Source organism: Nicotiana sylvestris, chromosome 9 (genome assembly GCF_000393655.2).
Source record: "Nicotiana sylvestris chromosome 9, ASM39365v2, whole genome shotgun sequence".
NCBI classification, from domain to species: domain Eukaryota; kingdom Viridiplantae; phylum Streptophyta; class Magnoliopsida; order Solanales; family Solanaceae; genus Nicotiana; species Nicotiana sylvestris.
Genome location: NC_091065.1, coordinates 118,822,140 through 118,894,228, shown reverse-complemented (window position 1 = coordinate 118,894,228; position 72,089 = coordinate 118,822,140). Strand labels below are relative to the sequence as shown.

Below are 72,089 nucleotides of genomic sequence, written 5' to 3'. Positions count from 1 at the left end.
CCATTAGTTATTAGAATTGGAACTCGTGATCAATTTCAAGGGTGAATCATTATTGGATGTCACGTAATGGGCTATTGACAAGTTAAAGACAGAACCTAAAACTACTTGCATATGTATTGGTCTCATTATTATCCGATTGAATCCTCTACGAATTCCAGCTTGCTCATGCATTGAAAGGCGTCGATGTAGAGCTTAAGGCTCAGCAACTATAGGACTTCGAACTTGGGCTCAATTATGAGGCCCAATTCTGAAAATTCCCTTGAACGAGATCTGGGCCTTTGTTGTTGTGGGACTATCAGTCCCCTTGTATTAGCTCAAGCCCTTTTATGTAATGGATTAGTTTTTCCTCGTATAAACCATCCTAGTTAGCTTAAATGGAACTTTTAGCTACATTTAGTGTCAATTAATTAGACATTTAACTAGTCGAGATGAGCCATATCCAATAACATAAATAATTTATGGCCCTCAAGCATTTAGCTTGAACCTTTTTTAATTGAGGTGCACCGTGTCAAACAAAAATCACCATTGCATGGACTTCGTGTTAATTTAGAGATAAAAGTTGACAAATGTACGGAGTTTGCTTACGTGCGGTTTATATACTATCCTAATTATGGACACGTTCGCGTGACATGGTTACGATTTTCTAAAAAACAAAATCGGAGTATGCGTTCGCGCAACTTCAACCAAATTTTTCTTAAATAAATAAACAAGCATTATTAGTTGTGGACACGTTCGCGTGACATGATTTCTAATGCACCAAAAGAAAGGAGTATACGTACGCGTAACTCAGTTCTTTAATTACGAATAGATCAAGTGATTAGAAGCGGTTAAAAAGAGTTAAATGCACATAGGTTCTAAAACGAGTAATTAAATAATTTTAATAAGCTAAGTATGATCAGAGCGACCGTGCCAGAACCACGGAATTCAGGAATTTCTAACACCTTCTCCCGGATTAACAGAATTTCTTACCCGAATTTCTGTGTTCGCAGACCGTAAATAGAGTCAACTTCCTCGATTCGGGATTTTAAACCGGTGACTTGGGACACCATAAATTATCCCAAGTGGCGACTCTGATTTTTAAATAAATAATCCCGTTTCGATTGTCCTTTAATTGGAAAAACTCCCTTATATTTATATCCCTTACGGGGTATAGTTAAAAAGGAGGTGTGACAATTCCTCTTGATAATATTGGCTCTAAAACCTATCTTTAATCATAATAAGAAGTTAAAAAGAAAATTATATTTTGTTCTTTCACATTTGATAATAACTGCATGTCTTTTCGTAATATTTACAGTTTATTGACTATGTGGTCTGCCTGTACATATGTCTTTTGATGACTTGTACATACACTACTTTTGATGGTGGCGCAGATAGTTATGGACCAAGGGTAAAACTCGTAGAATATACAGGACTACACATGCTTTGGTTTGAACTTTAGTTTTGTCCCTTGTGTACACGTGTTTTAGACAAACATTACAACTTGGGAGTCCTGTAAGTCTGTAAATAAAGATCAAACTGCTTGCTGAAAAAATGCAATAGTAGATCATCTATAGATCATCTAAACTATCTTTTTGGTTTGAATTTACTTGTGCTCTCTGGTTTGTTCTATTTCTTCTGTGGTTACAATAGAAAAAACAATACCCGGTATTTCTTAAGGAGTAGACAGATAGTATCATTGAGCTTACAGTGGCATTTCAAATATGTGCATTAGAACTTATTGCTGTATGTGATTTCTCTTATTCAGATTGTGCGAGTGGAATTAGTTGTGCAAAGTATAGTACCAACATAGAATTACTGAAAGTTCCTTACCTATGCATGTTATTTGTTTGAGCAACATTCAAACACTCTTCATAGTCAATTATTATGTTTGTACTACCTTCAGTTGTCAAAAGTTAATGTTATACCCTATTCAAGAGAATTTTCTTTTAAAACAGAAAATAAAAGGTTGATTCAAGTTTAAGTTGGCTATAGGATTGTAACTTTAGATACACCTGTGCCATTTATGAAACCCCTTGTAACCTCGTTTCTACGTAAAATATTTCATTCTACTTGGGCTTTGATTCAGATTATCCTTGATTGCCTACATCAATTGTTGTCTCTATAGTACCATATCTTCTCTTATACCATATTTTGTTCTGCTGGTAAAAGGGAAGGAGGTTGCTGGTGTCCAATGGACAGCCATATCTGGCAAAGTGTGATGGTGTACGCCTGAGAAAAGAGTGATAATTGTATTACCATCATTTTGCCAATAAATTCACTTACACTATTGGTTTGTCTTTTTTATTTTCTATTTTATGAGGTACACCATTGTTTTGACCTTTGAGATTTTATTGCCTTGTGATAGCTTTTTAAACACCTATTACTCATTTCATTTATTTGTATAGAAGCATATTTTTGATACCACACCAAGTATATACTGATGACTCATCTTCTACAATATTACAATCCCTTGGTGAAACTACATAACATACATGTATAATATCTAATTCACCATAGTATACTTAATGCTATAATAATTTAATCTAACAAATGATGGGCTTGGGTCCGGGCTTAGCACGGGCAATCTTTAACTAGTACAATAAGAATTGGCAAATTTGTTGCCTCAAATTAGAGAAACTATCATCTATGTTCATTTATAAGTTAGCTCATTACAAAAATTAGTTAATTCATAAAATATTACTAATATTAGCCAATTAGCTATTTATAGCAATAAAAGGTCAAATTTTTGCTTTCTTTTGTATAGGTGTTATTATAATAGAGTGGATACATCTTAAGAAGCTTGAATATCATGCTTGATGAACTTAGGGACATGTATATACAATACCTCGAGGTACACGCACTAAAATGACAATCTTTTGTTGTGTTGTTTTATGATAGTGGTTTCATCTTCTAGATTAGACACTGAAACTGATCATTTTTTTATTCCTTCAAATTTTTTATTCAGGGGCTTGGATTTTTGGTTGTATTCTGTAATGGTTTGGGATGATTTGGCGAAATTTTGAGGTGGTTTGAATTGAAATTCGAAGTAAAACTGAACATGAAAAAAATCGATATGTGTATCACACTGTATATCATTTGTGTATTACATATGTATCATATTTGTATCAATTGTGTATCATATGTATATCCATGTATACCTGTGTGTGAGATACATGATACATGTTTGATACATGTATCGCAGAAGAATTTTTTAAACTGGATTTAATTACGAATTTTGATACAAATCCAGTCCAAATCACCTCCTATCTTCCTCAAATTTGTATATTGACTTATCTATATGTTTTCAATGAATTTCAAATATACCCATTGAAAAGGTTCCTTTTTTGCTTAGATTTTTGGAATATTGTATTATTTTATTTTTTTTGTATTTCATCACCTTATTTGCTATCTCATTCATGAAATTTTCTTTCCGTTTTGCATCTAATATTGCTAATCATGCTTAAAAATATGAAAGGTGATTTTCGCTTGTGATTCTTTGAGATAAAGAACCTTATTTATTTGATTTTTTTATTTTTATATGTACTTGGCTAGTTTTGGTAAGTCTATGACTAATGGCTAGAGGTTGGTAGGTTGAGACTTATTTGGGACATCTGTGTAAGTTTTCCTAAAATTATGCTGGGAGAAATTAAAAAGTAGCCAGATTTACAACTGACCCAGTTTTAAAAGTAATCGAAATTTAGCCACTTTTTATGTAAAAATAAATCTGAGCGAAAACACTGTTCAAAACCCAAAAAATACCCAGTATATTATGCTGGAGTTTCAGCATAAGTATACTTGAACTCCAGCATATTATACTTGAGTTCCAGGATAAGTATGTTGGAACTCCAGCATAATATGATGGAGTTCCAGCATAACTACACTAGAACTCCAGCATAATATACTGGAGTTCCTGCAAGTATATCGGTCCAGCATAATATACTGGAGTTTGGAGCACCGGTGCTCTAGTCTCCAGTATATTATACTGGAGCCAGCAAAGTATACCGGTCCAGCATAATATGCTGGAGTTCATACACATATGCACTATACTCCAGTATATTATGCTGGACCAGTCTCTGTTGCAGCAAATAGTGGTTATTTTTCATTGACTTGGTAAACGCTGGCTATTTTTGAATGACCAATCCAAAAACTGGCTATACCGTGTTATTTTTACAATTATGCTTGGCAAAGAAAGCCCAAAATACTTGGCATTGTATCTCCATGTTCTCCCTCTTCCTCTCCCCCTCCTTCCGATGTGTAATTTAGTGCATTTGCTCTTTACCATTATGTACAGATGCGTAGAAATTAAAGAAAGAGACGTTTGGCCAGTTGGGAGATTTCTCCTTCCTTCCCTTTTTCATTTGTCAAAAACATAATTTATTTTGAAATAATGATCTAGTTGTGTTATTCTAACTTCCGTTCTATTCTCACAAACCGAATATTACACCAAAACATATGTGATTTACATCTTAGCAATCACTTTAGATCTTTTTGGACTACGACTTCAGCAAATAGACTGGCGTGTCACACGGCTACTTCATAATGTTAGGTGAATTCATCATCCTCATTCTTTTTTCTTTCCTCTTTCCTTTTTAATTTTTAAATTATTAAAATAGTTCCAATTCCCATTTTGTATATCAATGCTCTATATATATATATATATATATATATATATATATATATATATATATATATATATATATATATATATATATATATATATATATATATATATTATGAGTTATACACTGAGATATGTAAAGAAGAAAAATAAATTTGTGAGATCATTATATATCATGTATATAACACAGATTTTTTTCACGGATATACACTTATACACATGAGATATCACTGATGTACGTGGAGATATACATAAGATACAATGGGTTATATACAGGTGGAATCGTCTTGAAACTTGAGTTTCCAATCAGAAACATATTATACAAAAAAATAAAACATAAAAGTTAATATAATTTTTGATATACACATTATTATTTTATTATGCAATGTGATATACAAATAATATAATCATTAATGTGTTGTATATATTTGGATATACAGATAAAAGAAACTAGAAAAATAATTAAGAAAAATTAAGAAGATTTTTCAGATATTATTGAAGTAAATGGAATCTAATTTCTAGGATGATGGCTGCTATGAGAGAAGAGAGACGAGGTTTTAAATATATCTTTCTATTTTTAAGAAAAAATAATTTTGATGGAGCTTATTTTTAGGATGGTGGTTGAACCACTAGAAGAGAGAGAATAGCTTTAGGCTACTGTATGCCAAATGCTAAAATGTAAGCTTTTTTATTCCAATTGTTGGACCTAATTGTCATGCCATGCCAAACTCCGTAACTAAAAGACCATATCTTCATAAAAGTTTTTTTTACCTAGATGTACTATATTATGAAAGAAAATTTATATGGTGTAACCAGCTTATATACTATATTTAGCATACATAAATATACTTTGAAATAATTATAATTCGTAGTTACTCTTTGCATTTTATAGCAAGATAAATATACTTGTATGTATCACTGGATTTCAGTATGTTGTATATGTTGATACAACCATTTACAGCGAATGAATACAAGTGATACAAGCTTGTCACTATTGAACAATAGTTATGAATAGTAACTGACAAATTATTTTTATATATGGTAATTAGGCTCTAAAGTTATTTACTCATACTAGAGAGGTTAAGTTAATAATTTAATATATAGATTAGTTATGAATAAAGATTATTTAATACTAGAAATTAATCAGGAATAATTGGTGTAGACAATAAATTTGGTTCGAGAAAATAAGATCAAGATCAAAAAATATCGCAACAATCGTAGTATTTGATTTCAAATAATATGAGTGTACAATCTCTATGAATCCTCTGATTCTACTTTTCAATAGTAAATAAATTCAAGGGCCTTTGAGCTTGATCTTGAATATGTATTTGTTGCCTCGAACGATGATCTTGTTCTTGAGCTTGAGCTTGATTGCTTGAACTTGACCTTGATTTGTTCTTCGTTCTTGAACTTGCACTTGATTTCTTGAACTTGAACTTGAAGCTTGAAACTTGTGGAGGAATTTGCAGCGTTTGATCCACGAGCTCTTTCTTGCTTCTTGTTATAACTTCTGGTCTCTTTTCTGAGTTATGAAAACCCCTATTTATAGTTGTGGAAGAGAAGAGTTGTGATAAGAACAAACTCTTTCCGACCAATCAAATAGAAGTGTGACATGACTGCATTTGATTGGTCAGAACATGTCACTTGCACACGTGGCACGATTTCATTGGCCTCTTAGTATGACTGGACATGCCTTGCCATTTTGACACGTGGCATGGTCCTATTGGCTCTTCCGCTTGACTTGGAACGCCATGTCATTTGACACGTGGCACCAAACTGGGCCTCTAGGAAGATGTCGTCTTGGGCTTAATGAAGTGGGCTCATCCCTTTAGCCCAATTAAATGGGCTAGCCCAATGGATTAAGACTCATTTATTTAATCCATATATATTGAACCTATATAATTAATTCATTTATATATTAGCCCATAATATTTATTTGGACCAATGTATCTTGAATTTAAAATATAGTCCAAATTATTTTATGGATTTAATTTAAGTAAAATTTATATGCCTACAAATGTCCCATACTTCAAGACTTGACGGGGTATTGAACCTTTGATGACCAGGCTTGAAGTATTAACTTGATGCTTTTTGAGATTAACAGTAATCTATGCAACGCGTTCCACGAAAATAGAGAACTATCAGCAACTTAATGCAACATCAGTTTCAAGTGTAAGACATGAAATAACTCCATATTTATTAAAATACTTGGTGCTACATCACTGTTAAACTTTGGTACTTGGAATTGTATTTTCTTTAACTAGAACATGTTGTCTTCACCTATAATAATTAAATAGAAGCTTAGATATTGCATCTTACTTTATCCACGTGATTTCCTTGTATACACTTTATTTCAATTGAAATTTTCATTGTACTTTGTCTCCAATTATAATTGGATTACACAGCAATAATATCGGCTTTGGACATCGAGAAACATGTTTCACCGCCACTAGCTAACTTAATTCAATTAGGAGACAAATTATAGTGATCATCCCACATCGGAAATTTGTCCTCGACAGCTGCCTTCGGAGATCTATATAAGCCCGTATACTCTTCATTCCATAAGCACCAATTTCAGTATTAATTTCAGCGTTTGCAAATTATTTTAAGTCTACTTTTGACGACTTGGAAGCATTGACGCGAAGGTAATTTCTTCTTCTTTTCTTGTGCTTTCCTTGTTTTGTTGTCCTTTTTTTCCTTTTTTTTTAGGTCAAACGAGAAGGATTTGTTCTTGTCGTTTTGTTCTTGTTCAACAAGATGATCCACACATGAAGAAGACAATCTTGGGGTGTGAGGGGATGGGTACTCATCCGTGCCCAAATATCGGAGGGATTACTTTTATGGCCCGACTACCGGAGAGATTACTCTCAAAATGGCCCGATTCTTGGAGAGATTACTCTCAATGTGGCCCAATTCTTGGAGAGATTACTCTCAAAATGGCCAGATTCTTGGAGAGATTACTCTCAATGTGGCCCAATTCTTGGAGAAATTACTCTCAATGTGGCCCAATTCTTGGAGAGATTACTCTCAAAATGGCCCGATTCTTGGAGAGATTACTCTCAATGTGGCCCAATTCTTGGAGAGATTACTCTCAAAGTGGCCCGACTACCGGAGAGATTACTCTCAAAATTGCCCGATTCTTGGAGAGATTACTCTCAATGTGGCCCAATTCTTGGAGAGATTACTCTCAAAATGGCCCGATTCTTGGAGAGATTACTCTCAAAATGGCTCGATTCTTGGAGAGATTACTCTCGAAGTGGACCGACTACCGGCGAGGTTACTCTCAAAATGGCCCGATTCTTGGAGAGATTACTCTCAATGTGGCCCAATTCTTGGAGAGATTACTCTCAAAATGGCCCGATTCTTAGAGAGATTACTCTCAAAATGGCCCGATTCTTAGAGATATTACTCTCAAAGTGGCCCGACTACCGGCGAGGCCAACTTAAGGCACAAAGGGACTTATATATCCACCTTAAGATTGGAAAGTTATAAAGCTTCAACTCAAAGACGACATCGACTTGAACACTTGGAAAACTTTGAAGATTTGGCGGACTTTGCAGACTTCAACTCGAAGATTCGGAGGGCTTGAACAATTCAACTTTAAGACCGATGAATTTGAAGACTGAAACTTGAAGACCGACGAACTTGAAAACTGAAACTTTGAGACTTGGAAGGCCTAAATATTTCAACTTGAAAATCAGCGAATTTGAAGACTTCAACTTGAAGACCGACGGACTTGAAAACTTCAACTTTGAGATGTGGAGGGCCTAAATATTTCAACTTGAAGATCAACGGATTTGAAGACTTCAACTTGAAGACTTCAACTTTGTTGATTTCAATAAAACTAGACTTAAGTCTCACTGAATTTGAAACGTTGTGCCAAGCAATCCTTTCCTTAGACTTGTGTTTCCTTTTGATGTCTCTCTTCTCTTCCCCTTTTTTTAAGGCAAAGGGCGGACTTGGAGACCAACAAACTTGAAGGTTTGGCGAACCTGAAGACATAGAGAATTCCTGGACTTCAATGCAAATACTTGACATCCTCCTAAAATCGGCCCATCGAAGATATCAATTTACCATGGAGGGTGGCCCCTTTAAATAAAATGAGGTCAAAGTTCAGTAGGAGGATGGCATTTCAACTTGATCTTACATTCCTTCATACTTCATTCGAACAACAATTGGAGCAATATGTATCTTTTGAACTTATGCGACTGAACTTAGAATGAAACTCTAAGCTGCCTACGTACCTCGGTGAAGAGGATCAAGTCATACCGTAGTTTATACTGGGTAGTTTTTTTTGTTTTTTTTACGTCTTAACTTTTGACTAGGCCGCCTCTATCGAGATTTTCAACCTAGCGAACTTTTTTTTGTGGGTCGTACACAGTTTATACTCTTGCGGGCCAGGAGTATAGCAATATACAGTTTAGGCTCGTGCGTCAAGGAGCATCATGACCTGCAGTTTAGGCTCGTACGTTGAGGATCATTATGACTTGCAACTTCATGGATAATACTTCTTCAAAAACTTGTCGTTGATAGGGCCGATTCTCATACCATCTGCATCAACCAGCTTGTAAGCCCCACTTGAATAAGTTTCTTGTACGACATATGACCCATCCCATTTTGAAGTGAACTTTCCTACAGGTTTATGGGAAGTAATTATGGGTCTTCGTTGACAAGGACTTGATCTCCTACTTGAAAGGATCTCGGACGAACTCTTTTATTGAAGGCGTGAGACAATCGAGATTGATAACATTCAAGACTCTGTTGAGCTTCCAATCTCTTTTCATCAAGATCTTCCAACTCTGCTAATCGAAGTCGAGCATTTTCTTCATCAGTAATCCCTTCTTGAATAGCCAGTTGTAACGAAGGTATTTGACGCTCAAGTGGAAAGACGGCTTCGACTCCATAAATGAGTGAATAAGGAGTCTCCTGTGTTGGCGTGCGATGAGTCGTTCTATATGCCCATAGAGCTTCTTCCATACGGTCATTCCAATCTCGTTTGGATTTGGAGACAACTTTCTTTAACAAGTTGCATAGAGTCTTGTTGAATGCCTCAGCTAGACCATTGGCGGCAGCATTGTACATCGAAGAGTTACGTTGCTTGAAGCCAAAGAGATCACAAATCATGTTCATCAACTTATTATTGAATGACTTTCCATTATCCGTTATTATGTAACGAGGAATGCCAAAGCGATAAATAATGTTTACTCGGATGAAACTTGCAACATTTTCCTTTTTTACTTCCTTAAGAGCAACAACTTCAGCCCATTTTGAGAAGTAGTCAGTTGCAGCCAAGATGTATAGGGGCCCACCAGAGGACTTTGGCAGTGGACCAACAACATCCAATCCCCAAGCGTCAAATGGCCTGGATGCAACAGTCGGGAGCAACATTTCAGGAGGTTGATGAATAAAATTCGCATGGAATTGACAAGCCTTGCATCTTCGAGTGTAGTCCAAGCAATATTTTACCATCGTTGGCCAATAATATCCCATCCTTTTTATATGGAAGTGGAGCTTTGGTCCAGACTGGTGTGACCCACATACCCCAGAATGTGCCTCTTACAAAGCTTGGAGAGCTTCTTATTCTCCTAGGCATCGCAAAAGTACTCCCTCGAACGACCTTCTGTATAGAGTATCCTTATAGTAAAGGAAGCGAGGTGCACGACGACGGATTTCAGTCCTTCTCCTCGGATTTTCTGGAAGTATCCCATAGCATAAGTAGTCGATAATGGGTTGTCGCCATTCTTCTTTCTCAATTTCAGAAACAGCAACAAGATGCTTGAGTTCGTTTTCTTCACCTTCGACCTCATTTGGTGGCGGTACTACCCATTTTTGGCAGACGATAACTTGCGCTTGGTCAGGCAGGGTTAATGATGAAGCTAGAGCAGCTAAAGCATCAACCTTCTTATTTTCTTTCCTTGGTACATACTGAATAGTCACATCGCTAAGCCACCCCATCAACTTTTTTGCGTAATCATGATATGGGCGTAGTTCAGGCTTCTTGACCTCGTAACTACCCAAAAGTTGATTGACCACTAACTGGGAATCACCAAAGACTTGCAATTGCAATTGCTTCATATCAACGGCCATTTCAAGCCCAAGTATTAATGATTGATATTCAGCAACATTGTTGGAACAGAGTTGTGTCAAGGTGAAGGAGTAGGGCAAGACTTCACCTTGAGGAGTGACAAATACTACGCCAGCCCCGGCTCCCCCACGATGTGCAGCACCATCAAAGTACATCTTCCATGGAGGTTGAACTTCAACGACCATTGCGTCCTCATCAGGTAGTTCATCAGTTAGCTCCCAGTCATCAGGAATCGGATGATCTACCAAGAAGTCTGCCAATGCTTGTCCTTTTACAGCCTTTTGAGGGATGTACGAAATCTCGAATTGTTGAAATTGGAGGTACCATCTTGCTAGTCGATCACTAAGAACAGGTTTTGACATCACGAACTTGATGGGATTTGCTTTAGAAACAAGACAGACAACATTAGCTTGAAAGCAGTGCTTCAACTTTTGAATTGAGAAAACTAGCGCCAAACACAACTTTTCAATTGGCGAATAGTTCAACACGTTAGGTGTCATCATCCTGCTCAAGTAGTAAAGAGAGTTTTCTTTCCCCTCACTATTTTCTTGGGCCAACAGTGCTCCAACAGACCTTTCCTGCACCGCAATGTATAGTATCAATGGCTTTCCTGGTATAGGAGCTGCTAAAACTGGAGGTTTCATCAAGTAGGTTTTGATACTTTCGAAGGCATTGCTACAAGCTTAATCCCACTTGAAAGGAACGCATTTCTTCATGAGGTGACTAAATGGTTGGCACCTCCCAGCCAGGTTTGATATGAATTTTCTAAGGTATGCTAGCTTTCCTTGCAGACTTTTCAATTCATGGATATCTCGAGGCTCAGGCATTTTCAAAATGGCATCCACTTTGGCTTGATCAATTTCGATCCCTCGACGGCGGACAATGAAACCAAGGAACTTTCCAAAAGTAACTCCAAAGGCACATTTCAACCGATTCATCATAAGTTGGTACCTCCGGAGCAATTCAAATACCATCCTCAAGTCTTTCATGTGGTCGCCCTTCTCTCTTGATTTCACCACCAAATCATCAACATAGCATTCAACATTCTTGTGGAGAAGATCGTCGAAAATATTCTGCTTAGCCCTTTGGTAAGTAGTACCCGCATTCTTTAAGCCAAAAGGCATTACCTTGTAGCAATAAATACCCTTGGGGGTGCGAAACGTAGTAAGCTCTTCATCTTTTGGTGCCATGCAAATTTGGTTATAGCCTGATGAACCGTCTATGAAAGACATTGCCTCATAACCAGTAGTAGTATCGATCATTAGCTCTAGAATAGGAAGCGGGAATTCATCTTTGGGACATGCATTATTGAGGTCCCTGAAGTCAACGCATACTCGAATCTGGCCATTCTTCTTCCTTACAAGGACATTATTTGAAACCCATGTTGGGTATTTAATTTCCCGAATAAATCCAGCTTCAATGAGTTTGTTAACTTCAGTTTCAATCAGGGGAACCAAGTCCGGCCTAAAACGCCTTTGAGCTTGTTTAACAGGGCGAGCACCATTTTTGACTGCAAGGTGATGGACTACTACTTTCGGGTCCAAGCCAGGCATCTCTTTGTAACTCCAAGCAAAGACGTCCCTGAATTCTTTGAGTAACTCAATATAAGTGTCATCAGCTTCTAGTAAAGCACTTAGGTAGGTGGGTCTTGGTTCCTCATCGGTGCCAAGGTTATTGGTTCCTCATCGGTGCCAAGGTTAACTTCTTTTAAGGCATCAATTGTCGTCTTCACTCCTTCTTCAAGTTCAGGTGGAGCATCTTTCGCATCTTCATTTCTTGAGGGTCCCCATCATTGAAGGATATGTGATAACACGGCGAAACATCCTCTAATTCTGCATTATCTTCTATTAAAGACGAAACACTATTCTTGCCTTGTACAGTGACATGATACGAAGAACCTACACTTTCTTCATCTTCGTCGCGTTCCTTAGTGTAGACCACAGTATATGGCTTTACCTTCAGTACTTCTTCACATGAAACCACCAGTTTTGTTTGTCGCCTCATTCTGGAAGGAACCAAACTTTGGAAATCCTTAGATATCTCCTAAATTTTGGGTGAAACAGGTGTTCTTGTATTTCGATGATTTCTCTAGAACTTATTCCCCTTCTTTAATGGACCCAATCTCTCAAATACAGAAGTTCTCACAGTTGATTTTCCAAGCCGATAGACAGAAGGACTATTAGAAGCGGCAGATTCATCTTCTATACTAATATAATTGCTACTCGCCCTTCTTATTGAGATGCGCTCTGGTGACGGTTGCTTGTATCCCTAACCTTCATGTAGTTGCCTCGTTGCAGCTTCTGATGGGAGCTTCCCTAACTTTGATGTCTCATTGGGATTGTATCCAGCTTTTGCAAATAGCTTGTAAGCGTTAGGATCGAAACCTTCATCTGTTCGCTTTGTAGGGAGTGCCACATGCTGCAAACAATTTTGGGCTACAAACCCTACAAACGGCTTTGAGGACAACTTTACTGCCTCAATTCGTTTTACCGGAAGAGTTAACTCCCTTAGCGTCTTGGTTTGGAGATTATGTGATCCGCCCTCGTCTTTCTTCCTTTTAGGGACATATTGGAGCACGAGACTTACTTTCTTTTCATAAAACGCAATACCCCCTTTATGAGATTTATTCACGTTGGCGGGTACCTCCTCAGTAACAGTTTTGACTTTATCAATAGTCACATCAGCTCTTTTAGTTATGGGTTCGTCATTCTTGCTTTTCGTACCATTATCAACTTTCAGCTCCTTCACAATGCGGTTCTTCAAGTAGAACTTTGCATCGGCAAAGTGTGACTCAGCCTCGGTGAATGGCTCATCATCAGCAACTAACGTCTTCTCGACTTTACCCTCGTAGTATTTTAAACATTGATGGTAGGTAGATGGAACTACTTTATTCTCATGTATCCAAGGCCTCCCAAGCAAAACATTGTATGAAGTCTTCGTGTCGATCACATGCAGCCATGCACTTGATTGCATATCTTCAATAGTGATTCCCAGCCTGATCGCGCCTATGGCTCTTTGCCCCCTTGGTTGAATCCTTGGATCATTACACGACTTTCTGAGAGTTCATTCATGGTAATACCAAGTTCTTTCATAGTGTGGATTGGCCAAATGTTCATTGAGGATCCTCCATCAACCAAAATCCGATTTACCCTTTCATCGCGCATATAGCCAACCATGTACAATGGGCGGTTATGAGGAGTGTCACCTAGCAAAAGATCGTCATTTGTGAACGTGACCTTTTCCTCACAAGCATTAACTTCTTGAAGAGTGGACTCAATGGGCTTTTCCGAAGATAGTGCCAACGGTAGGTCATCACTCTTTTCTTCCCCTTTATCAGCATGACAACAAGAGGCATCAATGCCCTCATGGGAAATCTTCATGTAGAACCAACTTGGTAAAAACTCCTCCAAGGTCACTGGATTTCGTGGCTTTTGAGAATGGTGCATCTCCACTTTTGCTTTCTTCAAATGCCTAACTGGATTCTTTTTCGTTGGTCTTTTTACCATCATTTTCCTTGTTTGTTGTTTTATTGATTCTTTTCGTGGGCTCCTTTTTTGGTGCCTATGAGGAGTCACCAATGTCCAACCTTTATCATCATCAGGTTGATTGACTTCAGCTTTGTCGCTCTCCACTAATTCTTCATCTTTACTTTCTTTAAAACCATATAAGTCATCCGGACTGAATGAGCCAAAGGTGATAGAGACTTGGTTTGCGCTTTCTTTCTCATCTTCAAGCACGATCTTCTTTCCGCGAGCCAAATCCATGACTTTATCCTTGAAGACAAAGCACTTCTCCAGAGGGTGGCTTACAAGTCGGTGATATTTGCAGTAGTTCGGGTCATTTGTTTTCCCAGCTTCATTTGGTCGCTTCATCTCTGGAAGCTCAATGAGATTTAACTCGAGGAGTTCTTCAAAAATGGCTGGCACATCAGAATCCAGGAATGGGTACTCTTTTTCCTGCATTTCTTTTAGAGTCAACTTTCCACTTGGCTTGTCTTGAAAAGAAGTGGATTTCATACTCTGCTTCTTGCTCACCTTCGTCGTGAACTTCATAGGTGACGTATTGACATTCATAGCTTCTTTGCTTTCAGACTTAGGTATGAACTTGCCCCACTTCCTGACTTCTTGCTTGTCATTCACTTTGCGAGGTTCATAGATGGGTAGCCTTTCATTTCCAGCGGAGGCCATGCTTAATTCCATGTCATGGGCACGAGTTGCAAGTTTTTCAAATGTGCTAGGCTTGATACTTTGCAAGATGTAGCGCAATCCCCAATGCATGCCTTGGATGCACATCTCTATGCTTGAAGTTTCACTAAGCCTGTCTTTGCAGTTGAGCCTTGCATTCCTCCAACAATTGATAAAGTCGATAACTGGTTCCCCCTTTCGTTGACGAGTATTTGTAAGCTCTATCATACTCACTGTGCGTCTTGTGCTATAAAAGCGATTGAGGAACTCTTGCTCTAGTTAATCCCAACTGTCGATAGCTCTTGCCTCGAGGTCCATGAACCCGTCAAAAGCATTTCCTTTTAGCGAGCGGACAAACTGCTTGATGAGGTAATCTCCATAAGTCCCAGCATTGTTGCACGTCTCCACGAAGTGCGCAATATGTTGCTTTGGGTTACCTTTACTATCAAACTGTTGAAATTTCAGAGGTTGATAGCCAGCAGGCATCTTCAACATATCGACCCTTGTAGTGTACGACTTTGCATATGTAAGGGAGGATTTGGCAGCAACTTCATATTTGTTCTTAATGGTTCCTTCGTTGAACTCCTTCAGTTGATAGATTGGAATCATCCCTTCAGATGAGACAGGGATAGCCTTAGTGGGTGTTGCTTGTCTTGGGGAGAGTCACTCTCTAGAACTTCTGGGAGCTTGCCGGGTGCATGGGTAGATTCTTCTTCCATCAAGATTCCCACCATGTCTGTTAGCTTGTCAATTCTAGCCTTTTGATTTTGCATGTATTTGGTCAAGCCAGTGATTGCTTCCGTCAAGTATGCCAACTGCTCCTCCATAGATGAAGTGTTTGTCACCATGGCTTGCATGATTGTCGTGGATGACGGAAAATAGCATGGATTTTCACACAGATTGATCCTTGACTGGCTCACGCTATGTGGTGTAAGTGGGGAGGATCCATCGCTTGAAGCATCATCATCTTCCTTCACAGCAGAGTGCTTGGAGCCGGAGAGGTCAAGCAGAGCAAGAGTTTTCTTGATCTTTTCAGCAACATCGCTTCCTCCTTCAGATGCGTTTATGGAAGATCTTGCTCCTTTTGAGGATGAAGATCCGAAAACAGGGGTTGATGCGGATGGCACTTGGGGTGCTTGTTGTCCTAAAGAGATTGCTTTGCTCCTCGTAACTGGTTCGAAACTTCAAAAGGTGATATCGAGGATGCTTTCCACATCAGCATAGAACCTGGAGTTAGCATCCTTGGTGGATGTTGATCTGGAGTTGATTTTCTTTGAAGCCATTTCAATGTTCTTGAACTTTGGTGATTGAAAAGTTGAGATAAAAGGTAGAGATTGTCCCACTGGGCGTGCCAGAATTTGTAGACAATAAATTTGGTTCGAGAAAATAAGATCAAGACCGAAAAATATCGCAACAATCGTAGTATTTGATTTCAAATAATATGAGTGTACAATCTCTATAAATCCTCTAATTCTACTTTTCAATAGTAAATAAATTCAAGGGCCTTTGAGCTTGATCTTGAATATGTATTTGTTGCCTCGAACGATGATCTTGTTCTTGAGCTTGATCTTGATTGCTTGAACTTGACCTTGATTTGTTCTTCGTTCTTGAACTTGCACTTGATTTCTTGAACTTGAACTTGAAGCCTGAAACTTGTGGAGGAATTTGCAGCGTTTGATCCACGAGCTCTTTCTTGCTTCTTGTTATAACTTCTGGTCTCTTTTCTGAGTTATGAAGACCCCTATTTATAGTTGTGGAAGGGAAGAGTTGTGATAAGAACAAAGTCTTTCCGACCAATCAAATTGAAGTGTGACATGACTGCATTTGATTGGCCAGAACATGTCACTTGCACACGTGACACGATTCCATTGGCCTTTTAGTATGACTGGACATGCCTTGCCATTTTGACACGTGGCATGGTCCTATTGGCTCTTCCGTTTGACTTGGCACGCCACGTCATTTGACACGTGGCACCAAATTGGGCCTCTAGGAAGATGTCGTCTTGGGCTTAATGAAGTGGGCCCATCCCTTTAGCCCAATTAAATGGGCTAGCCCAATGGATTAAGACTCATTTATTTAATCCATATATATTGGACCTATATAATTAAATCATTTATATATTAGCCCATAATATTTATTTGGACCAATGTATCTTGAATTTAAAATATAATCCAAATTATTTTATGGATTTAATTTAAGTAAAATTTATATGCCTACAATTAGTACCTGCGTATCTCTCTTTTAGTCTCCCTGTGTCCTATTTTTATTCCTATATTTATGTGTTTCTTTTCTCTTTTCTCATCTCCTTTCTCTTTTCTTCTGCAAGAAATTCAACAATAGATTTCACATTGTCGTCTGTCATCATCGAATCAGCCATTGTCCACCAGTCGTTAAATCTCATCATTGAAAACCATTAAAAAGCTTCAAAGTTTTAATTTTGAATTTGAGTTTTCTAAAGTTATTATTTATTTATATTGGGTATTATTGCAAACGATTGACAATATCTTTTGAAGTTTATATTTAAAATTTGAGGGTATTCGGTGAAGATTATAGTTTATTTTGACTGAATTTTCAAATTATTTTCAAAATTTTATTAAAGTTGTATATAAATTGTATGAAATTTTCACCCTTATTGCTTGTGTCACATAGCTGCCACTGTCATTCATTTCTCGTTAACATACGGCTTTACTTTTTTATTTCTAAATAATATTTATATTTCCAGTTGAGCTAGACTATTATAATATATATATATATATATACATACTTGATAAAATTTGTGTTAACCGCTACACTTATTTGTTTTGGATACAACAACAACAATAACGACCCAGTAAAATCCTACAAGTGGGGTCTGGGAAGGGTAGCATGTACGCAGACCTTACCCCTACCCCAAAGGAGTAGAGAGGCTGTTCCGGAAGACCCTCGACTCAAGATAATAAGAAAAACAAAAAGGAGAGAATATTAGTTTCACCACAGAGATCATAGGAAAAATAGGAACATAAAATGCAGAAGGAAAAAATGCAAAACAAAAATGATGGCTAGTAAATAGGTCCTGCACCGAAAAGAGAAAATAGTAAGACACTGCAATGCCCCTAGCTATTTCAGACAAAACCCCTACCAGACTAGGCTCACAACAGTACAAGGTAACGCAAGACTCAGCTACCTTCCAGCCTACAACCGTAATACTCGACCTCCATAACTTTCTATCAAGTGTCATGTCCTCAGAAATATGAAACTTCGCCATATCCTGCCTGATCACTTCTCCCCAATACTTCTTAAGCCGTCCTCTACCTCTTCTCGTACCCTCCACAATCAGTCGCTCACACCTCCTTACTGGAGCATCTGGGCTTCTCCTCTGTACATGTCTGAACCATCTGAGCCTCGCTTCCCGCATCTTGTCATCAATGGGAGCCACGTGCACCTTCTCCCGTATATCATCATTTCTAATCTTGTCCATCCTAATGTGCCCGCACATCCACCTCCACCTCTAATCTTGTTTTGGATGTTAGTTGAAAATTAAAAGGGAAAGGAGAATAACTAAAGAATATAAAGTGATGAGAGTAGAGAAAAAACTAAAAATGGTGGAGAAAAACAAAGATGAGTTGCAGTAGCTATGAGAGAGACAGAAAAAGAGAGATTAAGCGTGTGTTTGGTATAAAGGAAAATGTTTTCCATGGAAAATATTTTTCAAGAAAATGTTTTCTTGGAAAACAAGTAGTAATTTTATTTATTTTCTGGTGTTTGGTACGTAAATCAATGAAAATATTTTCTCAAGAGTATCCATAAATAATTTTGATACAATAAATATGAAGCCATAAACTTTCGAACCAACAACCTTCCGAACCCATAAATTTCATAAACTTCTGAACCGCAAAACTTTCGAAACCGCAAAATTTCGAACCTGTAAACTTTATAATTTCTAAACTCGTAAACTTCGAAACACATAAACCACCAAACTCATAACTTTGGAACTTATAAAATTTTGAACTTGTAAACCGAAAGATAAAAAAAGTAAAACTGAAAATATAAAAAAAAATATTTTTTCCCAGAGAGTGGGGTGGTGGGGCGGGGTTGGGGTGTGCAGAAAAAAACAGAAATTTGAAAATTACAAAAAAAAAAGTAAAAAAAATTGTGCGGGAGTGGGGGTTGGGGAACAGAAATTTGAAAATTACAAAAAAAAGTACATTTTTTTCTTTGCAGGGTGGGGAGTAGGGTGTGGGGGTGGGTGGATGGTGACGAAAAAAATCCTTTTTAAAGAGAGGGCATCGGTGGGTGTGGGGTGGGTTGGTGAGGGTAAAGAATAAGATGGGGAAGCTTGAGAAGGAGTTTTGGAAAATGTTTTCCCTTTTCTTGATAGGGAAAACATTTTCCTCCAATTGGAGGAAAATGTTTTCAAAAATATTTAAGCCAACCAAACATGAGAAAATTGGAAAATATTTTCCGGAAAATATTTTCCTTCAAATCAAACACAACCTGAGTGTCAAAATCTTAGGGGTCGTTTGGTATGAGGTATAAGTAGATATAGTGTTGGTATAAAAATTAATACCACCTTAATACTTTATTTGGTTAACAAACTTGGTATAAGTTATCCCAAGATTAAAATTAGTACCGGAATAGCTTATACCTTGTAGGGGTTGGGGTAATTAGTGAGGGATATAACTTATACCTTCTTATTAGAAATTATGCAATTATCATTTTAATACAATATACCAAATAATGGATAAAAGCAATACTAGGATAACTAATCTCAACATAATTTATCCCAGCATAAGCCGTATTCAAACCAAACGACCCCTTACTGAAGGAAGATGACGAGAGAAGATGAGACAATAAAGGAAAATAATGTAACCGAATCCCTTAATTGAAGACACTAATAATGGGTTGGAAGCCTTTTAAAGGAGGATGTACTCATAGTTTATTCTGGGGCTGGCTCCAACATTATGCGGAGTAAGGCGTGTGCCTTAGACCCCCAAATTTAAGGGGCCCTATTTTTTAAATTAATAGGTTCATAGGTATTTTTAAAATAATAGTTAGTACTTTAAATACAAAACTAAAGTTTTTAATATAAAGGAAAGAAAATGTTAGATATATAAATAAAATAATAATTTGACTTACTTAAAAATATGCATGATGTTTAGTTTTCATAACTTTTAAATTTTTTATTTTTTACTCCTTCATTAAAAAATTTGTTCTCTTTTCCTTGATTTGTTCAAGTCAAATCTTTCTTTTTTTTCCAATCTCTTCATATTTGAGAAAACCCTATATATATTTTGTGTTTCTCTTTGATATTCTTACTCACTTCTTTCTCCAAGATTTCATTCCTCAGCTAGACTTCACTAGTTCAAGTATTCAACAATAATTTTAAGTTTCCAATAGTTATATACTTCTATTGCTTAGTAAAATCTTATCTAAGATCAATAATATCTCAAGAGAGATTAAATAAGTTGGCTATATTATAAACTGAACAAGTTTAGAGAAAATTAATTATAAAAAAATGTTATGACCCAACTCCATATCAGGCCGTGATGGTGTCCGACACCGTTGCTAGACAAGCCAATATTGAACAACTTAGTGATTTCCCATTTTTTTATTAAGTGATTCCAACAACTAACTTTCCTTAAATTTAAAGCATTTGATAAGTAACAGATTTTTAAAGCAACCAAAAGCGGAAACAACTAAAGGAAATCATAATTGTAGAAATACAATCCAAAAATCGTAAGTCTACTAATATGTGCCAAGATCTAGTGTCACAAGTATGTGGGCAACTAGTAGAATATACAAAAGATGACTATCCTACTGCCTGAAATAGAATAAACAAAAACAAACAAAAGAGAGACTCTGACATGCTGCTGAACGACTCAAAAAGGGGTAGCTCACTGTGAAATCTCGATTCAATATCAAGTATGCGCCGGACGGGTAACTAGATGCACCAACCTCAAATCCTGTACAATTACGTACAGAAGTGAAGTATGAGTAACAACATGTACCCAGTAAGTATCCAATCTAACCTCGAAGAAGTAGTGATGAGTGGTGGACTTGATACTCTCTAGGGCTAACAATTATATATTTAAATGTTATGCTAAGCATGGATTTTACGAATAGTACTGAAAGCTCAAATACAGGAAATAATAAGTCCTTCTTTCACAAATATAGATTCCAAATTCGGTATTATCATTTAACAGTTTACATTTCAAGGCATTTAAGCAATATCAATCATGGAAGGTTCCAAAGAATTATCATGCGCAAATTATGTCGAGGTCGTACGGCTCGATCCAATATAATATTTAAACTGTGCACTGTCGGAGGGTCGAACGACGCGAACCATAGATGCATCTATTTACTACCAAGGTGATCGGCCCGATCCACAAATAGCAATTATTTTTAAAGAAACTATAAATTTCTCATTTACAGTCAAGTATTCCATTCAATTCTTCAAATAAGTGAATTTAACCTTTTACGAATTCTTTTATCAAATTCTAACATGACTCAAGTAATCAAATTAGCAAGTAAGGGCGCAAACATTTCAAATAAAGTATGATATGGGTCCTAAACTACCCGGACAATAGCATAATAGTAGCTACGTATGGACTCTCATCACCTCGTACGTACGCAGCCCCCACAAATAGGTACACACATTTATTTAATTTACATATGGGGTTAATTCCCTCTTACAACGTTAGAAAGGAGACTTACCTCGTCTCAGAGCCTACTTCCCAATTCAAGAATGTGCTCAAACCTCCAAATTCGATGCCAAACGACTCAAAACTAGTCAAACATTACATAAACTAATCAATTTATGCTCAAAGGTTCATATCTCCACTATTAAAGTGATTACCCAACCCAAAATGCAAGATCCCTAAAATTCACCCCCGGGACCACGTGCCCGGATTCCGGAAATTTTTGAAGAAAGTTGTTACCTATAACCTTAGGAACATAATATATGATTTTCACTAAGTTTCATTATCATTTTCGTGGTAAAATCTCATTTTATCAAAAACCTAGGTTTTTACCTAAACCCATGATTTTCACTAATTTACATGTTATAATCTACCCACAAACTATGTATTTAACTCACATTAGGTAGAAATTACTTACCTCCAAAAGTTAGGTGAAAGCCCCTCTCAAGAAGCTCCACAAATCGCCCAAGGAGTAAGTGAAATGTGAAAAAACTGATTTAACTCCCGTATTAAATGAACCTCACTGCCTCCAGCTTTTTCGCACCTACGGATAAGCCATCGCAGGTGCGCATTTTCCCCTACTGGCCAAACTCCGCATCTGCGAGCTCAAGGGACCGCATCTGCGCCCAGGCCCGCACCTGCGACCACTTACCTCACACCTGTGGTCGCGCATGTGTGCCAAAACCTCCACTGCGGTGCCTGGACTGACCTCCTTCCTTCGCTTCTGCGGTTCGTGGCTCGCACCTGCGAGCCCGCACCTGCGGCTGGCCAAGCACAAGTGCGATTATGACAGAACTGGGGAGCTTCAACTCTTGCTCCAAGTTTCCAACTTAGTCCGAGCCTCGTCCGAACCAACAAGTTTGGAATCATAAAACAGACTCGCTTGAACACTAAGAACTCCTGAAACAACATTAAAACTAAGAATGCACCCCAAAACCAATTGAATCAAACTTAAGAACTTCAAGTTCTTAAATTTACTTCCAATGCGCCGAAACGTACTTAAACTACTCGGAATGACACCAAATTTTGTGTGTAAGTCTTAAATGACATTACGGAACTATTCCTGATCTTGGAATTCCGTTTGGACTTGGTATCATCAAAATCCGCTCCAAACCAAATTTAAAGAATTTTTAAAACCTTTAAGAACCAATTTTCACTATTAGGCACTGAAACGCTCCTGGGTCATCCAAAAGCCAATCCGAACATACACTCAAGTCCGAAATTATCATACGAACCTATTGGAACCGTCAAATCCCGATTCCGAGGTCGTTTACTCAAAATGATGACTAAAGTCAAACTTGGCCTTTTAAGCCAACCTTAAGGAACCAAGTGTTCCGATTTCAACCCTAACTCTTCCAAATCCCGAACCAACCATCCCCGCAAGTCATAAATTAGTAAAATCAAGTACGGAAAGTCTCATTTAGGGGAATAGGGTTCTAGAAAGTAAAACTACCAGTCGGGTCGTTACATTCTCTACCTCTTAAGCAAACGTTCGTCCTCGAATGGGTTTAGATTCATGCCTGGAGTGCTGAATAAGTGTGGATATCTGCTTCGCATGTCCTCCTCGGACTCCCAGGTCACCTCCTCGACTGGTTGGCCCCTCCACTGGACCTTTACCATGGAAATTGTCTTGGATCTCAACTAGCGATCATGTCTAGCAACAATGGCAACTGGCTCCTCCTCATAACCCAAGCTCTCATCTTGCTGAAGTCTAACACATGCGACAAGTCGACGTGATACCTCCGGAGCATAGACACGTGAAAAATCGGATGAACCCCTGATAGGCTGGGAGGTAAAGCAAGCTCATAAACAACCTCCCCAACTCACCTCAACACCTCAAATGGGCCTATAAACCTGGGGCTCAACTTGCCCTTCTTCTCAAATCTCAAAATAACCTTCATTGGCCATGTGTTGCATGCATAGTATGTTTTCTGGCTGCGTACAGGTGGTTTAGTCTAGTATACGGAGGAGACTCTCGCAAAATTTTCCCAAAGTCTCTAAGCGTAGACATTCGAGGACGAATGTTTCTAAGGGGGGAAGGATGTTATATCCCGTACTTCGTACGTAAAAGTTTCGTCATAAGTTAATCGGCGTAATCTTGTGGATGAGATTATCTTGAGGTTATAAGCATTTATGCTATTTGTAACAAGCGATAAGTAATGTGCCGTGAAGGTAAAAGGGTAAACAAATAAAGAAAATGAGCTGCATGGAAGATTGTTGATTTGGGATAAAATATGGTCCGAGCTATGATACCCAATATTTATGGATTAGTGCCATACAAGGTACTACATGACCATGATAGTAAGGTGTATAAGGTATGTTAAAGGTAGGTAGTATTTTAAGTAAGTTGAGATAATTCTTAATTATATGGGTAATTGATTGATTATTGGGTAATGGGAGATCACCTAGTTAATTAAGAAATTTATTGGGTGATTAATTAAAGAATTTGGATGAGATTAAAACCTCCCTAACGTGGAAGCACCCCCTTCTCATCTACCTAATCTTAATAAAGATTGAAAGGTGGCACATTTTAAGGAAAAAAATGTGACACCAAATCTTGAAAGGTAGGGCCCACATCACCAAGACTAAGATTCCTTCTCTAATTTAAAATGAAGGGTATTACATCCAAGAAAGACTTCAGCAAGATAAACTTCATAAGAAACGTGAGATTTCATAGGTTCTTCAACAATTCAAAACGTGAAATTTCATAGGTTCTTCAATAATTCAAAACATGAGATTTCATAGCATCTTAAACAACGTGAGATTTTACAATTATAAGGGAGTACAGTGCAATCTTTCTCTAGAGAATCGATTCAGGTATGTTAAGGCTAAGCCCTTCCTTCATTTTGGCATGATCTCGTAACTACATGAGTTTGATAACGAGGCAAAAAGAGAAGTTCATATTCCTGAACTTATGTACATTATCCTAGTCTCATAAATTACAGTATTCTCCCTTATCGGGACTTTATATTCAATTGAGTATTGTCTTCTTCTAGTCAAGAGAGAAAAGGTTCTATATATAGTATTATAGTATTTTCACCACCATCGAGCTATAATCGGTGAGCAAGCCCCTATTGGGCAACCTCAGTAGGTGTTGCCCGAGTCCAGCTTTATCGGTAAGTTCCACATCCATCGGAGTTGTCGGGTATAGCATTTTATGTACATCTTATGTGTATATGTATATAGGTTATGGGTAGGTTGGGGCCCTGTTCCGATCACAGTACATCCATTAGTAGAGGCTTGTAGATATATCCTGTCAGTTAGTGCAATATTTGGACTTGTAGGCCTTGTATGTATATTTTGTTGGTTTGCCAGCTGTAATAGTTATGACGGCCTTGTCGGCACAGTTTTATATTGATGTTTAGTCAGGGTTAGTTTCTACTCAATTTTATATTTTGCTTCACAAATTCTCTTGCAATGTGGCCCATAGCCAAAGTATGACATTATATGTTCAGGTTTCTTAGTCGCAAGTTGGTATGCAAGGATATGTGAGGCACCGGGTGCCGGTCTCGTTCCCCAGGTTCGGGGTGTGATAGTCAGGGATCTACTGGTATATAATAAATAAGGCAAAAGGTATAGTAATATAATGAAAGACTACGAATTTAACAACGAGAAATACAAGAAGAAAACAACACAGCACAAAGGGATAAACAATAGGGGCGCTCCCGAGATACCGTCTCGTAGTCCCAAAAATAAATATGCACAAGGATCTCCCCAGGTACCGCCTCATAGTCCTAAAAGTAAATATGCACGGGGATCTCCCTAGGTACCGCCTCGTAATCCCAAAAGTAAATATGCGACAGGGGATCTTCTGAGGTACCGCCCTATAGTCCCAAAAGTAAATATACACGGGGATCAATTGAGGTACCACCTCGTAGTCTCAAAAGTAAATATGCGATAGGGGAACTCCCGAGGTACCGCCTCGTATTCCCAAAAGTAAATACACAGCTCGAAATCGATGGAAACACCAATTACAACAATAAATTCTACGGTTTAAGACCAAATACAAGTCAAGGAAAAGCAGAAAAATCAACTAAGCATGGTGTACAGATTTCAAATAAGCAATTAAGACACGTAGACATGCGATAGTAGGCTAAACGGGATAACTACACATGCAGGTATAACTCATTTAAGATGTAACATGTTATTGCTCAGTAAAAATTGGATTTTAAAATAATTAGTCCGTGTACGCACTCGTCACCTCGCGTACACGACACTCATATATCATATAAGCATTACAACAGTACCAAATCCTAAGGGGATTTGCTCCACACAAGGTTAGGCAAACCACTTACCTCGACCAAGCTCAATTAATCAGTAAGAATGCCTTTTTCACGACTTTCCCCCTCCGAATGGCCCAAATCTAGCCAAAGCAATTACATAGAATAAATGTAACTATAAAAAACCTATCTAATTAATAAAATCAAGGTTTTAGCAAGAAATTAGAAAATTGCCCCAAAAAGTTGACTCAAGCCCATGTCTCGGAATCGGGTAAAAGTCATAAAATACGAATACCCATTCAACCATGAGTTCACTCGTACCAAAATTACTCAATCTGATACCAAAATCTCAATCAAAACTCAAAAATCTGGTTGAAGAACTTTTCCACCTTTTCCCCCCAAATTTCTCAACCCAAATCTTAAATTAGAAGATGAAATTAATAATAGATTAATAGAATATAGCCAAAAGTGAGTCAAGAAACATTACCCAATCGTTGCCTCTGAAAATCCCTCAAGATCTCGCCTAAATCTGATCTCTCTATCTCATGTTATGAAGAAAATGATAAATCCTTGATTTTGAAATGTTTATAGTCTGCCTAGGTGTTCACACTATGGGATCGCGGAAGTTCCCATGCGTTATCGTAGAACAAAATTTAAACAGCTTAAAAACATACTATTTGAACCCAGATATCTGGTCGCGAACGCGGAGGGAACCTCACCCAGGGCAACGCGATCGCGTGCACCACTACGCGACCACATAGAATCAAGCACTACTGCCCAGTCCCTCCCTTCCTTCACTGCTAACGCGACATAAGCCACGCGTCCGCGATTCACTGGGCCAGCAAGCTTCACGATCGCGTACCCTGTTACGCGATTGCATAACAGGAAACCAGCAACTGAAACACCAGAATTTCTATAATTTCAACAAGTCCAACCCTAGTCCGTTAACCACCCGAAATCCAACTGAGGCCCCCGGGACCTCAATCAAACCTACCAACAAGTCCAAAAATATCGTGCGAACTTAGTCGAGCCCTCAAATCACATCAAACAACAACAAAAACAATAATCACACTCCAATTCAAGCTTAACAAACTTTGAAACTCCAAACTTCTACAACCGATGCTGAAACCAATCAAAACACGTTCGATTGACCTCAAATTTTGCACAAAAGTTATATTTGACATTCCGGACCTACTCCAACTTGCGAAATAAGAATCCAACCCTTATATCAAAAAGTCCACTCCCTGTCAAACTTTCCAAAAATTCAACTTTTGCCATTTCAAGCCTTATTTAGCTACAAACCTCTAAATTATAATACGGACGTGCTACTAAGTCCAAAATCACCCAATGGAGCTAACGGAACTAACGAAACTCCATTACAGAGTCGTCTTCACACAATTCCAACTACGGCCAAATTCCTAAAACTTAAGCTTCCATTTTAGGGATTAAGTGTCTTATTTCACTCCAAAACCAAAAACAAAACCTCCCGGCAAGCTACATAAGCATAAAATGATACAGGGGAAGCAGTAGATAAGGGATTGGGGCTATTATTCTCTAAACGACTGACCGGTTTGTTATATCCTCCTCCTCTTAAAATAATTGTTCATCCTCGAACGAGCATAGAGACACACCTGAAGTGGTGAAAAGATGAGGATAAATATTGTGCATATCATGCTCGGTCTCCCAAGTCACCTCCTCGACCGGCTGACCCCTACACCGAACCTTTACTAAAGCAATGTTCTTTGACCTCAACTTTCGAACCTGTCCAAAATGGCCACTGGCTCCTCAACATAAGATAATTCCTTATCCAACTGGATTGAGCTGAAATCCAATACATGAGACAGATAGTCGTGACACTTCCGCATCATAGAAACATGGAATACTGGATGAACTCCTGCTAGGCTGAGAGGCAAGGAAAGTTAATAAGCAACCTCCCCAACTCGCTCCAACACCTTGAATGGGCCAATAAAACTTGAGCTCAGTTTGACCTTCTTCCCGAACCTCATAACACCCTTTATGGGCGAAACTCGGAGCAAGACCCGCTCCCCAACCATGAATGCAACATTGCAAACCTTCTAATCCGTATAACTCTTCAGTTTGGACTGGGTTGTGCGAAGTCAATCCTAAATCATCTTAAGCTTCTCCAGAGCACCCCAAACTAAGTCTGTACCTAATAGCCTAGCCTAGCCTCGCCTGGCTCGAACCAACCCACTAGAGACCAGCACCGTCTACCATACAAATCCTCATATGGTGCCATCTTAATGCTTGATTGATAACTGTCATTGTAGGAAATCTCCGCAAGTGGCAAGAACTGATCCCAAGAACCCTCAAACTTTATCACACAAGCCTGGAGCATATCCTCTAGTATCTGAATAGTGCACTCGGACTGTCCATCAATCTGAGGGTGAAATGATGTGCTCAACTCAACCCGAGTACCTAACTCTTACTGTACGGCCCTCCAGAACCGCAATGTAAACTGCATACTCTGGTCAGAGATGATAGATATCGGCATGCCATGAAGACTGACGATCTCGTTGATATAAACTCGAGCCAGCTGCTCAGAAGAATAAGTAGTCATCATTGGAATGAAATGAGCCGACTTGGTCAACCTATCCACAATCACCCAAACTCCATCACACTTCAGCTGAGTCCGTGGAAGCCCAACAATGAAATCCATAGTGATCCACTCCCATTTCTACTCTAGAATCTCTAGCTTCTGAAATCCACCTGGCCGCTGATGCTCATACTTCACCTCCTGGCTATTTAGGCACCGATCTATATACTCTATTTTGTCATTCTTCATTCTCCTCCACTAATAATGCTACCTCAATCCTGATACATCTTCGCGACACCCGGATGAATGGAGTACCGCGAACTGTGAGCCTCATGGAGAATCAAATCATGCAACACATCCACATTGGGCACATATAGCCTGCCCGCATCCTCAATGCACTATCGTCTCCAATAGTGACCTCATTGGCATCACCGTGATGAACCGTGTCCTTAAGGACAAACATATGTGGGTCATACTAACGCTCCTTGATACGATCATAAAGAGAAGACTAAGAGACCACACAAGCCAAAACTCGACTCGGCTCAAAAATATCCAATCTAACAAACTGGTTGACCAAGGCTTGAACATCCAATCCCAATGGCCTATCTGTTACTGGTAGATATTGTTACATCCCGCATTTTTGTATGTTAAAGTTTCGTCGTAAGTTAATCGACTTAAGTTCGGGAATGAGATTATTTTGAGATTATAAGCATCATGTTATTTCAAATAAGTGATGAGTAATTTCGTGAAGGTGGGTGGGGAAGCAAGTCAAAGAAAATGAATTTTTGTCCAAGTTTGACATATTGGGGTAAAATGCGGGCCGAGCGATAATACCCGATATTTATGGACTAGTACCATACAAGGTACCATATGATCATGATAGTAGGATGTATAAAGTGTATTAAAATAAGTAGAATTTTAAGTAATTTGAGATAATTCTTAATTATGTAGGTAATTGGTTAATTATTGAATAGTGGGAGGTTATCAAATTAATCATGAGATTAGTAGTAAATTAATGGTAAATTTGGATAAGGCTTTCACTACAAAAACGTGGCAGCCCTTGAATTTGGCAATAAAAGCCATTAGGTGACTCATGAAAGGCTTGGCAAGGTGTCACTTTAACATATAGGCATGGCAAGAACGTGAATCATACAAATATATGGCCTTTAACATTCTTTAAGCCTTCTTCAACGTGAGTTGCACAAATAATGTTATGAAGATACAACATCACGTTTCAGAGAGATTGCATATGCGATTTACAATGGCCGGAGCTGTAACGTAAGATTTTGCGATTCTAAGGAAGTACGGTGAAATCTGTCTCAAGAATATCATACGGGATTTTTCCTACTCCGATCTTCTCGTCATATGCTTTGTTGCAATTGACATGTATTAGATGGATTGTCAAGAGAATCGACTCAGGTATGTTAAGGCTAAGCTCTTCCTTCATTTTTGCATGATCTTGTAATTACACAAGTTTGATAACGAGGCATAAAAAAATCATGTCCCGGAATTTACGTATATTTGTCCTAGTCTTGTAAGTACAATATTCAATTGAGTATTTTCTTCTTCTAGTCAAGAGAATAGAGAGTCTATATATACAGTATTACAGTATTTTCATTACTATCGAGCTATAATCGATGGGCAGGCCCGTATTGGGCAGCCTATGATTAGATGGTAAGTTATATACCGGGCCTACTGTGGCCGACCGCTTATGAGCGAGCCTCCTACGATAGAGCAGTTATATATATATATATATATATATATATATATATATATATATATATAAAAGGCCGGACAACTATTTTACTTACTATATTGAGAGAGTTGAGTCAGTATCAGCAGGTAAGCATATCTTTAGACTATCTTTGACTTCCAATTATTATAGTATCAGTTTAGTTTCAGCTCTCAGTATATTGCCTTACATACTCGGTACATTATTTCGTATTGACGTCCCTTTTCTGGGAGCGCTGCATTTCATGCATGCAAGTTCAGACAGACAGGCGAGTAGACCTCTTCATTAAGTGTTGCCCGAGTTTAGCTTGATCGGTAAGCTCCATGCCTTTCGGAGTTGCCGGGTCTAGATCTTTACGTACATCTTGTGTATATATGTATATATGGTATAAGTAGGTCGGGGAGTTGTTCCGATCATAGTATATCCATTAGTAGAGGCTTGTAGACATATCTTATTAGTTAGTGCAGTATGTTGCGCTTGCAGGCCTTATATATATATTTGGTTGGTTTGACAGCTACAATAATTCTGACGGCCTTGTCGGCCCAGCTTTATATTGATATTTAGTCAGCATTAGCAGTTGTTTTGCAATGTGGCCCATGGCCAAAGTATGACATCATATGTTCACAGTCCCTTAGTCACAAGTTGGTACGCAAGGATAGGTAAGGCACCGAGTGCCGGTCTTGCCCCCAGGTTCAGGGTGTGACAGATATGCTAAACTCCCCAAACTCTCCATCCTACGACTCAAGGCATCGACCACCACATTGGCCTTCCCAGGATGGTATAGAATAGTGGTGTCATAATCCTTAAGCAGCTCTAACCACCTCCGCTGATGCAAGTTAAGATACTTTTGATTGAACAAATGCTTCAAACTCCGGTGATCAGTGTAGACACCGTAAAAATAGTGCCGCCAAATTTTCAAGACATGAACAATAGCTGCTAACTCAAGGTCGTGGACATGATAATTTTTTCATGCACCTTCAGCTGTCTAGACGTGTAGGCAATCACCCTACCATCTTGCATCAACACCGTGTCGAGACCAATCCGCGACGCATCACAATATACAGTGTAAGACCCGAAACTGTAAGTAATACCAATGTGCCCCCCCTGTTGTAGTCAAAGCACTCTTGAGCTATTGAAAGCTCTCATCACACTCCTCTGTCCACCTGAATAGAGCACCCTTTTTGGGTCAACATGGTCATAGGTACTGCAATAGGTGAAAAACCCTCTATAAAACGATGGTAGTAACTCGCCAAACTAAGAAAACTCCTGATCTCCGTAGCTAAGGACGGTCTAGGCCAACTCTACACTACTTCAACCTTCTTCTGATCCACCTTGATACCTCACTCGACACTTCGTGTCCTAAAAATGCCACTGAATCTAGCCAGAACTCACACTTTGAGAATTTTACATTTAACTTCTTTTCTCTCAAGGTCTGAAGCACAGTCCTTTGGTACTGCTCATGATCCTCCCGACTCCGGGAGTACACTAGAATGTCGTCAATAAATACAATGACGAATGAGTTAAGATAAGGCCGGAATACACTGTGCATCAAATGCATGAATGCTGCTGGGGCGTTGGTCAACCCAAATGACATCACAAGGAACTCGTAGTGACCATACCGAGTCTTGAAAGCAGTCTTTGGGATATCTGATTCCCGAATCTTCAATTGATAATAGCCTGAACGTAAGTCAATCTTGGAAAACACTCTATCACCTTGTAACTGATCAAATAGGTTATCAATACGAGGCAATGGATATTTGTTCTTCACTGTAACTTTGTTCAACTGGCGATAATCAATGCACATATGCATAGAACTATCCTTCTTCCTCACAAATAAGACTGGGGCACCCCAAGGTGATACACTAGGCCGAATGAAGCCCTTATCAAGCAATTCCTCTAACTGTTCCTTCAACTCTTTCAACTCAGGAGGAGCTATACATAATGGAGGAATAGAGATGGGTTGAGTGTCCGACAACAAATCAATACCAAAATTGATACGCTGTCGGGCGGCATGCCCGGAAGATCAGCTAGAAATATATATGGATAATCCCTCACTATCGGAACTGACTCAACGGTAGAAGTATCGATATTGACATCTTTCATATAAGTTAGATATGTGTCAATCCCCTTCTTTACCATTCGTTGAGCCTTAAGAAATGAAATAACTCTGCTAGGAGTATACTCTAAGGTATCTCTCCACTCTAACTGCGGTAATCCTGGCATAGCCAGAATCACGGTCTTGGCGTGACAATCAAGAATAACATAATGGGGCGACAACCAATCCATGCCCAAAATAATATCAAAGCCTACCATACCGAGCAATAATAAATTGGCTTTGGTATCAAAACCACTAAGAACAACCAAACACGACCGATACACACGATCAACAATAATAGAATCTCCCACAGGTGTAGGCATATAAAGAGGAGAACTCAAATATCATGGGATACACCCAAATACAGAGCAAAATAAGATGACACATAGGAATAAGTGGAGCCTGGATCAAATAAAACTGACGCATCTATATGACAGACCAGAACAATACCTGTAATGATAGAGTCGAATGCAACTGCCTCCGTACAAGCATGAAGAGCATAATATCTGGCCTGGCCTCCTCCTCTAGGGCGACCTCTACCTGCCCGACCTCTACCTCGAGCTGGCTGAGCAGGTGGGGTGGGAGACGGTGCTGTAATCACAGCCTGGGGACCCGGTGGAGCACGTGGTGCCTAAGTAGTCTATAGAGGTGCACCCCTCCTAAGTCTATGGCAATCCCTCGCCATATGGTGAGTATCGCCACACTCAAAACAAGCTCTCGAAGGGTGTGACTGTTGTGGCTAGCTCGAGCCAGGTTAGCTGGACTGACCGTTAAAAGCACCCCATGTAGGAGGTACACTAGACAATGGCAGTGCATAATAAGGATCACGGGGCCTAGGAGTGGCCGGAATACTATTGGCGGCTAGAAGTGCTGAATGAACAGGGCGACTCACATAGACCCTACCATGACCATCTGCCATAAGGGCACGAGTACCACTATAAGTACCAGACTCTCGATACCTCTTGTCCTCTCTCTCCCGAATCAACATACCTTTCAATCTCCTAACAATCCCCACTACCTGCTAGTATCAGATGTCCATCTCCAACTCTCGGGCCATGCTAAATCTAATATTGGGGTTGAGCTACCCTCTCTCGAACTGTAGCAACCAAGGCTGGTGCATGCCTAGCCAAATCACTAAAGCGAACTGCATTCTCTAACACAGTCATAAAACCCTGGCGCAACTGCTCAAACTCTACGCGCCATGCATCTCTAAGACTCTGGGGAACATACTCTCTCAAGATCATATCTGAGAACTGAGTCCAAGTGAGTGAAGCTGACTCAGGCAGACTACCCAACTCATAAGCACACCAACACTAATAGGCCGATCCTCTAAGCTGGAACTTAGTAAAAGAAACCCCACTCGACACTGCTACACCTATAGTACGGAGGATATGGTGGCACTTCTCAAGAAAACTCAGGGCATCCTCTGACTACAAACCACTGAAAGTACGAGGGTGGTACTTTCTTGTACCTCTCGAGCCTGAGCTACTCCTCATTCGAAACTGATGCCCTACCCTCGGGCCGAACTGGGGCTACCGGATGCACTGGTATGACCTCTGGAACTGAGTCGACCTGAACCCACTGCTCTGGGGTGTGGGCGGCAGGAGTCTGTGCTCCATCCCCGGCCTGAGATGTGGCAGGAGCAAGTGGGGTCAACCCTGCATGAGCCAAAGTGCCAAACATGCTCAGAAACTGTGCAAGGGTCTCCTGAAGAGCTGGTGCAGTAACAGGCGTCTCGGGTTCCTGTGTTACGACTGAAGCTAATGGTGGCTACTCTGTAGCAGCACGTGCAGGTGCCTTGGCTGCACCACATGGACGTCCTCGGCCTCTACCCTGGCCCAGGTCTCAGCGGGGGCGCGGGTGCCTGGTCATCTGATCCGGCTGTACGTGTCCTCACCATCTCTAAGAGAATAGAATATAGAAGTTTAAAATTCCAAAGTCAACAATTTCGCACGACAAGGAATCAAAATAAGTGAAATTTTCCTAACAGTTATATAGTCTCTCGAAGATAAGTATAGACGTCTCTATACCGATCCACGAGACTCTACTAAACCTGCTTGTGACTCATAACACCTATGAACCTATAGCTTTGATACCAACTTTTCACGACCCAAATCTTCCTCCGTAAGATATCTTGACAGCACCTAGTCTCTACGACTAGGTAAGCCTAACAATTGCGGAATAACTGAAACAATAACAAAATTTAACAACTAAACTCCAAAAGATAACTCTATAGCTGAAAAATGTCGCTCGATATGTACAAGTAAAACCAGCAAATTTGAGTATAAACAACTCCCAAATACCCGGTAGTCACAAGCCACAAGCTATAAGGATAAACTCTAACTATCTTTATACATTGGTGTTTAGGAAAAGTAAGAAGAAACAACATAAGGGTTAGCGAGGGACTTTGAAGTCTGCGGACGCTGGCAAATATACCTTGAAGTCTTCGAAAGTCGCAGCAAATACTCGTGACTAATAGCGGGGCTGGTAGTAGGTACCTGAGTCTGCACACAAAACATGTGCAGAAGAGTAGCATAAGTACAATACAACGGTACCCAGTAAGTGCCAAGCCTAACCTCGGTAGAGTAGTGACGAGGTCAGGCCAGGGCCCTACTGGTATATAATAAATAAGGCAGAAGGTATAGTAATATAATGAAAGAGTGAGAATTTAACAACGAGAAATACATAAAGAAAACAATACAACACATAGGGATAAACAACAGGGGAGCTCCCAAGATACTGTCTCGTAGTCCCAAAAGTAAATATGCACAGGGAGTTCCCGAGGTACCGCCTCGTAGTCCTAAAATTAAATACTCGAAATCGATGGCAACAACAATTACAACAATAAATTATACAGTTTAAGACTAAATACAAGTCAAGGAAAAAGCAGAAAAATTAACTAAGCATGATGTACAGATTTCAAATAAGCAACTAAAACACGTAGAGATGCGATAATAGGCTAAACGAGATAACTACACATGATGGTATAACTCATTTAAGATGTAACATGTTACTGCTCAGTAAAAATCGAATTTTACAATAATTAGCCCATGTATGCACTCGTCACCTCGCGTACACGACACTCACATATCATAGAAGTATCACAACAGTACCAAATCCTAAGGGGATTCCCCCCACAAGGTTAGGCAAGCCACTTACCTCGAAGCAAGCTCAATCAATTAGTAAGAATGCTTTTTCCACGACTTTCCGACTCCGAATGGCCCAAATCTAGCCAAAGCAATTATATACCATAAATGTAACTATAAAAACCCAATCTAATTAATGAAATCAAGGTTTTAGCAAGAAATTAGAAAATCGCCCCAAAAAGTCGACCCAGGCTCACATCTCGGAATAAGGTAAAAGTCACAAAATACGGACACCCATTCAACCACGAGTTCACTCGTACCAAAATTACTCAAATCCGATACAAAAATCTCAATCAAAATCCAAAATATTGGTTGAAGAACTTTTTCACTTTTTCCCCAAATTTCTCAACCCAAATCTTAAATTAGTAGATGAAATTGATGATAGATCAGTGGAATATAACCAAAAGCGGGTCAAGAATCATTACCTAATAGTTGACTCCGAAAATCCCTCAAAATCTCGCCTAAATTTGAGCTCTCTATCTCAAGTTATGAAGAAAATGACAAACCCTCGATTTTGAAATGTTTATAGTTTGCCCAGATGTTCATACTACGTTATAGCGGAAGTTCCCATGCGATCGCGTAGAACAAATTTCAACAGCTTAAAAACATACTATACGAACACGGATATCTGGCCGCGAATGCGGAGGGAACCTCACCCAGAGCAACGCGATCGCGTGCACCACTACGCGACCGCATAGAACAAGCACCACTACCGAGTCCCTCCCTTTCTTCACTGCAAACGCGGCACAAGCGACACGTCCACGATTCACTAGGCCAGCAAGTTTCGCGATCGCGGATGAACACTTGTGATCACATTGAACAAAAAGTGACTGCCATAACTCAAGGCTTTGGATCGCGTCCCCTCTTACATGACCGCATAAGAGGAAACCAACAATTGAAACATCAGAAATTCTGCAATTTCAACAACACCAATCCTTGTCCGTTAACCACCCGGAATCCACCCGAGGTCCCTAGGACTTCAACCAAACCTACCAACAAATCCTAAAACATCATACGAACTTAGTCGAGCCCTCAAATCACATCAAGCAACAACAAAAATACGAATCGCACTCCAATTCAAGCTTAACGAACTTTGAAACTCCAAACTTCTACAACCGATACTGAAACCTATCAAAACACGTCCGATTGACCTCAAATTTTGCACACAAGTCATATTTAACATTCCAAGCCTACTCCAACTTGTAAAATAGGAATCCGACCCCGATATCAAAAAGTCCACTCCCGGTCAAACTTCCCAAAATTTATCTTTCGCCATTTCAAACCAAATTCAGCTACAGACCTCCAAATCATAATTCAGATGTGCTCTTCAGTCACTAATTACCCAACAGAGATAACGTAACTGAAGAAACTCCATTCTGGAGTCGTTTTCGCATAGTTCCAACTATAGTTAAATTCCTAGAACTTCCGCTTCTACTTTAGGGACTAAGTGTCTCATTTCACTCCAAAACCAAAACCAAAACCTCCCGGCAAGCTACATAAGCATAAAATGATATAGCGGAGGCAGTAGATAGGGGATCGAGGCTATTATTCTCAAAACGACCGGCCGAATTGTTACATCTGGATTACCAAATACCTATTTTACCCTCTAAATTATAAACATTTATTTTTTTAAATTTTTTAATATTATGATTTCCCCTTTTTAATTTATATTATGGACTTACCTATAGAATAAATAAATTTTATTTATAAATTAAAAAATAAAAAGTATTAAGGCAGATATAATGCTGGAATAACAAAATAATGAGTATGGTAAAAAAATTAATTAGATAATTTGTTCGTAAAAATAATTGTAGTATTAAAAACAAAAATTCAAAAAATTATTTAAACAATTCAGAATAAAAGAAAATAAAGATTGTAAAATATATATTCCATGCACGTAATATAAAAATTATAAGTATTATGTATAATACTTATAATTTTCAAGAATATATAATGTATATTATAAAAATACCTTTATTTAAATAAGTATTTTTATATTACGTGCATGGAATATATATTTTACAATCTTTATTTTCTTTCATTCTGAATTATGTTAATAAAATTTTGAATTTTTATTGTTAATAGTAAAAATTATGAACAAATTATTCTAATTTTTTTACCATACTCATTATTTTGTTATTCCAACATTATATATGCTTAAATATTTTTTATTTTTTAATTTATAAATAAAATTTATTTAATCTATAGGTAAGTACATAATATAAATTAAAAAGGGAAAAATCATAATATTAAAAAGTTTAAAAAAATAAAAAGAAGATAAATGTTTATAATTTAGAGGATAAAATAGATATTTTGCAATCCTAAATTTGTAAAATTTAGTTGAGTGACCTTAGACATAGTTTAGTGACGTTGTCGTTACAAACGAAAGAAAAATGACTTTAGGAGATAATTTAGGATAATTGAGTGAGCATTTGAGTAATGAACTCTTACCATTTTCAAATAATTAAATCCGGATAAAAATATTTGACTACCATAATTTAGCGGCTAAAATACCATTTATAAGAACATCAAGGGTTAATAGAAAAATAACATAGGTCACTGTGTCTCATCATACATAGGGTTAGAAGTTTTTTTTTTTTTTTTAACACTACCCACGAGCTCTTTCCCCAAAGGTTTTGGGTTTTCTCGTTTTTCTTTTTTCCTTTCCTCTGCCATGAAATGAATTAGATTTCCCGGAAAACCCCATCCAATCAGCAGATAGCATTTTCCTATTATTTAATCTCTTCATTATTTATAAATAATCTAGGAATTCCTCTCGAATTATTTAGGGATTTGGTGAAATAATGGGTAGTGGAGATGGAGAAGATGATCGGACGTTTAGGGTTAATAATTTTACTGCCGAAGGATTCTCGAAGCTTCGGGAACGAGTTAAGGATAAACTCAAGGAGTTCATGGGTGACTACACTGATGATACTCTCGTGGTATGGTTTATTTTTAGGGCTTAGAACAAATAATATTGGATTACGACACATTGTGCTTAAAAATGTTGAAAATTTTGGGCGTGAAGTTGTTGTTATTGTAGTGAAGAGTATTAAAAGTTTAATTTTGTTGTAGTACTGAGTTCTGGATTAATTTCAGCATTTGTTTCACCAGCATTTACTTTTTATTGAGTTGGTGCAAGTTTCTTATGTTGCCGTTGCTGCCATAAACTAATTGGATTGCGTGAAGTGTTGAACTGCTCACATATATTTGATTTTGTAACTTTCTTATTCTGATTTATGGTTTAAATATCAGTTTACAAAAGATACTGATTGTTAATAACATATATTAACTGTTTATTTTTTCCTGCTATACACAAACCTTAGTTATTGACTTCTATGCAAAAGCTCCAATTTTACCAGATGTTCCCTGAGGGGCTTGTATCAAATTTTATGTTCTCTCATACTAATGCCTGCTTTATCTATGATGTCCTTGCAAGATGGTTGGTGTCATGTAGTGAACACCCATTCCCAGTTTCTATATAAAAGGAGCTTTTACTTCTTTTCTTGGAACCAGACCACTCTGCTATATTCTGGCTTGGAACTTTAAGTGTTCTTTGTATTAAAGTACAGTATTGATGCAATGTCAACTTGCACAAGAATTGTTATTGGACTGTATTTTACATATCGATTTCTCATGTACTATGTTATTTGAATTTTGTTGTTATTCTGAATTTAGCAACAACAAATATTGATATATCTCATAGCAATGCAGGTGGAGGATCACATGGTTTGTTCGTTTAGATCCATGTATTTTTCTTTTGCCCATGATGTATGATCATCCTTGCTCTTTGATTTATTATATTGATCCGTGCATCTTTTGGAGCCTCATTTTAGTTGTATCAGATTCTTGTATGACATTAGACTTTGAGTCTAGCTACCACACATATTTTGTTGATGTGGTGTTCCTTATGGGTCATATTTCTCCTTAAAATTTATAATGCTAATTTTCTGCTATGCACCTGCAGGAATATGTTATAGTCTTGTTAAAAAATGGAAGGCAGAAAGAAGAAGCAAGAAATGAATTGAATGTTTTTCTTGGAGAAGACAGTGACTCATTTGTTGCTTGGTAATATAATAGCCATATTGCAGTTACAGTATTTGTTCCGTGCTAAGTATTATTTTACCATTCTGATTCTTGTTAGTGTTGTGTAGGCTGTGGGATCACCTGGGATCAAATATAGGTCTTTATGTGCAGCAAAAGGATCCTGATACAGGAGGAGGAACAAAAAACGAACTTACTAGCGCAGAGCCGGCTGCAAAGAATGATTTGCACCACCTGGACTCTGATGCTGATAAAGTGAAATCAAACAAATCTAGAAGCCGCCGAAGGGAGTGGAAAGGACTGGTTGCTATTGAACACCCTACTCTACATAGTTCTTTAGCAGACAGCACTTCTATGGAGGAGGAAGCTCATCAAAAAGTTGGTCATTCAAAGCGATCCCTCTCCCCCCAGCCAGAACTTCAGAGAAAAAGAAACCGACCTGAAGAAAGGCCGAAAAAGGTTTCTAGAATTTCTGTGCACTGCTTTGTTTTGAGAATTGAGAGAGTGCTACTGAATTGTGATATTACCATGGAGGAGTTCTTAATTGAATAGTTTGAAATTGTCGTGTTTTCAAGCCCTGTGCCGAACTTTGACTTTTTGATCAACTTTTCCGTCCCAAATGTGCATGTCTAATCTAACTGTTTCCTTTAGTTAATGCTTGTGTTTATCTCTTACAGTGAACTACTATTGTTAGACGTTTTACTTGTCAGTCTGGGCATAATTAAACATAGAGCTGTTTTTGCACATATGTCATAGTGCACATATCTACATGGTGATGTTCGCCACTTTTTCTCTTTCGGGCTTGATAATGCTCTCTTCTTTTCTCATTGTTTGGGGTGGGGGTGAGGGAGGTGAAGGAGTATTTACTTGAATAGATGCTGAGGGTTCCATTTTCTATTGTATTAAGTGATGCAAAGTAACAAGCTGCTTTTTACTTTATGGAAGAACCGGAAATGCAGTTAAGACTCGCCCTTTTCATGTGTTTTATGGAGTGGTTGGTTTATTGAGCTGGCTTTGCTAGTGTCCTTTAGTTATCATGTTATTCGGTCTTGGGTTCCATGGACAAAATTACTTTTTCTGTCCTTTTTTGGACTGTTTCTCCACTCCCTTGTCTTTCGATTGTAACTGGAGACGACGATGTGGGTGATGAAAATATCTTTTGATTCAATTGAATTTGAGTATAGGTGGTGGGTATATTAAGTTTGACGTGCAAAATAATTTGAATCACATTCCATTTAATGCGAGTTTATTCTTGAAAGCAGTTAAGCCCATAACATCTTCCACCCATTTATCACGTCAGAAAAGAAAGCTTTCAAGATTGTTGATTTCAAATGTTTTGAAATGAGATATGTTTTTAGCATGCCTGGACCCCGTTGATAATGCCATTTGCAAAATCACTTTTCTCCAAGCACCCAAGGATGAGCCTAGTGGTCATTGAAGTGGTTGCAAACCTTAGAGACCAGGATTCAAATCCCAGTAGAGTAAAAAACACACACAAGGTGATTACCCGTCTAAGTCTTGGTGGGCAGAGTTAGCGGGTATCAGCGCTGGTAGGAGGTAACAAGTACCCGGGAGAATAATTGAGATGTGCGAGAGTTTGCCTGGACACCACCATAATTTAAAAAATCACGTTCCTCCTTTGCTAAAAAAAGATAAAAAGTAAAAATCACTTTCCGCAACATCTATACATTTGTTTTAACTGAGAGTCAAGTTATTTACAAGTGATGAATGTTTAATGCTTTTGTCGTTGTTGAGAGTACCTTTACTTGTGGGTGGATTACAAACGATAATAAGCTTGTGTCCTGGGTACTTTTTATTTAGTAGTTCTGTTAATTGGGACCATATAAAGGCTTGTTGGCAGCATCATTAGGGTAAATGTTTGATTTCTAGTTTTTTTTCCGTATTATGGTATGTATTATATTGCCATATTGACAGGATCGTGATCTCCCTTCCTCTGTGGGTGTGTGGGGGTCCTTTTTCTTCTTTAATTAGGTTTTCTTGTTTCTAGTATCATTTATCTTATGCTTTTCTCCTCCATGGTTTTTTTATTTCACTTTGGTGATTTTTCTTTTCTTCCTTCATAAGTTCAGGTTGGTTAAGTTCCCATGCCAATTTGAACAAAGTTATAAATGAATTACTGTATGTGATTTGCTCTGGTTGTGTCACGACGCTACTATCTTTTCAAAATTAATGGAATGTTGTTGACTTTTAGTGTACTGCTACTTTTTACTTGTTGAAAGGGAGCCTTGGTGTAACTGGTAAAGTTGCCTCCATATGGCCAGGAGGTCACGGGTTCGAACCGTGGAAATAACCTATTGCAGAAATGCAGGGTAAGACCGCGTACAATAGACCCTTGTGGTCCGACCCTTCTCCAGACCCGCGCATAGTGGGAGCTTAGTGTACTGGGCTGCTACTTTTTGCTTGTTGCTATTAATTATAGTCTTTCTAATGTTATTGTATTTTTAGTGCTAACATTACTTTTTAGTGCTTTTTTATATTATTTTGCTGTTATTGCTGTACATAGACAGACTCCCTATCATATAATACAATATACTCTCTCCGGTTCACAATAAGTGATCAGTTTCCTTTTAGCACGCCCATTAAAAAAATGCTAAATCATATACAAAAATACCTAGTATGAGTAAACCACCCTTATTAAATATTAGTCACATAGTTATAGTGAGGAGTGAGAAAACTTTTTAGGGATATGCACATAAGGATAAAAGAGTAAAAACAAATTGAATTTTTTCTTGATTACCTAACTGGACACTTATTTTGAACCAAAATGAAAAAGTAAACTGGTCACTTATTGTGAACCAGAGGGAGTAAATCATGGTTACGCTTTTTTTTTTTGTATAAGAGAAATGTGGATAGCTTTATTGAATAAGGATTGAGTAAGGTGATTGCAAGATGAATTGCATAAAAACTGAATCAAGTTCAGTACTAGAGTTTTTTCTAATCTACTTTAAAAGAGCAAGAGAAAATGATGTTTTATCTAGTTTTGTATCTCAATGAAACTATTCCACCAACCGTGCTCTAGAAGTTATTCCGTACAAGTCCGTCTTCGCTCCTTCTTAGCAATTGTTGTATCCTTTTGTTTTGCGGTTGGGTGGTGCTAGTTGGGAGAACCAAGATTTCCAATTGTATGATGATTTTGGATTGGATTGTTGATGGAATGAACTTGCTTTGAGTAGTCCTCTCGAATTTTTATTTTCAAATCGCTACTTCAGGTAATCTCTTTGATTAAATTATTTGCTTTTGATAGAGGGAAGGCATTCGTCAACCAGCAATTGCTGCTACTCGAAGGCTGCTGCAATTTGCAGTAAGAGATGCCGTGGCTACTTCTAGGCCATCCAATTCCAATCTAGAATCCTCACCTTCACTAAAGCGTCTTCGCTCTGTGGTCTCTACATCTGTGGAGGACTCATCTCTTCAAGAACGCCCACAGAGGATACGATCGGTTGCAAGAGCACCAAATGCCATGGCCACCGCTATAAGAGCCGTTGCAGAAGCTGCAAAAGATGTGGCGAAAGTTAGATCGTCGGCTAATGTGTTTGACAGGCTGGGTCGTGCTACTGGCGCTCTCGATCCTTCAAGCAGATTGGAAGAATCTGATCAAGCTGTTGCCAAAGATGTACAAGATCAATCTTTTGCTGATGCCTCAACTTACCTTCACAGAAGTAATTATAGAGGAAAGCATATTGGGAAGTCTACGTTGAACGATGATACTGCAGTGCTTTATGATTCAGCATTGGATGAAGAAGCTGATCATGGTATCAGCATTGTGAATAAAGGGGCTATAGATGCCTCGAGAACTGGTGCACGTTTTAAAAACATAGGCGAGACTCCACTTGTAGTCGAGTATGGTGTTACTGACAATGCCAATGATATTTTGCACAAGTCACAGAAGGACCAAGATCGACCAATATTTGCTCCTGGTGCTCCTCACCAGCCAATGAATGTTACATTAAATGTGAATACCTGGAAATCACCTCAGTATCAGGAGGCAAGACAAGCATTGGAGATAGAGAATCAGAGATCTACACAGAGCAGCGAAGGCTTGGCCAGCGAACCTGACATGCTGTTGACAAAAGAAAGCACTAATCCTATTGCAGTTACTAATGGAAATGTAAACATCTATAATCTGTTATGAATCATTATGGCTGAATCTTTGTAGTCTTTAGAAAATACTTAAACAATATGCTCTTTGCTAGGTGAAACCATATGCGGACACACAGAAGGAATCTCAAAAGATGGCTTCTATTAATCAGGGTGAGTTTGATCATCTCTAGTTCTGTGTGTTTCTACTTTCTAGGCATGGCAAAAGCATACTGAAATTATTTTTAGATAAATAATAAGATTAATTAGGGCATTGTCAATCTAATATTAGGATTGGGTTTAGGGTTTATTGCTTTCATTATGCGTTGCGCTTGCCGTGTAATACTCTAACTCATGTGTGAGGTGAAGTACTATCAATTGCTCTATTCACTGCGTTAATATATGTTTAGTACTCCCTTTCTGCAATGCCCCAGTGCCATCTTTGTTTCTTTATCTTATGTGTAGGTCATTTTCTGGTATGTCAGGTTTGTATTCTACTGGTCCACCTACAGAAGATGCTGATTCACGGACCATCTTTGTCAACAATGTAAGTTTCTGTCAATTAACTGTTGGTGCTTATTCACTAGATATATCCTTTATTGCTTAATTGCTGAAAAGTATTTATTTTGTCTCCTTTGTTTTAGGTTCATTTTGCTGCTACAAAGGATAGTCTTTCTCGGCACTTCAATAAATTTGGGGAAGTGCTTAAAGTGATCATCCTGACTGATGCAGCAACTGGGCAACCCAAAGGGTCAGTTATTGTTTTCATCATTTTTATCAATCTTTTATCTGAAATTATTGAGTGCTGAAGTCTAAACATATAACATAAACAGGTCAGCTTACGTAGAGTTCATGAGAAAAGAATCCGCAGAGAATGCTTTATCTCTTGATGGAACATCGTTCATGTCCCGCATTCTGAAGGTATGTTTCCAAAAACTGATGATAATAATTGTCATAAGTTGGTGCATTGGTTTTGTCTTGACTGCAGTGTGATGTAACAGTTCCCTCTTTTTTCCACTTTATAGTTTTTATTTTTGGACCTTTAACACTCCCTTCAAGTCTTTCTCAGTTATTTCTTCAGCTACAAGTTCACTGGTTTTCCTAGTGATGACCAGCATTCTAATTTGGTTGGGTTGAAAGTGGATTGTGTAAAAATGGTAACCACTCTTCCATATAGCTTAAGCTAATAAGTAAGATAAAAGAGGTTGATCTGTTCCGTGCAGTTTCAGTTTACTGTTGAGTGCTGAAAGTCAGCAGATATGATGGTGCACTCCGAAGCCTTCTGCCAGAGCTGCAGGATGTTAATGCTATATAACGTTTGAGTTTCTCAAAGATGAGTAAAAGCTCACTTTTCCAAAATTATCACCTTCAACAAGGAAATTTGTCATGAATTTTATTACAATATAAGAAACATCACACATCTGGCATCCGAGGGTGTGATGTAGCGGTCAATGGAGTGGATGAGAACCATGGGAGAATAGGGATCAAATCCCAACCGAGACAAAAACATTAGGTTTTCTTCCCATTTGCCTAAGTCTTGGGTGCCTCCGACTTATATTGTGTGCTGATGGGATGTTTAGCAGGTAATTGTGGAAACGAGGTGCGCATAAGCTGGTTCGAATACCAGTGTATTAAAAAGACGAACAGACATCTGACCATCACCTAAAAATTAACTACTAAAACAGAGGGAGTATGGATATATGCAAATACATTCAGTAGCCGCTGCAGGCACTTTTCAGCAATATGCGTGGGATGCAAGCACCGCCAAGAAGTATGTCTGCAGTATAAATCAACAATGCTTAGTACTAATAAAGACATAAAATAAACGATGCTTAGCGAATGACAGGAAGATTATGAGTTGTGCATACTTATAACTTTTCATCTTTATTTTTTTTATAAAATTATTTTTTGATAACGGTGGTGTCCGGTCAAGCTTGCACGGCAGCTTGACTATTCCACAAGGTACGTGCTACTTCCCACCAGGACATGTACCAACCAAGGCTTAGATAGATGGGAAGAAATCACCTAGTATATTTTGTCTCTGCTGGAATTTTAACCCTACTAGTCTGCAAGGCTCACTCATTCATTGACCACTATTCCATACCCTTGGGTGCATAACTTTTCATCTTTATTTTAGTTGGGATGTATACAAAGTGTGTGAAAGTGGTTTGGAGGTCTTGCTGGGTCACTTTTGTGGAGAATTCTTAAATTCTTGTTAATATTTTGGTTTGGAATTCAAGTAAAAATGTGTTGGGTCTTAGGGAGCATTAATTCTCATAATAATAAGTTGCTAACACGAAAAAACACTGCAATAAAACAAAACACTTCTTAAATTTTATGTGCGATTCTTACTGCAACCTTCTGTGTAATGATGATTACTTACTAGGGAAAGACAGAAGTGGTAACTCCAGGAAAGGCACATAGAGGCTTAGTTTCATAAGTGTATCACGTATCTAATTTTGGATTATTGTATTGCTTTCCTGTTTTTCTTTTTTATTTTTTGTTTTTTTGGGGGGTTGGAGAGCTACAGTATAGCATTAAGAATGTGTACGTACAAAGATAGCGGGTGTGCAAATGCATGAACCGCAGTTATGATGATGCACTGACCCCATAGCGAGTTAAGAGTTGCATTCCTTTATTCTGGAAACAATACTCTGGTTATTTGGAATGGTAAATCTTGTGATTCAATCTGTTATCCATTCTTTTTCAGTTTGTTGTTTGATCTATTTCTAAGATCAATTCAACATAAGAACACTGTAATTCCAACAGTCTTTTTGTTAGTAGCTTTGCTGCTTTAAGCATTTCAGACACTCTAATTTGAGATAGTACTTTTTAATCAAGGTTTTCCTAAAGTACATGATGTAGGATATACTACTCCCGGCAAATTACATTTTAATGTTGAATTGTGAACCAGAGACTACAAAACAAGTATTGTAATGATTTGGGCCTGAATGACCTGAATGGTTCTAGAGAATTCATATGGTTGACTCAACTTGTTTGCAATTGAGTATTTGATTGATCGACTGTTTAACAACAGACTCGTTCCAGTTCCACGATTCAAGGCCTTTTTGAAATTACTGGCATCCAAATGGAGGCCAAGTGGCTTCTTAGATCTTCACTTGTTTTGGAGAATTTTTCCAGTGTAAAGAACCTTTCGAGGGGAAACACACACACGAACCGGTTTTAAATTTATTTAAGGAAAACATAGTCAGTGATTGGAGTGTCAGGATTCACCTACATTCCACTCACTAAGATTTTAAAAAAAGAAAAGAAGAGGGTCCACTCCCATTATGTTGAGAACTGAGAAGAATATGGTGTACCTACTCTCATTGCCAACAGTAGCTAGAATCTTTTGGCAATCTGTTACGATTTGCTAAAGTGTCCTCTTCACCATGTGATGTGAATTGTATAACTAACTTGATGCCCCACCCCATGAGTTGGGGAAATTTGAAGAATGGGAAGAAGCCCCTATTCTTTTAGCAATTTATGCTTCTAACTGCAAAATAGTCGTTTGTTTCTAGATTCTTTTTGGTGTACTCATGAGGCCCCTATTTGTATAGAGGATTGGGCCTCTTTTGTTGAGAACCATATTTTGGTGTAGGTTCTCTTCTTTTGTATGCGGGTTGTTAATAAAATTATTTACTTTATCTAAAAGAAATCGTTGGGAAGGCTCCTTCTCTTTGGCAACTGAAGTATCAGGATAAACTGTTCCTGAACTTCTTGGTTGTGCAAGTTTGGGGGTGGGTGGGTGGGTGGGGGTGGTAGTCGTTTCTACATCTCTTTTTTTGAGGGACCTCTCTGTTCATTTAAGCACCAAGTATTGTTCTTTTCTGCAGGTTGTGAGGAAAAGCTCTGCTACTCCTGAAGCAGCATCTGTCACTGTATGGCCTCGTGTTACAAGGGCTGGTCCTTTTGCAGTTTCTAGATTTGGCCGGGTTCCTTTTCCTAGAGGCATTCCCACTTTGTACAGGTCCCGGCTCCCAGTCAGGCCTGGTGCTAGAAGTATGCAATGGAAGCGTGATGCTCAGCCCACATCGGCTGAGAATTCTGGTTTGTTAACACCCTCAAGTAATGCAGTTCCTTCTCCTATTCCTCGGAGTATGACATATGTACGAGCAGAATCTAAGATTAATGGAGATTCTAGTACGGCTTAGTTAATTATAGAAGTTTCCCCAGTCCTATCTCTCTGAGAGTCCAGCTCTTTGTGGGATTGGTTGAAGTCCAACAGACATACTTAGCATTGTACATGATTGCTTCATCTGGTGCATCAGTCAAGATAGGGTATATGTGCACGTAATCATGAACAGATTGTTACTGGTTTTGCTTTTAGTGTTCTTTCCATATAGTTGGGCGGAAAAGACTTATGGTAAATGTTGTGGGACTGGGTTTTTGAAGTAATTATTATCAGATTGTTGGGTCCAGGTATCTGAAGAGTTATTGTCAAGTTCGAGCTGGAATCTGTGAATAGGTGGAATGGTGGATGGGTTGTTTTTTGGATTAGAGACATTTGAAATTTCATTCTTGATAAGGAAAAAAGAAAGAAAAAAAGTTTAGAAGAGGAAAAAAGTGAAAAAGCGAAGTGTGCTGTCTTAACTGCATTTTACATTTCTTCTTTTGGTCCAATAATATGCTTCCTAATGAGATCTGCAATCAGTGCGAATTTAGTTGATGATTTTGCATTATTGTTAACAGAGCTTCCAAAAGAATGCAGAGCCTGTAAAGGACATTGTTACTGTATCATTCTGTAATTTGCTTTGGCCAACAAATTCATGTATCTATAATTTTGTATTCAAGGGAATATCTGCCGCGGGGGGAAGAAACGGTGAATTTGTTTGGTCAAAGTAACAATAATAGCTGATGGAAAAGAAAACAAAAGTGAGATACAGTTGTGTGTTTGTGTGTTTTCGTACTACGTAACAGTTTTGTGGTCAAGACCATAGTCACAACTATAATGATTTCTGGAATTCATCTTGAAAAATACTGAAGGTGATCCAACACACAATTCTGGAAATTCCTCTTGAATATATATATATATATATATATATATTTTATAGCTAATATTTCGGTGTTATCGGATTGTAATATATCGTTGTTATCGGACTGTATTCGCGCTACTGTATTCATGAATACAGTCGCGGAATTTGCCAAATAAGTAGGGAATCCAGCTCTTTAATAACGAAAAGAGGACTAATTAGTGTGTATCACTCCTAATTTAACTCAACTAAATTAGTTCTACAAAATTTCGTTGCTAGCGCAACTATATTAATACAGTGAGGTAATTAGCCTAAAAAATACGAATTACAACTATTTAATTTTGTATTCAATGTATTCGCACGACTGTATTTATAAATATGGTGCGATAATCCGCCTAAAAAATAGTGATAATGTGTGTTTAATAACGGAAAGTGCAATATTGAATTGTATTCAATTTCGCTATATTGAATTAAGTTGTATTCAAACAACAAAAAATCAAGAAATATGGTGTATACCGTTCTATTCGATTCTACTGTATACATTGTATTCAATTCACTGATATTCATTATTCACTATTATACATTGTATTTAATTCACCGTATTCAATTCGACTATATCCAAATAACAAAAAATCACAAAAATAGTGATATTTGGCTGTATTAAAAAAAACACACACCTTCAAAATATATAAATACATGCAAAAATATAATGTATAAATGTATTTATACAAACATATGTATTTGTACAGAATACAATGTATTTGTATCATTGTATGTAACTCAATAACAAAGAAGAGAAGAAAGTTCACCGAAGATGGCGTTTTGCGGCCAAGCAAAATACTGTATATATTGTATTAAAACTGAAAATGAAGACGAACAAAATCCCGCCCTCAAATCTTCTCCAACGACTCTGCTTCAGATTTTCAAAAGCTCAATTCGTAGCCATGGCCAGATCTGTTCGCCTACTCCCTCTTTGTTTCAGATCTGTTCGCCTACTCCCTCTTTGTTTCAGATCTACTCTCTTTGCTTCAAATAGTCCACCATCGCCACCAAAAATGGTTGCTACGACGGCTGCCTTGATAGAGAAGGGAGAGAGATTTGAGGGAGAAAAGAGAGGATTGAGAATCTTGTTGATAGAGAGAGATAAAAGAACATAACTGGCATATTTCTTACCTCAATGGTAGGAAATAAAATAAATACACGTTTTGCTATAAAATAGAAAAGGTAGCTATAAGTAATAATATTTTAAAATTATTTTAGTTTATACTCCCCCATTCACTTTTACTTGTCTACTATTGGCTTTGCACACCCCTTAACAAATAATAAATAAAGTGCATAATTTACCATGACACCCATCTTAATTGGTGTACAATCTTAATGGATTTGAAAAATGATTTGGAATGAGTAATTAATACTAAGGGCAAAACATAAAAAATAAATTATTTTTCTCTGTGAAAAGTGACAAGTAAAAATAAAAATTTATTTATGGAATACTTGACAAGTACTCCGCTCGTTCACTTTTAATTGTCAAGTATCCTAAAAATAAATTTCATTTACACTTGTCACTTTTCGCATTTCAAGAGAAAAATAATTTATTTTTTATGTTTTGCCCTTAGTATTAATTTCTCATTCCAAATCATTTTTCAAATCCATTAAGACTATACACCAATTAATATGAGTATCATGGTAAATTATACACTTTATTTATTATTTCCTAAGGGGTGTGCAAAGTCAATAGTGAACAAGTAAAAGTGAACGAAGGGAGTAAAAGTGAGGGGGGGGGGGGATCAATAAATAGGGTGTAATAGTTTGCTATAGGAGGTAACATTTTCATTTTTCAATACACATCTTGATTGAAGCCACGTGTCCCTATGGAAATTAAATGACTCGATTTCATCCGTTTCCTCCACCCGTCTAAAAGTATTTCTCTCTTCCCAAACAAAAAAGATTATAGAATCCAAATTAAAAAGAGTTAACTACAGTCAAACCTCTTTATAACAACATCATTTGTTTCGAAATTTTTCGGCTTTCATAGCAAATGGCTGTTATACACCTATAACAACATTTGACATTTAAATATTTTTTGGCTGTTATAGATAGAACTTATCCAGAAATCAATTATTTTTTATTTTCTAATGTTACATGTAAAAGATAAGAAAATTCTTCAAATTTAAAATCTCAGAAGATATGCATTTCACTAGGTATATATTGAAGAAGGCTAATACATTATTAATAAATTCATTAACTAAACGTACAAAGATTTAAACTCTAAGACACATAATTTAAAGCTACTGCGAAATTAAATTCTTTCAAGATTGATGGAAGAATTTTATAATTGTAGCTGTTTCGTAGATTTCATTCTCCTAATACCGATATAACACTTGAATTGACAAAGACTCGTGTCCAAATTTTTAACAAAAAGGTATCTAATGAAAAATATATCATATGCAGATCTTCAAATCTTGTGTCTTATGCAAGATAGAAACTTTTTTCAATGGAAAAGATCGTGTGCATATTTTTAGAATTGTTATTAGTAATCTTAAAGATTCTATATAGCTGTTATAGAGGGATAATATTACAAAGAACGTTCTATTATAAATACAGTTGTTGCTGTTATAGGTAAAAAGCTGTTATAAAGAGGTAAAATATAACTTAAAAAATCGGTTCTAAGAAAAACTTGGCTTTTATAGTGAATGGATGTTATTGTATTGGGGAAAATAAATATTACACGAGGAATTAATTATGTGGCTGACATGGTAAGACACGTGGATCATTAGAAAATTGACAGCTGGAGAAAAGTACTTAAAGAGATGTGAGTCTTAATAGGTACGAGCAAAACGTCTAAAAGACAAGAAGAAACGGTTGCTCGAGTCTCTTAGTAATTTGAAGAGACACCGGTGGAATGAATCAAGACAGTAAAAAGTACAAATTCGTTGGTCTTCAATTAATGAGCATGAATGATTGGAAACGTTATAGAATCTTCACGAAACAGTTACGATTGACAATTATAATGTTTTATTAATGTCATTAAAAGCTCATAATGACTTGATCACAAAGGGGAAAAGACGTTGTACTTAGAAATGGCTATATAAGAAAGAGAAATGTCATTTGTATGGATATGTTCTGATTATTACTGGAATATACTTATTTACTTTTGCTTTATATTTATTGCTTTGCTATTTCATACTTTAATTTTCCTTTCTTATTGCAAAGATATTCCTTTTCTTGATTATCAGTAACCCGAGTACTTCTAAAAATAGGCTTTGGCCTAAATTCCTATTTTCTGGTTAAACAAATTGGTTCCATTACCGGGAACCTGATAATCTTTTCACTTTCCAAATCAATTCTTCTGCCAAGAAATCATGTCGAACGTTAATGACAATAACCAACAAAACCTACAAAACCAACAAAATCAACAACATCAGTTGAATAAGCAAAATCAACAAGGAGATGGAACTCCAATCCCTGCACCACGAAAATCTCCTCGACAATCTCGAGAAGGGACACCTGACAGATCTGAATCGAATATGAATGACCAACATGAGAACGATCAAACTATTGATGCAACATTGAAGTAATTAATCGCCGAACAAGTCAACAATGCTCTTCAAGCTTTTGTCAATAGGTTGCCAACTGTACCACCAACACCACCTCCAAACAACACCGCAACCATAGATAATCCACTCGCGGGAGTCGCTAATTCAGGCAACAAAGGAGCTCTCAGCGAATCTCGCGATGGAGAGTCAGGTATTCCAGTTAATTCTGATTTACAAAGTTTAGTACTAACTTTGCAGAAACAACTCAAGAAGCAGAACGATCGCATAGAGCAGATACCTGGTGTGCCACCTATAATCAAATGAGTAGATATGGAAAAATATTCTCAACAACCTTGGACGCCAAGTGCCGCTCCTTTTCCTATTTCAAAAACGTTTAAGATGCCCAATATCCCAAAGTACGATGGGACAACTGATCCACAAGATCACATAACTGCATTTACAACTGGCGTGAAGGGCAACGACTTGTCCAAGCAAGAGATTGAATCAGTATTGGTCAAAAAATTTGGTGAAACACTCACGAAGGGAGAACTGACATGATATTATCTTTTACCTGAAAATTCCATTGATTCTTTTGCTGAGCTTGCAGATTCATTTATAAAATCACACTCGGGAGCTCAAAAAGTTAAAAAAGGATGCAAAATAAAACAAGGAGATACAGAGCTACTCATGGTATTCGTAGACAGGTTCCAGCGTGAAAGGATGATGTTGCCACGTGTACCTGACAATTGGGCGGCTATGGCATTTGCCAGTAATTTAAATGAAAAAAGCTTGGAAGCCATGAGGAGACTCAAATAGAGCTTACGAGAATTTCCCACAACAACTTGGAATGATGCTTACAACAGGTACACCACGAAGCTGCGCATAGAAAAAGACACTATCACTCAGTAGGTAAGTTCAAAACGGCTAGAAACTGAAAAAGGTCCGGTAAGAACCTTATATGGGACCACCAGGAAGGGATTCACGTTCAAAACAAGAAAACCCAAGGTATGAATCAAGATCAAAGGACAGAGATTCGGATTCGTCATCTCGGTTCGGGAAGGAGCGAGACACGCGATACAATGACAGAAGTTCAAAGGCGAAAATTGGAGGTTACAGTTTTAATGTTAGCACGTTCGAGTTGGTAGTTGTTTTAAGAAGCATGGGAGATAAAGTGCGATGGCCAAAAGAAATGAGATCGAACCCAAACAGGAGAAACCTCAATTTTTGGTGCGGGTTTCACAACGATCACGGTCACAAAAGAGCAGATTGCAGATTGCTACAAGGTGAATTAGAGCACCTATTAAAACAAGGTTACTTAACCGAATTGTTTAGTGAGAAGGGTAATCAAGCATATATGAAGAATAGGTAGGAGCCACCGAAACCTCCATCACCAAAGAGAACAATTAATGTCATAAGTGGAGGGGAGGAGGTCAATGACGTAACATATACGACAACAAAGAAGGTGTCAAAAATCACAGTACCCACGGGAAGCGAGTTCATCAAGTTTTGGAAGAAGATAGTATAACATTTGATGATGCAAACACATATGGCGTGTTGATCCCAAACAATGATGCACTAGTAATATCTTTACTTGTACATGATACTAACGTAAAACGAGTTTTGATTGATCCAGGTAGTTCTATAAATATCATTCTTCTAAGAGTGGTAAACGAGATGCAAGCTGATGATAAATTGGTACCCAAAGCACGGACCTTGTCTGGTTTTGACAACTCGAGCGTTGTAACAAAGGGGAGATAATACTCACCACATTCGCAGAAGGAGTAGTCAAAGATACCAAATTTCAAGTGATAGATATGGACATGGCGTACAATATGATTCTTGGCAGACCGTGGATTCACGAGATGGATACTGTTCCGTCTACCCTACATCAGATTATCAAGTTCCCTTCATAGTGGGAAATAAGACAAATCCGTGGTGATCAACAAGCTTCCCGAAGCATTAACTCAGTGACAGATTCAAGTGCAAAAAATGACGTTGCAAATGAAAAATAGCAATTACAGAATTCAGTTGAAGATCTAGCAACACCAACCTCAACTGTAGATAGACAAACGAATGTAGACATAAGGCCTGATACTATTCAAGAACCAAAAGAAAATGAAAACATCAAAACAACAATCGAGGAACTGGAAGCTCTAGTGTTATTTGTACATTGGCCGGACAGAAAAGTCTACATCGGAACCAACCTCAGCCCGGAGATGAAAAGTAAGTTAATTGAATTTTTAAAATCTAACACAGATTGCTTTGCTTGGTCGCATTCAGATATGATAGGTATACTGCCGGAGGTAATGACCCATAAGCTAAATGAAGATCCAATGTATCCACCTGTCAAACAAAATAAAAGGAAGCAAGGATCCTCCAAGAACCAGTGATTTAGGATGAGGTTCAAAAGCTCTTAAAAATTGGGTCTATCCGCGAGGTAAAATATCCTAATTGGCTAGTTAATACTATAGTGGTGCCCAAAAAGAATGGTAAGTGGCGAGTTTGTGTAGACTATACTGATTTGAATAAAGCTTGCCCTAAAGATTCTTTTCCATTACCACACATAGATAAACTAATTGATGCTTCTGCAGGACACGAACTATTAAGTTTTTTAGATGCCTATTCAGGATATAATCAAATAAAAATGGATCCATCAGATGAGGGAAAAACTTCCTTTATTACAGACAGGGGGAATTACTGTTATAAAGTTATGCCTTTCGGCCTAAAGAATGCATCAGCCACATACCAAAGGTTAGTAACTAAGATGTTTCAAGAACATCTGGGAAAAACCATGGAGGTTTATATCGATAATATGCTAGTCAAATCACAACAGGCAGGGGATCATATTCAACATCTGTCAGGTACATTTCAGATTCTCCGCAAATTCAATATGAAGTTAAATCCCGAGAAATGTGCATTTGGCGTGTCGTCAGATAAGTTCTTAGGTTTCCATGTTTCTAACCGTAGAATTGAAGTAAATTCCATGCAGATTAAAGCTATTGAAGAAATACCGGATATACTTACGAGCAAAAAAGAAGTGCAGAGGTTAACATGTAGGATAGCAGCGTTGGGAAGATTTATTTCTAAATCTTTAGAGAAAAGCTTTAAGTTTTTTTCAGTTTTGAAAAAGCAAAGTCAATTTGAATGGACTGAAGAATGTCAACAAGCACTCAAAAATTTAATGGCATACTTGTCAAACCCACCGTTGCTGGCTAAACCAAAGGATGGAGAAAAGCTACTCATCTACCTTGCTGTTTCAGAAGTGGCGGTAAGTGCCGTATTAGTTCGAGAGGAGAGAGGTAAACAAACTCCGATTTATTATGTTAGCAAAACTTTATTGGATGCTGAAACTCAATATCCTTATTTAGAAAAACTTGCTTTGGCATTAATTATGGCATCTAGAAAATTAAGACCTTATTTTCAATGTTATCCTATCTCTGCAGTAACTACCTACCCCTTACGTAATATATTGCATAAGCAAGAATTATCAGGTAGGTTAGCCAAATGGGCTATAGGACTAAGTGAATATGACATTATATATCAACCTAGAAATTGTCACGACCCAATTCCCGAACCTGGTCGTGATGGCGCCTCTCATGAAGACAAGGCCAACCATTCAACCCAATTCATCCTTTTAAGACAATTAATTAACACAATTATAGCATAAACATGGTTTAATAATATCCAATAGCGGAAAGTATAGATAAAATACGGAAATCCAACCCAACTCAGCCCTAACCGGGGTGTCACAAGTCATGAGCTACTACAGAGTTTACTAAAATTCTACAAAGTATGGAATTATGAACAAAGTCTGAAGATATCATAAATAACAGAAGATAAGGGAGAAAACGGGTCTGCGAACGCCATGCAGCTACCTCGATAACTCTGATGAAAACTGAACAGCAGAAAACTCGCTCTATGCCTTAGGAATACCTGTACCTGCACACATGGTGCAGAGAGTAATGTGAGTACTTCGACCCAGTGAGTAATAAATATAAATAATGACTGAAGGTAAGAAAACACGTTAAGGAACACAACATTCTATACAGAAGCAGTGAAATTATTTAAAATAACAATTCAGTGAAACATCATGTGAAATTTCTTTTAAACCAGTAAAACAGGTAATTTGACAATAAAATGACGAGTAGAAATCTGCCCTCGGGCTCAATATCAAAACAACAAGTAGAAATCTGCCCCTCGGGCTCAGTATCAAAATAATAAGTAGAAATCTGCCCCTCGGGCTCAGTATCAATATAATAATTAGAAATCTGCCCCTCGGGCTCAGTATCAAAATAATAAGTAGAAATCTGTCCCTCGGGCTCAGTATCAATATAATAATTAGAAATCTGCCCCTCGGGCTCAGTATCAAAATAATAAGTAGAAATCTGCCCCTTGGCCTTAGTATCTCAGAACAGTATCAGTCCCTCAGGCTCAAAACAGTATAAAACAACTAGTCAATGAAATAAGAGCACATAATTATTATGGCAGATAATGCAAATAAAGAATAAATGCATGAGTGCAATGCAATGCATATGACGGTACCCTCTAGTACCCACTGCGGCGTGCAGCCCGAGCCATCCATAATTATTTATCATCGACGACGCTCACTAGGGGTGTGTACAGACTCCGGAGGGGCTCCTACAGCCCAAGCGCAATATCAAGCCATCTCGTGGCATCAAATCTAGGCCCTCGGCCTCATATCAATCTCAGTATAATCACCCAGGCTCTCAGCCTCAATATCAATGTAATCAACCAGGCTCTCGGCCTCAATATCAATGTAATCAACCAGGCTCTCGGCCTCAATATCAATATAACACTGCTGCAGCGCGCAGCCCGATCCATGCTCAGTCCAGAAATCATCATAAGCCCCTTGGGCATTTGTAAAACAGTAGTTCTCAGCCCGAAATATCATTTAGAAATATCATTTAAGTTTTCAAATCTTAGAAAGATGGCTGAGTTTGCAAAACAGTATTTAAAACCTTGGACTGAGGTCAAATGATATGCAAAATATGCGAAAGCAGTGATATCAATCCCTGAAGGATTCAAATAATTGGCAAGAAGCCTACAATTGGAAACATGACTGAGGATATAAATTCTTTAACAAAATAAGTGAGGAAAACCAGTCAAAAATCCCCTAAGGGTTCTACAGGTCGGCACAAGGCCCCAAGCATGGCAACAAGCCCAATTCACAATAATAAAGTATACGTCTCAACCAAAAATGTAGTAAAATATCTCTCGGGACGGACCAAGTCACAATCCCCAACGGTGCTCTACCCCACGCTCGTTATCCGGCGTGCAAGTCACCTCAATATAGCGTTACGATGTGAAATTCCAGGGTTTCAAACCCTCAGGACATCATTTACATCTATTACTCACCTCTAGCCGGCCAAATACTACTCCGCGATGCCCTTTCCTTTCGTATCGACTTCCTCGCGCGTCGAATCTGGCCAAAACCACAACGAATACATCACAATAGGCTAAGAGAATATAACCCAATCAAAAAGACTCGAAAAATATCAAAAATCACGAAATTTGCAAAACCCGAGCCCCGGGCCCACATCTTAAAATCCAGAAATTTTTATATCAAAATGTTCCTTATCTCGCCATGAGTCTATACATACCAAATTCACAAGAATCGGAGTCCATTTGCCCCCTCAAATCCCAAATTTAGAATTTCAATCTCAAGCCCTAATTTCTTATAATTTGGCTATGTTTTCATGGATTTCTAGGATAATTCTTCAATAAAATCATGTATTTAACTCATAAAACTTACCTCCAATCGATCTTAGTTGAAACTCCCTTCAATCCCCGTCCAAAAGCTCTCAAAATGACTAAAAATGGTGGAGAAATGGGGTGTTTTTCGCGAATGAAATGTAAACATTCTGCCCAGAATGTTTCGGAATTACTGTTCACCCCCGGGTACTGTTAATGGATACTGTTACGGGGACTGTTCACGGGATACTGTTACGGGGTACTGTTCACGGCACTATTCACGGATACTGTTACGGGGCACTGTTCATAACTACTGTTCACAGTGCTGTAAAAAAATGCAACAACTTTATTTTTTTCGTGCCTAAATCGATCCGTTAACCTTCCGAAATACACCCGAGGCCCCCGAGACCTCAACTAAAAGCACCAACATGTCTTAAAACATTATCCAAACTTACTCCAATCATCAAAACACCTCAACTAACGCCAAATCATCAAATTATATCGAATTCAAGCCTAAGTTCTTTTAAAACTTCTAAAACACACATTCGATCAAAAACCCGACCAAACGATGTCCGAATGACCTGAAATTTTGCACACATATTCCAAATGACACAATGAAGTTACAACAACTCTCGAAATTTCATTCCGACACCCGGATCAAAATCTCACCTATCAACCGAAATTCGCCAAAATACTAACTTCGCCAATTCAAGCCTAATTCAACACCGGGCCTCCAAAATTACTTCCGGTCATGCTCCTAAGTCACAAATCACCTCCCGGAACTAACCGAACCGTCGAAATTCACATCTGAGCCCTTTAACTCATAAGTCAACGTCCGGTTGACTTTTCCAACTTAAACCTTCTTAAAAGAGACTAAATGTCTTATTTCTTATCAAAATCGCTCCAAATAAATTCTAATGCACCCAATACCAATAATGAAACATGAGGAAGCAAAAAATGGGACGAACGAGACAGTAACTCATGAGACGACGGGTCGGGTCGTCACATTCTCCCCAACTTAAACAAACGCTCGTCCTCGAGCGTACCCAGAGTTGTCCTAGAAGCCAACCAAAAGCTGAATGACCTTATCAAGCATAAACCAGGGGATGATCCCACACCACCCTATCTCACATGGGTCCGATAACGCGTTGTAACTAAGATCACACAATCTAGTCTAGCCCATAAATCATAGAGCCACATTTCACCTTTTCGGAATCATACACAAGATCAGAACCTCACACCTACATTCAGAATAAGTTTGAACCAGCTGTAATAGACCATGCCTGCAACCTTAAGTGCAATTGTATGATATACCAATAACTCAAACAAATGCAGCAATAACTTCCATTCACAGTAGCTGCCCACAACAACCAAATACCGATAGAAATCTCTTATTAGCCAATGTCTCATTCCAACACTCTCATATACTGCCAATGATAATTGAAACACACAATAAATTATAACCATTGCTCAGATCAACCATTCATGAGGCCATTTCTCCTCTAGCAATTATAGTAACAATTTTTTTCTTTAAAACCGAACCTCGATATTTACCCATCAAGCATGCTTAAATCAAATCTGTTCGTATTCATCAATGACCCCAATGATCACCTCGAATCCAACACACCACTCTGGTGATATGACACCTCAATACAGGCCTAAGCCACAACTTCCATAATACGCGCACCAATAAGAAACGGCCTGAACATACTCAAGTCATGAAAAATGACTCAAACGAAAGAGCCATACCTCAAGCTCATCAGTACCATCAGCGGACCCAACAAGAACATGCCGCAATACTACCGAAATATCATTAGTTTAATAACATTACCTTTTTATGAGACATATACTCTCGTTAAGTCACTTTCAATTAGCAATACTATTTCCCCAATCATCCGAAGATCATTCGCCCTAATCATCTGAAGCTTTTTTCTCTAATCACCTAGAAGAAAATCGCTACACATCTCATGTTCTACATGATGTACATAGGTATTGTTCTAACTCTTACAATATTGACATGACGGATGAGGTATGCATAAATTCATGACCACCGTTGAGACAACGATTCGTTGGTTCTATACTCCTGGCAAGAACTATCACCTCATTTTGAGCAAAATCATGGTCTTAGCTCCTTAATTTACTTCATATACTCAGATTGCACTAATCTCAAATTCAATGATCTCGTCTCACCCAATACGAACTGCTCAGGCAATAAGCCACCCGAAACATAATCAAAAGTCGCATATGATGCCTCAATATGCCAATAAGCTTACCAATTCGAACGCGGTGCAAAAGGAAAACAAACTCTGGAAGGAATTACCAATCTCACACACTAATACAGACTTTCCTTAGAAAACAGGAAGCAAGGCATACAAAATAGCATATAGAAAACTATACTCAACATCATGTCACACCTCCTTTTTCCGCCCCCGCGGGGGTACAAGGAGTTTTTTTTCAATTAAAGGACAGTCGAAACGGGATTTATTTATTTATTTCAGAGTCGCCACTTGGGAGATTTAGGGTGTCCCAAGTCACCAATTTTAATCCCGAATCGAGGAAAAGAATGACTCTGTATTACAGTCCGCGAACCAGAAATCCGGATAAGGAATTCTGTTAACCCGGGAGAAGGTGTTAGGCATTCCCGAGTTCCGTGGTTCTAGCACGGTCGCTCAACTGTTATATTTGGCTTGACTATCTGATATAATACGTATTATAAACTTATGTGCAAATTTAACTTTTAAAAACCGCTTTTATCATTATTTATTTTATACAAAATTGCAACGTCGTGAAAACGCATCTCGAGCCACGCCACAACCAGTGCACGCGTGATTTGTTGACGCATTTTGACTTCGTCAAGATCGTGATTTGGGTTACATAAATGTACACCCGTATTCAAGAAAATAACCTTATTAAATATGCGCCAAAATACTACGCGTTATGATATTATTAGGTAAGACCGTGAATTTTACTAAATCGCCCATCTTGAAATCTAGGTATTTTCTTATATAAAAAAATAAAAATAAATAAGATTGGAGGACTGCAATTTTTTTGTATTATTTATATTTATTTATTTGTTAGCGAGATTCTCACTTATTTTATGAATACCCTTTAATGACTACATCTTTATTATTACTAAGTTTGTCCATAATTATGAAGTCAATCTCTACATACTTAAAAATAACATATTAATTACTAATTCAAAACAAATATTAATGGAAAGTAATATTACTAAAATGATAATTACGAACAACATGGAATTGCCCAAAAAGTAAAAAAAACTAATTATCCCATAGTTGGATTAAAACATATTGTTAGTATGACTTAAGCTTATTGAAATTAATTATTTACAAATACTGAAAATTAAAAAAAAAACTTGATTACTAAACCATATTTCTAAAAGTTAAACAATTTAAACTTAACTAACTTTGTTTTAATTCACATCATGTCCTAATACTTGATTCGCAAACTAATTCATGTTTTAACTGAAATTAACTACATGATTCCGATTAACTTAATGTTGACAAAAAACCTTATGAATAAGGAATTAATCAATTTTTGCCAAACTGATTCAATAACGCCATTTTTTACGTTATTTCTTCTATTTTGATTATTAAACAGTTTTAATTAGTAATCCGTCTTGAATATATTTCCTAATAATCCGGTTAAGGCGTTATTTAATATATCGCTATAACATGTCTAATTATGCCAAATGACAGTGATTGACAGAATAATAATACATGAATAATCTAAATACAATACAAAAAAAATTAAAACTAAATTAAAAATTTAACATTCCGTTCTTCATTTCAGCTTACAAAATGCCAAAATTACAGTTGTGTATCTGGTATTGCCAATATAAGAAGAAGAAAGTCAGCCACGCAGTAATAACAATACATCACAACAACAAAAGTCCAATAGCAGTAACAACCCAGGAACAAAGTTTGCAAACCGGTGGAGTATTAATCTCAAAACAAAAGCTTCAAGCTTTGATGAAAAAACAATTAATTCTGATTTCAAACAATGAAAGAAAGCAAAAGATTTTTTTTTAGTTTTTTTTTTGAAAGTTTAAATATTTTTTCGGAATTTTCTCTCTCTTAAATGTTCAGCCTTTTTTTCTCTCTCTTATTTTCTTTCTGTTCAGATTCGTTCTTTCTCTCCTGTATTCTCTCGTATCTCCCTCTGTCTTGTGTTCAAGACTTCCTATATATAATCCCAACCCTTTAATCAATTAAAATCAATCCATTTTCTCTATCACACCCATTATCTTCCCACTTATCCCCATTACATTAAATAAATATATCACACCACCCCATTATTTTTTGTCCCTCATGCCTAACATAAATAAATACAAGATTCCTCCCCACTAAATTTTGTCTTGTCCCCCTTTATATTAAACAACTATATCACAACCCACCCCATTACATTTTGTCCCACATGCTTCATATAAACAATTACAAAATGTACAATTCCTAAACTACCCCTCCGACCTTACTGAAATTACCAAACTACCCCTGAACGTACTGCAAATTACCAAACTACCCCATCAGCTATAACAAATCAATTAATCACACTCAACCAAAATATAGCCAATATGACCAATTTCTACACAAATTTAAACAACAAATCACATGAACATGATTTCTTCAACATTTCAACAACAAATCACATGAACACAAATTGAACAACAAAGAACAACTAAAATTTGATTGAACAATATTTTTTAGCAACAAACAATCCTATTTTCAGATTCAACAACAACAATCAAACAAGTATATTTAGATTTCCAAATTCAATAATATTGAACTTAAAATCAACTCTAACAACATCACAACAAACAATTCCTATATTAAACTTAAACAAGATTATGAGAACAAATTCAAGAAATAATCATAAGTGATAAACAAGAAATCAAACTATACAAATTTCGGATTCAAGATCAACCAAACAAAGTATGAACATGAATGAAAATATTCAATAACAATAACAAACAAACTTTGTTCAAACTTCGAATTAAACTTAAACAAAACAAATAAACATATTCAAATCACTAATCTTCAAATAATCAACTAATCTTTCTTAAATTAAATCCAACAAAACTTATAACAAAGATGCATGATCCAAAAATTAAAACCAAAACATAACTTCACATTAAATCACTGAATTAAAACTAACTTCAAAAAATGAATACGAATTAAATCTATAGTAACAACAAACAACGGATTCACATGATTTAAACAACATTAATAATCTCTGGAAAATACATAACACATGAAACAAATTGAAGAAATAATCAATTAAATTTCAATTTGAATCTAACAAACATCAAACTAATAAATTCTTACCTAAACAATAAAACAAACATGAAATAAACATGAAAAACAACTAATTAAACTTCCATTTGAAATCTGAAAATTAATTTAACAAACACATGAACACACTAGAAAATGATTTCAACGATGAACAACGAACAAAACAAGAATTGAATCCTTTAACGATTTTGGATCCGGAAAATATCAAACAAAAATATGGACAAAAAATAAAACTCAAAAACTACTAACCGGATCGAAATGAAATATGTACGGACTGTTTCGACGAAACTCGAATGGGAATAAATCCATCCGGACTCAACAACGAACAACGACCAACCAACGACGAACTCAAACAGGGATCGACGACATCGACCAAAACTCATCCATGTACGCGAACTCGACTGGACTGCTATGTGGGTTTTCGGACTGCTATGGACCTCACGCCTGTAGTAGGTTTGTTTGGGATGCTGCAAAGAGGAAAGCAGTAGCATCCGCTACTGCTGGACATCGGAAGTGAAATGGACGCAGCAGCAGCTCGGACGCGAGGAGGAGATGGAGCAGCGGCGACGGTGTGGTTTGGACGATGAAGCAGCGGCTATGGTTGTTCGAGCTGAAGAAGACGAAGTGAGGCAGCAGCAACTCGGTTGTTCGAGCTTGGTCGTTGACGAGGAAACACTAGCAGCCCGAAGCAGAAACGAGCAGCCAGCAGCAACAATGGTCGACGCACCAATGGCGGAGCATCAGCGAAACGGAGGAGCCGGAGAAGATGAAGCAGTAGCAGCTGGTTGACGCAGCATCAACGGAGGTCGTTAATGGCGTTTGGATGTGAGGGAGTGGGGTCGAGGGCAGCCATGGTTGTGTGCTTGAGGAAGCTTGAGGAAGAAGAAGAAGATAGGAGGGGGGGGGATGGTTTAGGTCTTTTAGGGTTTTTTTTTTGGGTTTTGTTTTTGTTTTGTTTTGTGTTGTTTGTAAAATAATAGGGGTGTTGGATTATGGACTGGGTCGACCCAGTTCGAAATGGACTGGGTCGTTTGGGAAGATTGGGCCATTTTTTGGGCCCGTGTCTTGAAATCGAAGAAGAGGCCCAATTCCGACTTTCTTTATATTTTCGCTCTCTTTTCTTCTTTTATTTTTCTAAAACTAAATTATTAAAATACTTAAACTATTATTAAGAACTAAATTAAGTTATAAAAGCGCAAATTAACTCCCAATAACAATTAACGCATAATTAAGTAATAATTAAGCATAAAATTGTATATTTGGACATTAAATGCTAAAAATGCAAAAGATGCCTATTTTTGTAATTTTCATTTTTTGTAAACAAATTTAATTAGTAACAATTATAGAATTAAATCCTACATGCAAATGCGACATATTTTTGTATTTTTTATTAATTTATCAAATAAACACGCACAGACAAATACAAATAATTATTCAAAATATCACAAAATATCACAAAATTGCACACCAAGAAAAATTATTTTATTTTTGAATTTTTTGGGAGTAATTCTCATATAGGGCAAAAATCACGTGCTTACAGCTGCCCCTCTTTGCCCGAAGACACGAAGGGTTTTCGTGCAAAGATAAAGCGAGCGATTTTTGCCCATCCGAGTACTCCGTGTGAAGCATTTTTTTTTTTGGAAAAAGATTTGACCGAACCTTTGCTTCAAAGGTTTCCTACATATCCTGGGCTAAACAGGAATCAGGTCAATGTAGTTCGGGAAGTTTTGGTAGCTGGGACTACCGTGGGACTGCAATGTTACTGTTGTTGCATGCTATTACCACTGCTTACCGATCTCCTTGTTACACCATGCTTAAAAGAAAACAAGAAGCTAGGCTAGAGTACAATTTGTTTTTGTTGCCTTGCTTCCTTGTCTGCTTGCATTTCTTCCGGTGCTTTTCTTCTTTTGACACATGTACTTGAGTTTGTACTGTGACCTCTTGTTGCAACCTTCTGTTTCCCGGTGCCGGGGAATTTTATTGTTTCCTGCTGGGGATTCCTATTGTAACCCTCTGTTTTATTGTCCTCTGACTTGATCTTGAAATGTATGCCTCTGTTATCTGGGCGGGCTCCCAACTTCAATACTTGAAAATTAAAGACTTGAAATGTATGCCTCTGTTATCTGGGCGGGCTCCCAACTTCAATACTTGAAAATTAAAGACTGAAATGTATGCCTCTGTTATCTGGGCGGGCTCCCAACTTCAATACTTGAAAATTAAAGACTGAAATGTATGCCTCTATTATCTGGGCGGGCTCCCAACTTCAATGCTTGAAATATAAAGACTGAAATGTATGCCTCTGTTATCTGGGCGGGCTCCCAACTTCAACGCTTGAAATATAAAGACTGAAATGTATGCCTCTGTTATCTGGGCGGGCTCCCAACTTCAACGCTTGAAATATAAAGACTGAAATGTATGCCTCACTTGAAATAAAAAGACTGAAATGTATGCCTCTGTTCTATGGGCGGGCTCCCAACTTCAACACTTGAAATGAAAAGACTGAAATGTATGCCTCTGTTCTATGGGCGGGCTCCCAACTTCAACACTTAAAATGAAAAGACTGAAATGTATGCCTCTATTCTATGGGCGGGCTCCCAACTTCAACACTTGAAATGAATTACTGAAATGTATGCCTCTGTTCTATGGGCGGGCTCCCAACTTCAACACTTAAAATGAAAAGACTGAAATGTATGCCTCTGTTCTATGGGCGGGCTCCCAACTTCAACACTTGAAATGAATTACTGAAATGTATGCCTCTGTTCTATGGGCGGGCTCCCAACTTCAACACTTGAAATGAATTACTGAAATGTATGCCTCTGTTCTCCAGGCAGACTCCTGATTGTTAAATTTGAAATTGAATGTCTCTATTCTCCAGGCGGACTCCTGACTTTAAAATTTAAACTGTATGTCTCCGTTCTTCAGGCGGACTCCTGACGTCAAACTTGAAAAGTACGTCTCTGTTCTCCAGGCGGACTCCTGACTTTTAAAATTTAAGCTGTATGTCTCCGTTCTTCAGGCGGACTCCTGACGTCAAACTTGAAAAGTACGTCTCTGTTCTCCAGGCGGACTCCTGATTGCTAAATTTGAAATTGAATGTCTCTATTCTCCAGGCGGACTCCTGACTTTTAAAATTTAAACTGTATGTCTCCGTTCTTCAGGCGGAATCCTGACGTCAAACTTGAAAAGTACGTCTCTGTTCTCCAGGCGGACTCCTGACAACTTGCATTTATCCTGATTAGTGCTTGTTTTTCCCTCCTGGAGAATTCCTCTTCAACAACTAACTTTTCTCCCCTGCTCAATCAAAGAAAATTTTGTCAGTTTAAAACGGTGGTTAGTTGATGGCATTCTTGCTGAAAAATCCTTCCACTGCCTTGCTTTGTGTTGACTAATTTCCACGCACTGACCCTGAACCGCTTGACTTTCTGACCAACTTTTAAATTTCCCAACCTCTGGCGACCTAAATGTTTTACACCCCTGCTGTTATTTCACTTTTCTGACCTTTTTGTTTGAGCTTTCGCCTTTCCCACGACATTCCCCAATCATTTCACCGATGAAACTTCCGTTAATTCCCTGTATTCCACTTGACATCAAGTTGTTTTTGACATGCTCTGACCACGTTGTGCTTTACAATTCTAGAAGCTGGTAGTGAACTTTGAAGTCCTTTCTGCTTGCATTGAACAAAACTGGCACTGAAACATCTCAGCTAGATAAAACCCTCAAAAGAAAATGAAATGCAATGATTCTTGAGTTAAGGATAAGAAGAATCCAAAACCAGATGACTGTTTGAAAAGAGAAGGAAAAGAAACTTATCTGAGCGAGACAAACTAGTACCAATGGTCATGACATGCATTTTGGATTAATCAGCCCAATCTGTCCAACCAAACAAACTCTCAATTGTCGTACCTCATTGCCCAGAACTTCCATCACTTGTTTGATTTATCCAGACCTTAACCTTGTTTCCCTGCGGTACCGCGAAACGGTTTCTATCAACAGACCTTTCTCAGTTTTCCATTTCTTATCTCACCTTTGCCTTGAGGTGCCCGTAAAGGTTTTCACCAACAAGACTCTCTCATTTATTTTTCTCTCAGCTCTCGTCGCCTTACAGTGCCCGTGAGGGTTTTCACCCATAAGACTCTCTCATTTATTTTTGTTCTTCTTGCTCGAACCAGAGTGTTGCCCCTGTCGTGGGTTATTCCTACATGTTCATCTTGGCATTTCTCAAAACTGATCATAAGGTCTTTCTTTGGTCCGTAATGTAGGCTTTTGGATTGATTTAGAAAGAAAGGTATAAAAGGCTCAAAACAATTCAAATGGGTTCAAATTACAACTTTCGGAATCCAACTTTCATAACAATCACCACTTCTGCCCCAGTTTCTTGCTTGGGGATTTTTGGATTTCTATTTGGTATGACTGAACCTCGGAGTAAGGCTGCCTACGTACCCTTTCGGGATCAAGTCAAACGTAGTTCACTTCATAGAGACTACGTTGTTATGTTTCTCTTCTTTCCCTTTTTTTCACTTTTCTTTCTTTTCCTTTTTTTTTCTTTCCTTCTTTTCTTTATGTACGGCCTTTGTGTTCTCTGATATTGCCGCTGATTCCGAAAGAGGTGTATGAAAAATAAGTAAGGCTCAAAGGGGATAACAAGGGATAAGAGTGTTTGGATAGCAGAACAAAATGCCTTCATCATTTCAATCTTTAAGATAAGCCAAATATGAACAGATACATTCAGAAAATAAAGAAATCATACATAATATCTCTTGACCGCATCGAAATTGATGGCCATTTCTACACATTTTCCTTCCATATCTGTCAAATACAACGCTCCGTTAGACAACACTCTGGTTACTACAAATGGTCCCTGCCAGTTTGGGGCAAATTTTCCTTTTGCCTCAGCCCAATGAGGCAAGATACGCCTCAGCACCAATTGCCCGACTTCAAATTTTCTTGGACGTACCTTTTTGTTGTATGCTCTTGCCATTCTTCGTTGGTACAGTTGGCCATGACACACTGATGCCAATCTTTTCTCATCGATCAAACTCAACTGCTCAAGACGGCTTTTCACCCATTCATCATCATCGATCTCAGCCTCTGCAATGATTCGCAGAGATGGGATTTCCACTTCTGCGGGTATTACTGCCTCGGTACCATATACCAATGAGTAAGGAGTCGCCCCTACCGAGGTACGCATGGTGGTGCGATATCCTAACAATGCAAAAGGCAATTTCTCGTGCCATTGTCTAGATCCTTCAACCATCTTCCGGAGTATTTTCTTTATGTTCTTATTGGCCGCTTCAACCGCACCATTTGCCTTGGGACGGTACGGAGTAGAGTGCCTGTGAGCAATCTTAAACTGCTCACATGTCTCCTTCATCAAATGACTATTAAGATTAGCCCCATTATCTGTGATGATTACCTTTGGGATCCCAAACCGACAGATGATATTTGCATGCACGAAGTCAACTACAGCCTTCTTGGTCACAGACTTGAATGTCTTCGCTTCCACCCATTTGGTAAAATAATCTATAGCTACCAAGATAAACCTGTGCCCATTTGATGCTGCTGGATCAATTGGCCCAATAACATCCATGCCCCATGCAACAAAAGGCCATGGCGCGGACATCGTATGTAATTCTGATGGTGGAGCATGAATCAAATCTCCATGTATTTGGCATTGATGACACTTACGCACAAAACTGATACAATCTCGCTCCATCGTGAGCCAATAATAACCTGCTCGGAGAATCTTCTTTGCTAGAACATACCCACTCATATGCGGTCCGCAAACTCCGGAATGCACCTCAGTCATGATAGTTGTGGCCTGCCGTGCATCTATACATCTCAACAAACCGAGCTCTGGCGTTCTTTTGTACAGTACTCCTCCACTAAGGAAAAACCCACTTGCCAACCGTCGAATTGTTCTTTTCTGATCACCGGTGGCCTGCGTTGGATACACTCCCGCTTTGATGTACTCTTTGATATCATGGAACCATGGCTCTCCATCGATTTCCTCTTCTATCACATTGCAGTAAGCATGCTGATCACGGACTTGAATCTGCAATGGATCAACATAGGCCTTATCTGGATGGTGCAACATTGACGCCAAAGTAGCCAAAGCGTCAGCAACCTCATTATGAATCCTTGGAATGTGTCTGAATTCTATGGCCTGAAAACGCTGGCAAAGCTCATGCAGACACTGCCGATACGGTATAAGCTTCAAGTCCCGTGTTTCCCATTCCCCTTGAATCTGGTGTACCAGTAAGTCCGAGTCACCCATGACCAAGACTTCCCGTACACCCATATCCACAGCTAATCTCAATCCCAATATACACGCCTCATATTCTGCCATGTTGTTTGTACAGTAGAAACGAAGCCGAGCTGTAACGGGGTAATGCTGACTTGTTTCCGAAATAAGTACCGCACCTATTCCTACGCCTTTCATATTGGCGGCCCCATCAAAGAAAAGTTTCCATCCCGACTTCTCAGCTTGTTCTAATTCTTCAATGTGCATTACCTCTTCATCAGGGAAATAAGTTTTCAAAGGCTCATAATCTTCATCAACGGGGTTCTCAGCCAAGTGATCGGCTAATGCCTGTGCTTTCATGGCAGTCCGTGTCACATAGACAATGTCGAACTCTGTAAGTAAGATCTGCCACTTTGCAAGCCTTCCTGTGGGCATGGGTTTCTGGAAAATATACTTCAACGGGTCCAAGCGAGATATAAGGTAAGTGGTGTAAGATGACAAGTAATGTTTCAATTTCTGTGCCACCCAAGTTAGGGCACAACATGTCCTTTCCAGATGAGTATACTTGACCTCGTAAGATGTGAACTTCTTACTGAGATAGTAGATAGCCTGCTCCTTTCTGCCCGTAACATCATGCTGCCCCAGTACACAGCCGAATGAACTGTCCACAACTGTCAGATATAGAATCAAAGGTCTCCCTGGTTCTGGTGGGACCAGCACGGGTGGGTTTGACAAATACCTCTTTATCTTATCAAAAGCCTCCTGGCATTCATCAGTCCATTTGACCGCGGCATCTTTCTTTAACAATTTGAAAATTGGTTCACACGTTGCCGTGAGCTGAGCAATGAACCTGCTGATATAGTTCAGTCTTCCCAACAAACTCATCACCTCGGTTTTGTTTCTTGGAGGTGGCAACTCCTGAATAGCTTTGATCTTTGACGGGTCTAATTCAATACCCCTCCGGCTAACTATAAATCCCAACAACTTCCCAGATGGCACCCCGAAAGCACATTTCGCAGGATTGAGCTTAAGATTGTACCTGCGAAGCCTTTGAAAGAATTTTCTCAAATCTCTGACATGGTCGGATTGCTGTCTAGACTTCACGATCACATCATCCACGTATACCTCGATTTCTTTATGTATCATATCATGGAAGATAGTTGTCATGGCCCTCATATAAGTTGCCCCAGCATTTTTCAAACCAAACGGCATGACCCGATAACAATACGTTCCCCACGGCGTGATGAATGCCGTCTTTTCTGCATCTTCCTTATCCATTAGAATCTGATGATAACCCGCATAACAATCCACAAAAGAGCCAATATCATGTTTGGCACAATTGTCGATCAGTATATGGATGTTGGGCAGTGGGAAATTATCTTTTGGGCTTGCCTTGTTAAGGTCTCGATAATCGACGCACACCCTGGTCTTGCCATCTTTCTTTGGCACAGGCACGACATTGGCTAACCAAGTGGGGTACCGTGTAACCTGAATGACCCTTGCCTCAAACTGCTTGGTGATCTCTTCTTTGATCTTCACACTTATGTCTGTTTTGAACTTTCTCAACTTCTGCTTGACAGGGAGGAGTGCTGGATCAGTGGGCAATTTATGAACCACCAAATCGGTGCTTAGACCCGGCATATCATCATATGACCATGCAAAAACGTCTTTGTACTCATGCAATACTTTAATTATCTCCTCCTTGAGTTGTGGCTCCAAATGAACACTTATTTTAGTTTCCCGTACATTGTCTTGGTCCCCTAGATTGACTGCTTCTGTGTCATTTAGGTTAGGTTTGGGTCTTCAAAGTGACTTAATTCTTTACTAATTTCCTCATAAGCTTCATCATTATTACAATCCACCCCATCATCACACTCGATCTCTTGTATTATTACTTCTGAACTAGATTGGCTTTTAAAACTGGGCCGAAGATTCCTCATGCATGTCATGTCATTGATATCAGCATAAAAAGAACTGTACAAAGAAAAGAAAAGAAAATGGAAAGAGAATTAGGGACGAAGAAAATTGCATTTCATTAAACGTAAAGACAACAAGGTTTTAACTCATCCAAACGGACGGAACATAACAACTGGATTACAAACCCTGGAATAATCCAGGTGACAAAAAGGAAAACAAAACCCACTACCATGACTCCCTCCGAACTGGAAGAGGAGTAGCTTCCCAATTGTTAATGTTAGCACGTGGCCCGATGTACTGTATGTCTTCTCTGCTTGACCCTTCTCCAGCCTCAACCATGTTTACTTCAGCAAATACTTTCTCAAACACCTTATCCAAATTCCCATCCGCCTCAATTAACGAACCTGACATCTTTGCCAATGACTGTTTCTTAATACTCGGTCTGACGAAGGACCTGGACAATCGAGGAATTGGTTTAGGAAGCACCCAAGCTTTCTTCTTCAATTTACGGGCCTTTCTGACATCTGCCGCTGTTGGTTTGAACCCTAACCCGAAGGTGTCCAGATTTTTGGGCAAAGACACAGGTTGAGTAATGCCCTGCAGTTCAACCCCCAAACCCTTCCCGGGCACGAACCCGTTATTCAACATTTCTGATACTACCATGACGGTCGCAACTGACACCCTGGGACATGGCATGCCTTTACCCTCAGGTACCCTGCTCACCGGAACCGTGTCGAGGATTTGATACACCTATGGCCCCTTATCATCTTCGGTCTCTATAAAGGGTACAATGGCATCATTCATGGCGCATGTGTGATCTTCCCCATGTAACACAATTTCTTGTCTGTCCCACTCGAATTTGATCATTTGGTGCAGTGTGGAGGGCACGGCTTTTGCTGTATGAATCCACGGTCGACCCAACAAAAGATTATAGGATACTGCAGCATCCAACACCTGAAATTCCATCGT

At 38.3% G+C, this 72,089-nt stretch overlaps 1 protein-coding gene across 1 annotated transcript; it reads left to right on the top strand.

The window, feature by feature from the left end:
* Nucleotides 1–37,886: 37,886 nt before the first annotated feature.
* LOC104247217 (uncharacterized) lies at nucleotides 37,887–48,230 on the top strand. The gene is made up of 9 exons (XM_009803177.2): nucleotides 37,887–38,232; nucleotides 39,258–39,358; nucleotides 39,445–39,793; nucleotides 42,600–43,463; nucleotides 43,549–43,606; nucleotides 43,918–43,979; nucleotides 44,077–44,183; nucleotides 44,266–44,353; nucleotides 47,269–48,230. The coding sequence occupies exons 1-9, from the start codon at nucleotides 38,095–38,097 to the stop codon at nucleotides 47,584–47,586; spliced, it is 2,085 nt and encodes a 694-aa protein (XP_009801479.1). The 5' UTR covers nucleotides 37,887–38,094; the 3' UTR covers nucleotides 47,587–48,230.
* The last annotated feature ends 23,859 nt before the right edge of the window (nucleotides 48,231–72,089 follow it).

Excerpts from the sequence above, each read along its gene's own strand:
- LOC104247217 (XM_009803177.2), top strand. The coding sequence starts at position 38,095 with ATGGGTAGTGGAGATGGAGAAGATGATCGGACGTTTAGGGTTAATAAT. Across the intron at positions 43,464-43,548 it reads TTGCAGTTACTAATGGAAAT|GTGAAACCATATGCGGACAC; the intron begins GTAAACATCTAT and ends GCTCTTTGCTAG. Across the intron at positions 44,354-47,268 it reads TCATGTCCCGCATTCTGAAG|GTTGTGAGGAAAAGCTCTGC; the intron begins GTATGTTTCCAA and ends TCTTTTCTGCAG.